The sequence below is a fragment of the Loxodonta africana genome, chromosome 8 (assembly GCF_030014295.1).
Source record: "Loxodonta africana isolate mLoxAfr1 chromosome 8, mLoxAfr1.hap2, whole genome shotgun sequence".
In the NCBI taxonomy this organism is placed as follows: domain Eukaryota; kingdom Metazoa; phylum Chordata; class Mammalia; order Proboscidea; family Elephantidae; genus Loxodonta; species Loxodonta africana.
Genome location: NC_087349.1, coordinates 10,505,298 through 10,576,575, shown reverse-complemented (window position 1 = coordinate 10,576,575; position 71,278 = coordinate 10,505,298). Strand labels below are relative to the sequence as shown.

Below are 71,278 nucleotides of genomic sequence, written 5' to 3'. Positions count from 1 at the left end.
GGTTCAAAGTTCTTTCCTTTATTGCTTAGAAAATATAACTTCATTGCCTTTTCGTCTCCATTGTCTCTGATAAGAAAACTGATGTTTGTCCAATTCTTATTCCCTTGTGGGCTATCTGTTCCTTCTCTCTAGAATCTTTTAAGAATTTTTTGTTTTGTTTTTAATGTTCTTAAATTTTACTCTCATGTGTCAAAGTTTAGGTTTTTCCCTATCCTGGTTGGTGCTTCATGAGATCTTTCAATTAGAGTCTTTTTTACCTTTTATTTTTGGAAGTTTTCACTTAGGATTTTTTTAGATATTCTGTTCCTTCCATTCATTTTCTTCTCTCTTCCTGGGACTCATATTATGCAGATATTGACACCTCTATTCTCCACATCTCTTAAATAGTCTTTCATATTTTCCATCCCTCTATTACTCTCCAGTACTTTCTGGGAAAATTCCTTGAGCTGATCTAGGTCATTATTCATTTTTCAAATCTACAGCCATTCTTATTTTCATCCAATATATTGTGTTTGCTCAACTATTACATATTTCATACCCAGTATTTCCATTTGTTTCCATATAACTACTTGTTTCTTCTTGTTTTTTACCCTCTTATCTCTGTGAGGATCTTTATTATGCTTATTTTAAATTCTTGATCTGTCTTGTTCCATTCTGGTTTGTCTGGTACAGGCTGTTCAGTGTGTTGTCTCTCTTGTGGTTGGACTCTTCAAATAGTTGGTTATTTTGACCTCTGCACTTGGTTTTCCCTGGGTTCGTCAGCTTTCTCAGCTAATACTGGAGACTAAGGGGAGAATCCAGGGTCCAGGCCCTAGGGGTGCTTTAAGAAGGGACTTGGGAGCCTCAGGGGCGTTTTCTACAGTGAAGCCCTAGGCACCAGAGGTAGACCTTGAATCACCTGCGCATTTGATTCTGGGTTTTAACTTGCCTGTGTGTGTTTGGTGATATTTTTTATTACTATGATATTCCCCTGCTCTTTGGAACTTTAGCTATGGGCATTCTTTGAGGCCTAGATTTAACCTACGTTCCTCTGAAGAGTATCTGAGTTTGTTTCTTCCAGATTCCTCCAGAGATTACCAACCCAGGACCACTGCACACTAAGTTTTCAGCTTGAGGATTCTCGGCCACAGAGATGGTATGCACTTCAGCCACAAATATGGAGTCCCTGGGTAGCACAAACAGTTAAGTCCTCGACTACTAGCCAAAAGGTTGGTGGCTCAAGCCCACCCAGAGACCTCTCAGGAGACAGGCCTGGTGATTTGATTCTGAAAGAATCTACTCTGTACACATGGGGTCATCATGAGTCGGAATCGACTCCATGTTAACTAACAACAATAGGAGGTCCCATCCATTCCCCTCCCCTGCCCTCCATTCCCACTCCATTCCCCCACTGTCAGGTAAGGTTGAGACAGAAATGTCTCTTTTTGGCTAGGTCAGGGATTTTTGTTTTCATTACCAGCAATGGATGCCAATCTTTGGGGGTCCTAGTATTGCACAATTGTCTATGTTCTGACTTCTACCCTGCTAGTCCCAGGCTTGCTTTCCTTCTGACTGCTTGAGGCAAATTAAAATCCAGACTCTAGGCAGCCAAGAACAAGCCCTGATGGTGCAGTGGTCAAGCAGCTGGCTTCTAACCATAAGGTTGGTGGTTCAAACCCACCAGCTGCTCTGTGGGAGAAAGATGTAGCACATTTGGCTTCTGTAAAGATCACAGCCTCAAAAACCCTATGGGGCAGCTCTACTCTGTCATATAGGGTTGCTATGACTCAAATCACCTGAGAGCAGGGGGTTAGGTGGCCAAGGATCAGCAGGTACCCTCAGGGCAAATGCTGCTTTAGGCACTCACCTTTTTATCTCCCTTTCTCGTCTCTAGTTTTTCAGTTCTCCTTTACTTGCCTGCCAGCTCAGTCATGCTTTCAAAAAGTATTTTCTTTGTTAAAATTTCACCCAGCACTTCAAGTTGCCCTATATTGAGGGCGATTTCTCTGCACATCTAATCTTCCATAATGCCAAAAACATAAGTCCTGTTATTTCGTAGAAAATTAATTATACTAATATTTAATGTATGGGCTGACATTGAACAGTCACACAGGCCAACTTTCTCATGCCACCTATCATCATCGGGTAACAGGTATCAGGAATCGTCTGGAATCAGGAAGTTCCTTGAGGAGGAGGGGCTGACAGTGGTAAAGCTTCACTTGTTAAAATGGGATTCTTTCTGTGTCAGTTTCACCAGAGACCCCAAAGGCTGAGAACAAAACCATAGGTGCCAAGTACTTCCACATTCTTAAGGGAGGAGGCGCTAGACCACCTGTGCCCCACACGCAAGAGATTGTGATGCAACTTTGGGAAGCACTTCCTGCACATTGGGAAGGAGGAACTGGGCTCACCTCCAGGCTATGTGAGAGCAAGTGAGCAGATTTCTTTGGAATTTGGTGTCAGCATGCTGGACATTTCCCTTCTTCCCAAGGGAAGAGGGCAGGGACGCTTCCTTTTCACCCCATGCCAATGAGGGGCCACTTGAAGAGAACCCTTTGGAGAGCTTGATGTGTCCTGTGGAGTCTGAGGGACACAGGGACTGGTATCTAACTCCTCAAAAGTCTAAAAGACAAAGCGTAGGTGGCCAGCTTCTGGAAAAACCAGAAAAGGAGAGATGGCTGCGTTGGAAATGGCGTGCGTTCCCAGAGTTCCTGTGGGCAAGAAAGGGAGCCAAGTTTGGTCATTTGAAAAAGGAATTCAGCCAAAGGGAGCATCTGAAAGCATGAGACAGCCCCAACAGAAGGGAGGACTGCTGGAAACTGAGGGGCTGAGGCAGGGACCCTGAGTCCCCAACCACAGCCGGAGTTCCCCAGTGATGGGGAGTCTCTGAGAACCCACAAGAAAGCAGCTGTGACAGAAAGAAGCTACAATTGGATTCTGCTCCCTCCCAGAGGCCACGAACACCGGTTTACACCTGCACCAACCATGTGAGACCTCCCCTTCTCTCCCCCTGCTGCACTGTGGAAAGCCCAGGACTTGGGCTCAGGAAGTGGGAGAGAGGGAAATGAAGCTGACCTGGCCTCTTCCTTAGCCAGATTTCCAGACTGCCAGAGGGGAGACGCTTTCCATTAGATGGCATTTGAAGTGTTGGTCTAACACCGGATGAGACTTGCTAATACTTAGAAAAAGAGACCATTCTTTTCATAATAATAAAACTCTTCCTCTTGTTTATTACCTGAAAGAAACTAGAAAACCTATCAATTTTATCAAATCATCCCAGTAGGTTTCTGCCTAAATCGAGCTGGACCAGTCAACAGACTGCACTTGAGAAGGATGAGCGTGGGGTGGGAAGCACGCTGCAGCTGGCAAGAAAAAGCTTTACAGCTGTGATGTTATACGGATGGGACTTTTTAAAAGCAAAGAAAAAAGGCTAATTTCTTATTGTCCCTGCATTTCCTGGGAAAGCTGTGTGAACACCCCAGATTTTACGCGGGAGAGAAAGGACCCACCTAGGAGGTTCGTTCGCAGGCAGCAGTGGGAGAAGGAGGAAGGTGCTTGCTCTTGCATCTTCCAGGTCCAGCTTGTTAGCTAATACAGTGAGCCATGGGAGACCAGGACTCACCAGGACTACCTTGTTTTTCTAGGTCTCGCAAGTTTTCCACGCTATTTAGTGGAATTGAATTTTCCTTCTGACAGATTTCCACCTTATACAGGTTCCGGCTTTCGTAGGTCTTACTGTAAGTACTGTGCAGGTAGTCCCCGACTAGTTACCATGAACTGCACTTACGACCCTTTTTTTTTTTTTTCTTTACATCTTATCGTTAGTATAGAGCCCTGCTGGAACAGTGGTTAAGAGCTTGCCTGCTATCCAAAAGGCCGGCATTTCATATCCACCAGCTGCTCCTTGGAAACCCTATGGGTGAGTTCTACTCTGTCCTATTGGGTTGCTATGAGTGGGAATCGACTGGATGGCAATGGGTTTGGTTTTTTTTTGGTTTTTACCATTAGTAATATGTACTACATACAATGTTGCCGTGAGTAATTTGCTGATGTTATCATTCTTATGCCAATCGCCAAAGGTCGGATTTGTAAAGATATTGATAATGAAAGGCAATAATAATGAAAACTAAAAAAAAAAGATTTTTCGATTTATGATTTACTACGGAGTCGTGGGAACGGAACTCTGTTGTAAGTCGTAGTCATATTTACTTCTGAGAATTAGGACATGTTGTAGTTTATATTCTACATGATGTTGTCAGTGTGGTTAATTAGATAAAAAGCACAATGTGTAAATAGCAGAAACCACTTCTCTGTAATAAAATAGGGTGTCACCATGAAAATCTTATAGACCACAGAGATTTACTGATCATCTTGCAGGAAAGTATTTAAGACAGTCAAACTTATAAAAACAATTACCTTTTTTTCTTTTGCAAAAAAGACAAGTGTTTCTAGTTGCTGACATCCCCTGTGGTGACACTCAGTTGTCGAGAGTATGTTACTGTGTGGTCCGTGTGTGTTTTTGGGCACCCAGGGTTCATCCTCACATACCTAAATGCTACTTTGTGAATTACAGGGACTGGAAGTATGCAAACTACATTTCCCAAACTACCTTGCCTCCAAGGTTCTGGATGTGATTTATTTCTGCCACTGTATTTACGTGAGATTTCATACCCAAAACCAAACCCGCTGCCGCGGAGTCAATTCTGACTCATAGTGACCCTATAGGACAGAGTAGAACTGCCCCATAGAGTTTCCAAGGAGCGCCTGGTGGATTTGAACTGCTGAGCTTTTGGTTAGCAGCCTTAGCTCTTAACCGCTGAGCCATCAGGGTTTCCTGAGATTTCATAGGGCGGAGGAAAATGTGGTATTTGTTTCTTGTGTAGAATACAGCAAATGGTTAGGCCATGGGAGACTTAAAGTTTTGCAGTGGCCTCTAAGGGATCTTAGCACCCACCTATCTCTAGTACTTGGGGCAGTTGTGATCCACACCAGGGTTTCCCCACATTTTCCTGGCCTGGGTGACAGCAGCGTGGTGACGGACCTGAAATTTAGTGGCAGCTCCCCCTGACCTTTAACTCCTAGGGTCCCTTTTAACAGTGTCAAATATCTAAATGCCCTGTACTCAATTCCTTTCTGCTTGAAATGCCTATAGTGGTTTGTTTTTCTGACAACCCTGGCTGATACAGCTACTGAGCTGATATTTTGAAAGAAATGAACATACTTAATTGGTCCCTTTAAGTTAAAGGTGATTTCTTTTAGCTATAAGCAAGAAATTAATTACCTTTATAAAAGAAACTTACGCTGTGGAGAGAGAAACTTGAAAATGGATGTTTAGAAGTGTTTATCACTATGTGATTTTGTTGTCCAAAACTGGGTTAAATCAAGATTCTTGAAATAATGAAACATACTGAATTACATTGTTTTTACTAAAATTGTAAATACTAATCTTTCTTTACTGAGAGAAATTAGGACTTTTTTTTTTAGTGTTAATAAATACAATAAAAGTATTTTCAAAATATTGTTTATGTCATCTGTATGACATCTTTTTTATTTCTGTGTGCGTGTTTTATAATGTATATACTACATTAGTTCACTAGCATGTGTAGATAATTTTAAAATAAATACAAAGGCTTATGGCGGGGGCACAAGACTTTTACAGATATGGGTCCACAATCAAGAAGGCTGAGAAACCAGTGCTTCAGGATGCGCAGCTACAGGGTCACAACTGATGGAAGAACACATACACACTCTCTCACACACACACACCCTTCATTAGTCCTGGCTCTCTCTCACCAAACTTACCCCAGATTCCTACATGCGTCACTGCTGCCGTTGCCATGGTAAAGCCTGAACCCTAAGAGGGCTGTGGCCACAGTGCACTGGGCATAAAAAACTGTTGTCCCAGAACCCTCCTTTGCCTCATGTAGAGCCAGAAGGACAAGATAAAGATGACCTCACAATGGTTGGGGGATGGAGGTGAGGTCTCTCTAGTTAAAACTATGGACTTTGCCCCACCCCACATACACACATGCTGAAAATGCCAGGTCATGCACATCACTGGGTCTCTACTCCAGTGTCACCTTATCAGTGAGGACCTCCCGTGCACAGTGTAACAGAGCCACCCCCGCCACTTACACAGATTGCATCGCCATTTGACACACTTTATGTTTTACTTGTTTGATTATTGTTTGTCTTTCCCTCTCTTAAGGAGCCCTGATGGTACAGTGATTAAGCATTCAGCTGCTAACTGAAAGGTCATTGGTTCGAACCCACCAGCTGCTCCACAGGAGAAAGATATGGCAGTCTGCTTCCATACAGTTTGCAGCCTTGGAAACCTTATGGGACAGGTCTACTCTGTCCTACAGGATCACTGAGTTGGAATCCACACAATGGCAATGGGTTCCCCTCTCTTGTATGGAAGCTTTGTGAATACAGGAAGGTCTACCTATTCTGTCTGCTTCAGATTTCCCTAGCATCTAGGAGAATGCCTAACTCAGAGTAGGCACTCAGTAAAAACTCAGTGATAATCAAATATTTGCTTTCCCAGCCTCCCCGGATGCCAAGGCATGGAAGGGCACATGACCCAGGCTCTACCAATCAGAAGCACCCACCCAACAATGCGACTCTTGGATAATAATGTAAATCCATTCTGGCGCAAGTGGCAGTAGAGAAGCCAGCTACAGCTGGTGTCCTGGGGTGGCAGCATTGGTGCCAGCATTTCACACCTGCCCAGTGTCACTGTGTCACCATGGCCAGCTTCCACAGCTGTGCATGGTGGTGTTGTCACGGGACCAGATCTGTGGCAGGATTTGGGGTGAGGTTCTTGGCCATGTAGTTTCCACGCCTGGCTCTCTGGACTTTCCGGGATATTCTGAGAGTCACCAGCATCCTTCTAATAAAAATCTGTTTTCTGTTATAATTTTTAAAGTGGGATTTGGAGTTAAGAGTGCCTGGGGTCGAATACTGGCTTCACCACAGGACAAATCATGTAGCTAACTGTTCTGAGCCTGTTCCCACATCTGTGAATGGGTACATTCAGTGTCCTACCTCATGGGATAGGGGTGAGGATCCAGTGAGATCTTGCCCGTGAAGTGCTCTAGGACATAGTCTGCAAACTTGCCGCCCCGGGACAACAGAAGTGTTTTGTCTGACAGCCAGTGTTATTGTTTTTAACTGACAGCTAATACTTAGAAAGGGGGTTTACTGAATGTTCTGGATTTCCAACTTCTTTCTTGATAAATCCGAGGCTCTGGCAACACGGGATCACATTCCTACCATGCAATGAGATCAAGCTGAAAAGAGTTTGCCTCCTTTGAAGAAGGTAGGAACCCTCCTGACTCCTCACAAGTCACTCCTCATGTCACCTGCCTGGCCTCTGTTGAATGGTTTTGAGTTTGTAGCCCTGCATCAGAGACATCAAGATTTTCTAAAGCTGCAGAATTAAAGAGCTTGGCTAAATTGCCTCTAGAGAGTTTTTTCAGACTGATTGGGTTTTCTATTGCTGTGTGACAAATGATTCCAAAACTACTGGCTTAAAATAACCACCATTTTATTATCTCTAATGTTTCTTAGGGTTGACTGGGCTTCGTTGGGCAATTCTTCTGCTCCATATACCGGCTGGGACTGCAGTCATATGGGGGAGCTCACTGGACTGGAACATTCAAGATGGCTCACCCATGTGGCTGGCAATTGGTGTTAGCTTTTATCAGCTGAGAGCATTGCTGGGGCTGGCTCAGGGCTCCTCCATGTGACTTAGGCTTGCCACAGCACCGTAGAAATGAAGGTTGCCAGTCTTCTTAAGGCCTGGGGTTGGAAGTCCCAGAACGTCATTTCTGCTCCATTCTATTGGTCAAAGCTAGTCACAGAGCCAGCTCAGATTTCAGGGGGTGGAGTGAGCGAGATGGGAAATGAGTTTCACCTCTTCACATATACAGGGAGGAGAGGATTGTTGGGGGCCATCTTTGGAGACTAGTGACTACATAGAGCTAAGGTTTTATGATTATTTACTCTGCCTTAGCGTAAGAAAGGCAGAGGTGAGAGAGAAGTGCCTTTTAGCAGTTTAGTAAAAAATAAATTCCAGAATTACTTATCACCCCCTACCACAACAGTGCAACAGTTATTGAAGACCAATTTCCAATAAATTCTTCCATTTTGTCAGGGCTGGCTAAAATCTGCTTCATCTTAGCCAACTGGTTAAACATTTATATGAAGAGGAAAATAACTGATAGCATTCTCCCTAACCTCCTGCATATTTGCCTTTAAAGTTGCATACTTGTGAACTACAGGCTGATAAAATGAGAGATTAATTCATTTCCATTGACTCATGCAAGTTTTCTGTTGACTTGGATTCCAGCCAGAGTATGAAATGTTCTATCAAAGGGTGGCTGCAGCTGGAGCTGGTGGACCAGGACGTAGGAGGGGAGAGTTGTTGGTGTGGGAAGTCCTGAGTCTAAGAAGTTCCGTCCTGACTCATGTGGAAGCTGATGGAGCTGAGACATAGATAATCTAGCTTTTATTGGGAAAGAAAACAGGGAAAATAACAACGGTAAAAGTTGAGGCAACTGAAACATGAACCAAGGTCAGCACTATGGAACTGAGAGAAATATGTTAAACCTCAAGATAGAAAACCAGGAGCAGAAACTGAAGATGAACCTAAATTCTAAAGTAATACAGGGTTTGTCCAGCAGCAAGGACGAACCATAAACTTCCGGGCAAAGGGCAGAAACTAGTATGAAATCAGGTAAGAGAAGGTTTTGGAGGTCAATATGGCAAGTTGTTGTGAATATTCTGCCTAAGAATGAAATATTTTTTTCAAAGATAAGACATGTTCCTTCTTATCTGAAAGGTCTTGCCTTTGAGATCTCTCTGAACAATTTGGACCCTGAAAAGAATACAGGAATGAGAAAGGAGAAATCAGGATGATTGTTGATTCCCTCCAGTCAATCACTGCCTCAACTGCTCACCTGCCTGAGACAGCAGTTCTTGGCCCTCACTTAGACCGTTGCCTGGACCTCAAGCCCAACAATGAAATAGAATTTCTAGGGGTGGATTCCAGGTACTGCTGTTTTTTTTTTTTTTTTTTAAGTTTCCTCAGGTAATTGTAATGTGTAGCCAGTGGGGAGACCCACTGGCCTGATGCCCTCACTCTCACTGAAACAGAGGCAAACCCCCCTCAGAGGAGAGGAGATGGTTCCACCCAGAAGTCCTCAAGGATCACAGCTCTGACCAGTAGAAACCAGCAGGAGAGCACCCCCCTGTGGGTGTTGGATATAGGAGCTTCAGCGGGCTTCAGAACATCTTGCCTCAGTATGTTCCCACCTGCACTGCTGTTCACAGTGAGGCCAAACCTTCCTTGGAATTCAGTTCTGCTCCCGGCTGGCTGCCACCAGACCAGGTTTTAGCACCAATGAATTGAGAATTTGATCAGAGGAACTAGGCCGCTAGCATGAGTTGAAACTAAAAGCAGAAAAGCATTCTTCCAGATCATGTTCAGTTCATTGAACAAATAACTGTGTCCGAGTCTACAAAGTACCAATGTGCAATGATTAAGAACTCCAGCTTTGGAGTCAGAGAGCCCTGGGTTCTCATGCTGGGTTCACTATCAGATAAATTGAGCACACTATACAAGTTTTCTTCACCCAAAACATCCCCAGAAAAGAGCTGCCTTATAGTTGAACCATTACGAGGTCTCTCATATTATAGGGTGCAAACCCACTGCCATCGATTCCGACTTGTAACAACCCTATAGGACAGAGTACAACTGCCCCACAGAGTTTCGAATCCTAGTGGATTTGAACTACCAACCTTTTGGTTAGCAGTCATAGCACTTAACCACTATGCCACCAAGGTCTGAGGTGCTTATGGAGGCCACGTGACAAAATCAGTTTTAAAAAAAAAGTAGCGAAGAAACTTTATACAGATTTATTCCCTGTATGAATCTGAGTTATCACCGCACGTATGCAAGTGCTTGGTGTTGAAAATAAGCTTTTAAAAATGTTCTTTCAAAATCAATATAAGTGTTTACGTAGCGGAGACCACAACTTAAAACAACTGTTCTAAGGTTATGTGAATAATATTTGTTACTTGGGACATTTTTAGTGCAACATGATGTATACATTTACAAAGTGCTCCTATTTTATATTTTCATAATTATATTTGTTTCATGATTATTAGAAAATCCATATTTTATAGTTTATAAAATTGAGGAAATAATAGTAGCTGTTTCACAGATTACTGAGAGGTTAAACAAAACAACATATGTAAAGTATTTGGCATAGTGTCTGGCACAGAGAAAGTGATAAATGATCGATACTATTATTGATATTATTATTACAGCGGTGCTAAGCACAGCAGCTAACAACAATAACAAATGTTTAGGTAAGTGTCTTCGTTTTTTTGGGCTGCCGTAACAAAACACCACAACGTGGGTGGCTCTGAAGAGGAATGTACTCTGTCACAGTTCTGGAGGCTCCAAGCCCAAATGCTGGCCATCAGCAGAGTCATGCTCTCTCTGTCAGCTCTAGTGGAAGATCTTTCCTTGTCTCCTTCATCCTCCAGCAGCCCCCAGGTGTTTCTTGGCATTTCTTGGTTTGTTGGCAGATTTTTACATGATGTTTTTTTTCCTGGGCGTGATTATTTCTGAGTCTGTCATTCTCTCTTATAAATGCCACTCAGAAAGGAATAGGATTAGGAGAGCCCTACAATGACAAAACTTCACTTGACCCAAAATAAAAGAAAAGCTATTTCCAAACAAGGTCACATTCACAACTGCAGGGGTCAGGACTTCAACATATCTTTTGGGAGGGCACATTTCAATCCGTAACAGTAAACGAAGCTATTATTTAAAAAAAAAAAAAAAAAGTCATTGTAAGTGAAACATACACTTACCATAAAAAAAAAAAACATACTTTTTTTTTTTTTTCTGTGTAATCTAGCAATCCCACTCCTAGATATTTAGAGTTCACACAAATACCTGACAATGATGGCGGATATAGAAAACTAGAACATGGTCTGCGGAGCTCTAGGTACGAGAGGGTAAGGCACCGGAAAGGCAGGAGTCAGAGGCGAAGAGAATTGCTTTGACCGTGCCACACTTTCCGCAAGGGCCTGGAGAAGCGTCTAACCCAGACCTCCAGCCTAAGCTGAAGTGCAAGCGGTAAACGGGACATTTTAATACCAGTGGCTAAGCTCCAGGCGCAGGGAGTCAAGTCAGGTGTGGAGGGAATACAGACGGGGGAGAAGTTCAGATCCCTGGAGCAGAGGATGAGAGAAAACGACTAGTGGAATCTGAAGGTTAAGATACAGGTAAGGGCCAATTCAGGCAGGGCTCATCCCGTCAGTTTAAGCAGTCTGAACTTTATTTTACGGGCAATGGGGCGCCGCTGAGAGAGTTTAAGTGTAAAGTCGCTGAAATTCAGACGAGTTACACAATTAGGTACAGAACAGAAGTGAACCAACGCCTAATTCATTTCTAATAAACTAGCGCCAGACTCCCCGCTGCGCCCTGTTCTTCACCGAATCGCGCACTTCGGAAGACGAAGCAAACGTTTCTAATCCGCCCCCTGCTCTGCGGAAATACCCTCAGCGGCTCAACCGGAAACAGAAAGTGGCCGCTGTGGACGCCACCTAACGGCCGGCTGCTGCGAAGCTGAGCCCGGAAGGCCACAACGCCGGAAGGGGCCCGGCTGTTTCCGGTAAAAACCCGACAGAGCAGGCGCTCACAGCCGAGTCTCCGAGATCCGGCCTGTGCATCCGGCTATGCGACGTCGCTGCCCGCTTTTGCGCAGGCGCGGGGGTGGCGGCGCGGGCTAACCCGTACGCCAGCCGTGCGCGCGCCCGTCCTCCGTCCGGCTTCGGTGCGGCTTCTAGGAAAAAAGCTCCCGAAGCAGGAGCGCGGCTTCTGTTCTCTAGACTACGACTCCCAGCATGCCACGGCCCGCGCGTCGGTACGGCGTGCGGTTGCCGAGGATAGGTCACAGGGAATTGGAGGTGTGGATGACGTCGTAAAACAAAGATATTGAATACGTCGTTAGAGTACACAGTTGATAGAAGCCCCAGTGGCCTAATGGATAAGGCATTGGCCTCCTAAGCCAGGGATTGTGGGTTCGAGTCCCATCTGGGGTGCTTATGTTTTATTTATCTCAAAAATACTTTTTTGTTTCCTTAAGAAGTTATAGTAAAATATGCTGATTTCTTTATGGGCGAGTGTATGTGTGGTTTTACTAGCTGTTGGGCTGCGATTTGCCCGTATCAGAGCCTCCATTTCCTCCCTCTGAGCCGGAGGTGCTGTACGGTTGCGGGCAAGTTGGTCAATACACTGAACTTTTATTTCCCTTCTAAACCAAAAGCCCGTTGCCGTCGAGTCGATTCCGACCTATAGCGACCCTATACTTCCCTCCTAGAAATTATTAAAAAAAAAAAAAAAACCTCCTGGACGTATTCCACACCAAACGCACACCCACTCCCACTGGGTCCGCTTTTCCTCCGGGCCTGCGGCCGGTGGGCTCAGGGCGTCGTAACGACGCAGTGACAGGAGGATCACCGCCCCCTCGCGGCCCTTCGGAGGACACTCGGCTTTCGTTTGCTTCTGTCTAGCTCGCTAGGGCGCCGCTCGGCGCTCAATTAATACGGCTTCGCAGGCTAGCGAAGGGGGACGTTCCACTGCTCTTCGGTCGATAGGGGGAGCCGGCAGCCGGGTCCGACCGGACCATTAAGCTGCCGGGCTGGGGGGGCATAGGGAGGGACGTGGGCGCCGCCGGTCGCCAGCCTCGGGGACGGCCGGGAACATGGCGGCGTTGGGGTCGCCAGCGCGCACGTGGCGGGGCCTTCTGCGGGAGCTGCGCTACCTGAGCGCAGCCACCGGCCGGCCCTATCGCGACACCGCGGCCTATCGGTACCTCGTGAAGGCTTTCCGTGCACATCGGGTACGGAAGCCCGGTGTCTCAGGGCCGGGGGAGAGGCGGGGTGGGCGGGGTCGGGCGCGGGGGCTGCTCGCCGGCCTCTCTGGGGCCGACCCTCCCTGCAGCCCGGGGTCCGACGCGGAATCGCCGAGGCCCGGCCGCGGGGCCAGGCCGCTCTGGGGACCAGGCTGCTCTGGGGACACGGTGGCCGTCCTCTGGGGTGGCGCCGCCCCCGAGCATTTCATTGGCTGGGCTTTTGCTCGTGCGGAGGGGAAAGCCGGGGCAAAGCGGAGCGGAGGGCACGGAGGGGGATGGAGAGAAAAGATGGCGGTAGCGGGCGTGCGGTGTCCCCAGACGCGAGGCCACGGCATCTCTTCGGGCTCGCGCTCGCCCTTCCCCGAGTGGAGGTGTTCGGAGCAGCAGTTTGGGGAGCAGGGACAACCAACTGGGAGGCTCTCGGAGAGCGAGAGCCGTGCTTTATCTGTGCCGTCTGCCCTACATAAAATGGTGCCTTTTACGGCTGTGAGGAGCCCTGGTGGCGCAGTGGTTAAGGCGCTCGGCTGCGAATGGCTGCTAACCGAAAGGTGGCGGATCGAATCCTCTCGGAGGTGACATGTACCCTATGGAGGCCACACGGGAGAAAGATGTGGCCCTCAGCTTCCTAAAGATTTACAGCCTTGGAAACTCTGTGGGGCAGTTATACCCTGTCCTGTAGGGCCGCTAGGATTCGGAATCGACTCCACGGCAGTGGGTTAGGTTTTTTGGGGTTTTGTATAGCTGTACTAGAAACCTGTAATGAGGTCAGCTACGTTATTGTGCTATAGACATTAGCTTGGTACATGACGAGATTGAATTTTTACTTATGTAGCAGGTTAAAGATGGGAGGCCATGCTTGAGAAGTTCCTTTGTGAAATCCACACTCCTTATCCCGTCAGACAAGACATGGAAGAATTCCCTTTTTCAAACGTGGCGACAGAGGCTCAAGGGACAGTAACCTGTACAAGGACATGTAGAAGAATAAGGAGCACTTTACCTGGCATCCAACTAACTGCTGCCTTTGGAGTTAGGGAACTGGCTTGCAGAGAAGCTTGGAGAGTCAGCATGGGCTTTAGGGTAGGGAAAGGAGAACCATTATCCTAACCATTGAACTTCTGAGAGCCATGGAAGTTAGAACGCAAAATCTTAGAATTAAAATTCAACTAATTTTTTTAAAGGTCATAATGTTTAAGGGCTGTGCTAGGAACTTCGGCTAAAAAAAAAAGTAAGATACACATGGGTCTCGTCTTTTAGGATGCTCACAGTACACCCGAACTTCGGCTAAAAAAAAAGTAAGATACACATGGGTCTTGTCTCTTAGGATGCTCACAGTACACCCGAGGATGCATACAAGAAACAATAAATTAGATCTAAGGGAGCAGCGTGCGATGCTCCCATAAAGAGGGAAGGCTTTTTTAAGGAAGGCATTCAGGAGAGAATTCATTAGGCTGGGGCCTGAAGGTCAAAGTAGAGTTCACAAGCTAATGGGGGTTGGGGAAGATGAGGATCCGGGTACAGAAGCTGCACAACTGAAACCCAGAGGTGAGAACAACTGTTAGAATGTCTGGAGCTCAGGATGTGGTAGGTAAAGGAGAGGAAGATGAGGTAGGTAGTAGGAAGGAATTTAAGCTTTATCATGAGTGTAATGGGTGCCATTCTAAGATTTTTGAAGAGGTGACATGATTATAGTTGTACCCTATGGAGGCAATACTATTGATACTGAAAGAGGCTTGGCAATGACTCTGGAATTCCTTGGAAATATCTGAAATTCATGCTAAAAATTCTAGAGACACTACGTTGTGGGAGGCATATGAGGATACAGGAACGGTTTCTATTTCCTTCTGACCAAGAGCTGACTCTACACCTCTTTTCTCTATCCTTCCCTTAGGCAGAAGAGATTCCTTTAGGGTGGAGCCTCCCTTTTCTCCTTAGGGAAAAATGCAGTTTTTGGTTCCATTTGGTCTTGTTGGCCCTTCTCTCCTGACTTCTCAGGCACAGCCAAATCAAAAGCAGGATTCTCTTTGTCCTACGCTCGCATAGAATTCCCATTTCAGATCCAACAGATCTTGGCTTATATAGTAGAAATGAATGTTACCCTTTGTCGATGCTTGATATTGGTGTTGATCTAATATTTTTAATTACTGAAAAGGTATGTTTGATTAAATTAGATGAATTCTGTGTCTGAGCAGTTAATGAGTGGTTCCACACGTGATCTGCAGATCTTAAGCTACATATTCTAGTTCTCAGATTCCAACCTACGTGTTCAAATAGAGAAAGAAAGTAGTTCTCAGATTCCAACCTACGTGTTCAAATAGAGAAAGAAAGGTCAAAGGAAGATTATATCGGTAGTGGTGCCCAGGGATAATCCACACTTGGACAAGGCTCCTTAAGTCATTTGAGGCTATGCACACATCTCTGTCTCACCTACCCTCCCACTACCTCAGAACACAAAACTAGTCAAGGACCAAAACCAAACCCACTGTCTTCGAGATTCCAACTCATAGTAACTCTTGGACAAAGTAGAACTGCCCCGTAGGATTTCCAAGGCTATAGATCTTTAGGGAAGCGGACTGCCACATCTTTCTCCCACTAGCAGCTGGTGGGTTTGAACCTCTGACCTTTTGGTTAGCAGCCAAGCACTTTAACCATGGTGCCACCAGGACTCCCTTAAGTAAAGGGCACCCAGCTAAATTATTTAATCTGGAAATTAAGTATGCAGAAAAAACAAGGTTTGGAGTCCCTGGGGAAAATGGATATGAATTTTTTAGCCTTGTAAAGTCCTCAGAATCCAGACCTTTCATGTGGACAAGTAAACGTGAGAGCAAATAGAATTACGTAATAGGAATGTATGCATTTTATTTTTCATTTCCTTACTGTTACTGTTGAGGAGAAAGCTGTTATTTTTCAAACAAAATAAGTTTTTAATTTTCATTGCAATGAAGGGCATATGCCACACTAACCAAAGTCACGCAGATGTAAAATAATGCAGCCCTTTGTTTCTTTGAAGGGGAGAAAGTTCCATTTCTATTCCTTAGGCGACGTTAATGAGCAGTGACCTGGATATAGTTCCCGTCTCTGCCCCGATCCAGCCGCTGAGCCTCTCTGGGCTTGTTTACTCATTTGTAAAATGAGGGAGTCGAAACCAGATGATTTCTTCCTATATTAAGACTCGGGGACACTGTATTCCATGAAACTCCTTTTGCTTAGCTGGAGGTCAGCTTTCCTGCATACAGAGTGCCTCTCTGTGTGTGTCGGCACCCGCACACGCGCTGCATTTCCTGGGTGCGACTCCCTTTGAGCTGATGCTTGACTACGCCTTCCTCCGTGGAGCCGGACCGTCTCTAACCTGCTGCTTCTCCAGGTCACCGGGGAGCAGTTGTGCAGAGCCCAACACGAGCTTCACTTCCAAGCCGCCGCCTACCTCTGCCTGCTGCGCAGTGTCCGGGAGCACGTGGCCCTGCACCGGGAATTTCACGGCCAGGGCGAGCGCTCCGTGGAGGAGTCCGCGGGCCTGGTGGGTCTCCAGCTGCCCCGGCAGCCTGGAGGGAAGGGCTGGGAGCCGTGAAAACGAGAGATGCCTCGGACCCTTCCTTCGCGGGAGTATTTAATCATTTCTATCAATATGTATTTGTCATTAAATGGTTTTAAAGTTTGAGGCTTTTCTCTGTAATTTTGTTGGCCGAATGGTTCTTACAAGAATAAACTAGAGAAGTTTTAATTTTTACTCTCAATGGATTTACTGAACTTCTTATACTAGGCTGACTGATATTCTTGACCTACTTTTAAAAATCTTTATTATTTTTTTAAAATTTTAAAGGTAATACAGCCTTTTTTTTTTTTTTTTACAAGCCTATTAAGGAATTCAAATGGTGTAGACATATAAAAGCCCCCTCTTCTTTTCCCTTGCCCTTCCCCAACTCCACTACCAGGTGGTAACCATTACTAACAGTTTGGTTTATTTCTTTTCAGATATTTGCTGTACGTATAACCAAAAAACCAAACCCATTGCCATGGAGTCAATTCCGACACATAACAACCCTACAGGACAGAGTAGAACTGCCCCATAGGGTTTCTAAGAAGCGGCTGGTGGATTTGAACTGCCAACCTTTTGGTTAGCAACCAAAATCTTAACCACTGTGCCACCAGGGCTTTTCCTGTATACAAACGTACAATTATATATGTTATAAAAATACACTAGTGTGCATTGGGGTTCTGGCAGGAACCAGGTGGCACACTCAGGTAGGGTTATTGAGGAGAATTGGTGATGGACTACATATAAAAAAAAAAAAGTGTAGGTAAATTATGGTAAATCAAGGAGATGCTGGAGCTCCTAGGGGCTAACAGCAGCGGGGAGCTGTTACCTCTCCTAGGCCAACAGGAAGGGCCACCACTAAACTTCAGCCTGCTGGGAGGGGATCGAAGGGGAGGCAGGTGGTGTGATTTCTCTCCATTTGCCTTCTGATCTCCCTGTCAAATTGTTCTTCCTCTTGAATTCTCTATCTGGGCCAATGGCTCTGTCATGCACTTGGCTGTGTTCCCCTCTCTTCATGTCTAATCAGCCAACAATTTCTGCTTCTGCAGTAAGTAGCTCAAATCCCCTTCCCCTTCTCTACCCTTACTCCCTCTGCCTCAGTTCTAGCACTGGTAATCTTTTGGCTGAACTATTAAAATAATTCCCTATATGATCCTCTTGTTTCTAATGCCCTGAAGTAACAGTTCTTTTTCTGTGCCCCCTTTATGGTGTCTCAGAGTCCCGGTGGCTCAGTGGTTAAGAGCTTGGCTGTTAACCAAAAAGTTGGCAGTTTGAATCCACCAGCTGCTCCTGGGAAACTATGGGGCCGTTCTACTCTGTCCTGTAGGGTTACTATGAGAATTAACTCGACAGCAATGGGTTTGGTTTTGGTTTCTTTGTGGTATATGCTGGAGCCCTGGTGACACAGTGGTTAAGAACTTGGCTGCTAACCAAATGGTTGGCAGTTTGAACCCACCAGCAACTCCTTGGAAACCCTATGGGGCAGTTCCGCTGTCCTATACAGTCATTATGGGCTGGAATTGACTCGATGGCAGTGTGTTTATGGTATATGCTAGTTATAATTGTAGGTATGTCTTAAAACCTCTTTTTCCCTGGACCATGTCTCATTCATTTTTGTAGTTTCCAAATCGCCTTCCATAGTAATGTGTGCATAGCTTACATTCACTAAAATGTTTTTGAATGTATGGGTCAGCTGGCTGAGGAATATAAACTGAACAACAGGACTATTCATAAAGCATTTCAAAACTCTTGTCTAAGAGATTAACATTAAAATAATAGTACTAAGAGGTCAAACAAACATTTCAACAGATCAAAAAGAAACGTTTAGCATGCATTTCTTGTTCCTTGCTTTATTTCATGGGCATGCGCTTGTTAGTATTGTCTGAAGATCGTTTACACTTTGGTAAGGGAAGAAAGCAAAAGGATCAGGATAGGTTCAAGAAATTCTGATTTCCTTCGTTGCTACAATATTGTGTATATAACAAATAACACTTTAAAAGATATTTGAGGCAGAATTCCTAACAGGGTAAGAAATTATTATTATGGGTTTGGGGTCACATACACCTAGGCCTTAATCCAGCTCTACACTTTACCAGCTGTGTAATCCTGGGCAGGTTACTTGGCCTGAGCTTTTTCCCTCTTCTTTGAAACGGGAATCCCTACCTCACAAGGTGGTTGTGATAAATGAGAATAATGTAGACATAAAATACTTGCACAGTGCATAATGTGTACCCGGTAAAAAGAAGATATTACTGTTTTCGTCTTTTTAATCTCCATTTTTCTTATTCACCCTTCTCTAAGCCCACCAGTCTTCAGCAGTAAAGACAAGTGATTTCTTATGGTTTAAATAATTCACTCAGGCTATTTTCTGACCATATAGAATCAATCTGTAGGTCCTGTTAATAGTGTCATGATAGAGAATTAGCTGAACTCAATATTAGAAATGGAAAGAGTTGATCCTTGAACACAAAATGCATAAGCAGCCTACTTTCTGTATTGGGAAAGCCCAGAACCGGGATTCCTGTTTGGCACTGTGTTGCCTTAGGACTCTCATTTATCACATTCTTTCACTTTGCTGTCTCTTTTACCCTCTTGGAGCTCTTCCTCTCACTGGATTCCTTCCATTAGCATTTAAACATGCTCAAGGCTCTTCCATCTAAAAACTACTCTGCCTCTATCTCAAGTGCCTTTTCAGCTACTGCCTTCTTTTTCCTCTTCACAAATTTAGTGAATTATATTGAGTTACATTCATTTTCTACATTTTAAAAATGTATACTGTTTTATTGAGGTATTACATCCGTAAATAAATACACCCATTTTAAGTGTCCAATTCAATGAATTTTCGCACCTGTGTAATAACCACCGCCAGTAAAGTTATGGAGGATTTCCATGACCCCAGAAAGTTCTCTTGAGCTCAGTTGCAGTGAGTAGCCTGTTCCCCACACCTGGTCCCAAACAACGGCTGACCTGCTTGCTGTCACCATGGGTTAGTTTGATGTGTTCTACTATTTTATAGAAATGAAATCCTATAGTATGTATTCCTGAGTCAGCTTCTTTTGGTCAGCATACTAGTTTTGAGTTTCATCCATGTTTGTGGATATTGTCTTCATTTTTCACCAGCCACTTGTCCTCAGGTGGTAACCATTACTAACAGTATGGTGTACAGCACACTGGTTTCTGCTCCTTCACTGTACCTCCCAAGGGTACCTTCAGGTCACTGATCCCAGGGCAGCCTTTACATTCCTTGTTTGATCTCTAGGGGTCATTTAATACTACTGACCTCTCCCTCCTTTTCTCTTGGCTTTGGTGACATGGCCTTCTGATTTCTTCTATCGCTCTACTCATTGTCTCCAGTCTCCTCTTCTGTGTATCCCTTATAAGTTGATGTTTCTCAGAGTTCAGACCCAAGTGCTTACCTCACACCTGACATGCTTTCCCTAGCTTATCACCTCCACTTTCGAGGCTTCAGTTATCTTTAATGTGCTGATAACTCCAGGCCAGGCCTCCCTGCCAAGCTGTAGACCTGTATGTCCAACCGCCTAGCACACTGCACCACTTACATAACTCAAAGGCATTTTAAATCCAATGCATCCAAAACGGGTCCTTATCATCTTCCCCTACAAATCTTTCCTCTTCTGGTATTTCCCATCACATCACCAGCACTATCTTTCGCTGCTGCTCAAACCAGGGATCTGAGTTATCCTTGATTGCTTCTTGGCCTTCACATCCTCAGTTAAACTATCACTCAATTAATTCGACTCTACCTCCTAAAGATCTCTTGAATATCTATTACTGCTATCCTAGACTACCTGTTGCCATCAAGTCGACCCTACAGGACGTAGCAGAACTGCCCCACGGGATTTCCAAGGCTGTAATCTTTACAGAAGCAGACTGCCACATCTTTGTCCTGCAGAGGGGCTGGTGGGTCCAAACCGCCAACCTTTCTGTAACAACTGAGTGTTTTAACCGCTGTGCCACCAGAGCTCCTATCCTAGATCAAGACCTCTTTCATCCCTTCCCTAATTGGTCTCTTTAACTCCAATCTTGCTCTTCTTCAACCAATCCATCTTCCGTTATGCATCAATCTGATCTTGTACTCTCCTAATACTACAATCCTCCAAAGTAAAACTTTAACAACGGTTTCCACGATCTGGCTCTGCCACACCTCTTCAGCCTCATCTCTGCCTGCTCCTTGTATTTATTTGACAGTCCAGCCACACGGAATTTTTCAGTTCTTAGGAGCCACAGTCTTTCAACATTTTGCTGTTCCTTATGCACCCTAACCCCATCCCCCTTCTCTAGTTAATTACTATTCATTCATTCTTCAAATATCAGGTTAAATTTCACTTTCTCTTTTCTTCCTTCAACAAACATTTTAGGATGCCTATTATGTGCAGCAAAACTTAAACACTCAACTATTAGCTGAAAGGTTGGCAGTTCGAACTCACCCAAAGGCACGTTGGAAGACAGGCCTGGCGATCCGCTTCCGAAAGGTCACCGCCCTGAAAACTCTTTGGAGCAGTTCTACTCTGCACACACAGGGTCTCCATGAGTCAGGATTGATACGACGAGAGTACGTGTTAATCAAGGGTGCCCTTCTTAGCCATTTACTCTTAAAAAAGTAAGTATCTTTGACATTCTGTTCTGCATCTCCTCCCCACCCCCAAACACCCCTTTTGATTAGGGTGATTTTCTATAGAATCTTTGATCACAATGTTCGGTAATGGTAGCCAGGCACTGTCCAGTTTTTCTGGCCTCATGACAGAGGAGGCAGTTGTTCATGGAGGCAGTTAGCCACACATTCCCTCCTGACTCTCCTTCCTCTGTTGCTCCAGGCGAATAAAGACCAATTTCTGTGCCCTGGATGGCCACTTCCAAGCTTTTAAGATCACAGGCACTACACAACTAACTAGGAGGTTGAACAATACACTAGCGGAGCTTTCTAATGAAAGTATCCTTCTGCTTGTGTTTTTTTTAAAAAAAAACAAAATATTTTATAATAAAAGTTTCCTCTATTGGCCCAATATGCATTTAAAGGGATTTTAGGACTATGATTGCTATTTCATGTAAATTGTTAATCCTGCTAATAAATTATAAGTCAAGGCCATGCACATAAAATTTTAATTAAAAAATTACCATTGTTTCCTTTAAAAGTATCTAAAAAGTACCTATGTCTCATCTTTAGAAATTAATATTTCACGAAAAAAAAAAACTCAAAAAACCAAACCGAAACAAAAAAACACCAGGGGAAGGCTCTGATAGACACTTTCTGTTAGCTCACCAGTCCTCCCAACAACGCTATAGGATATTATGGTTATCTCCATTAGAAAAGAGAGATTAAGAAATAAATTGCTGAAGGTCCCAGGGGTGCTCTTGGAGGGAAGGCAGCAGGGAGAAGGGGGGTCCGTACGGGTCCGGGGGCGTACTGGAACCCTGGCGCACAGTGGTTAAGATCTGGCTGCTAACCAAAAGCTCCGCGGTTCGACTCCACCAGCCGCTCCTTGGAAACCCTGTGGGGCAGCTCTATTCTGTCCTATGGGGTCGCTGAGTCCCAGGCGACTCGACCGCAACGGGTTATTCATCAGAAATACTACCAGTTTAGTTAGGGAGGAAGACTCCTCAGCCCAGTCGAACAGGCGGGCATAATCTCTAAACTTACTTCCGACGCGGGCTAGCCCTCGGGCACATGGGGCTAATTTGGGTCCGATTCGGCAGCATCGCGGCCTGCGGCCCCAGACCGCTGGCTGCTGGGACCCAGGAGTTGACCACTTCAGACAGATCCCGCTCCGAGGCGGCAAAGACGCGGAGTCTCGCGAGATCTGGGCAGGGCGCGGGCGCGGCCAGCGTGCACGCGCCTGCGAGCCGTTAGGGCGGGACGCCTGTCGGGGGGCGGGCGGAGCCACTACCGTTGGACGCCGGTTGGTGGAGCTCTCGCAGGAAACGAGCGCGCGCGAGGTGCGTGCGCGCCCACGTCGCGGCGGCGGCGAGCGGCGTCAGCGCTCTGAGGGGGGGCTGACGGCTTGTGGCGGGCGGCAGTGCTGGCTGCGAGATCTCGCTTATCCTGTCCCGCTTCCGTCCCAGAACCTGGACTGAGCGAGGGGACCAGGGCCGTCTTCCGGGCCGCTACCTTCCACGCACCCGTCGTCGCGAGGCGCGCAGCCCGGACGCTCCTGCGGCCCTCCGGCTCCCCGTGCACACGCCGTGAGGCGGCGGCCGCCGCCACCGAGACAGCGTCTAGCCTCCCCCGCCCCTCCCCCGTCCCCCCCGCCCCGAGACCCCGGTCTGCGCCCACCCCCGCCCGGCCGCCGCTCCGCCGCCGCCATGTCGGCGCAGGCCCAGATGCGCGCGATGCTGGACCAGCTGATGGGCACGTCCCGGGACGGTAAGCGTGTGCCGGGCCCCGGGGTGGGGGAGGGGCGGCGGGGCAAGGGCGCACCTGGGCGTGAGAGTGTGTGGTGAGTAAGGGGCTCCAGATTGGTACCACGAGGGCCCGGCTCCCGGCCCGTCCAATCAGGGCTCGGCAGGCGGGCTTGGGGGCGGTGACCGTGCGGATTGGCGGGAGTGGCTGCCAATGGGGCAAGGCGGGGCCTGGAGGGAGAGGAGAGTGTGCCTTCAGTGTTGACTTGGCTGGGACCCGGGAACCCACGTCTCCTGCGCAGTCGGCGGCCCGTTGGTCGCTGGTCGGGGACCCGCGGACCGCTGACGCCTCCGCCCCGGAACGCATTCCTTAGCTCAGAGCTTTGGGGGCCCCCCTCGCCGCCGTCCTCCAGGGTCTCGAGCGAGAAGCCCCCCTCCTTCCTGGGTCTGCAGGAATCCTCTCCTCTCAGCCCCGCCCGGGGATGCACTCCTGAGCCCCGCAGACCACCCTTCTTGTGGGAGAATCTGACCCAAACCATGGTTTCTTGAAGTGGGTGCGTTTGGCCCCATTTTGTGAAAAGAACAAACGCTGTGGTCTTTTTCAGAGAAACCTCCATTTTGTTAAACAGTTTAATAGACGCTTCGTTCAGTAAACATGGGTAGATTTTGCCTGTGTCCCCAATAGAGCCATTTTGAAAATCGGGTGCCCAGTGAAGTAGAATTGAGGAAAAGCAAGATCTTTGAGGCACTTAGGTTAAAATCTGGAGAGGAAAACGGCTCATTGCTGGATTACCCTTTGTCATAAAGAGAGTTTTTGAACAAAAGGATGAAACGTTGTTGCTTTTTTTTTTTTTATGACGTTAGTGTAATGTCCTTTTTCAGATTCAACTAAAACCCATGCTAAATATGGGGGAAAGTCTAGTTCAGTACTTTCCTTTTTTTTAAAAAAAAAAGCATGCTTATTTTTATATGTTGCTTGTTCAGGCAAAGCGTTTCCAAGCCATTTAAGAAACGTTTTCTTTCCCGACAAGTTTTTCTTGACAAGGCACTGTTTAGTTTTTAATAGTTGGTCTTATAATTTACTTGAGTGCTTTACAGTAAAGCAAAATATGTGAATAGGTGAAAAAAAAATAAGTACTGAATTCAGATCTTTTTAGCAGCAGACATTTAGATTGGCTTCTCAAAGTTTTAATAAAAACCCACATTGAAACTTTTCTTTGTGAAGCGTAGAGACAAGCAGGTGTAGATGGCAAGTCCACGGTGGGTGTGTAGAAAGGAGGGAAAGATTGGGAAGGAAGTGATGGTGCTTAGTAAACCTTTGGAAGTTAACATTAATTTAAAATAACTGTTATAATTTTTCATGTTTACGTAAGAATCGTTACCTTATAACTGCAGCATGTTTTAACATTCCTCTTTTTCCAATATGAAGAGGGTGTCTAGAAGGGACCTGATCCAGGGTATTAGCTGACCGAATTTTATTTAGTAAAGTTATACAAATCATTTAAGGCTTATTTACTATGATTCTTTTAATCCCTGGTGGATACCATTTTTGGTACCTTCTGTATAGATTGGATTTCCTCATTTTACTGGGAGGGTAGTTGGATCAGTGTACCTGTCATCACCTGATAAATTTCTGAACCCAGCAGCCCATCTAGTGTTGCAAAGCTAAATTAAATATATATGGATATATGCACACGTATATATACTTCTGTGTATGTAGTCAGCAGAAACATAGAATTTCTTAAAATCCACTTTGCTTTGTATACAAATAAATTTATATTTCCTATGTGTCTGTTTCTGGATTTTTATTTATTTATTTTTTTTGCCTTCAGACTTAGAGGATTTATCTGTGAACTCATGTTTACAAATCCATGATATCATTTAGCTGAAATGACTGGATTTTCACTGCTATATTGGTCCAGAAGCAGGAAACAGTACTTTCAAGGAAAAGAATTGAATTTTTTTTTAGCTGTTGAAATTAGCTCTTTTATGTGTATAACGTAAGAATCAGAACATTATTTTTCTTTTTACCAGGTATTTAATGAGTTTGCGTATTTCATTTTATGGTTCAAGACCTTTGCATAATTAGGATTATTCTTTTTTAGCATACTGTCAACTTCAAGTTATCCAGGGGTAGGGGAACATGGATGCATTCCTGAATACACCATGTCATTTGAAACCATAGAACGGGAAACTTTGTGTTGGACATAGGAACAGCTTGCAGGGAATGCTGTTGGGTGTCCTTGGCACTAAAAGGTGGAAATGGGGTTCAAGAGGTGGGAGAGGGAGAGATAGGGCAGGTAGGAGGGATCTAAGGCAGCTTCTGGGTTTGTTTGTTTTTAAATCCCAGAGGCTTGCTGTACTCTCTTCATGGATAATGGGGTTCAAATTGAAAGTAACCCTCTCAGCCCTTAGTGTCTTGTCTGAGGGGATCTGAAGTGGTGTAGGAAGTATCAGAGGCTCTGGTGGTCACCAGGAAAACGTTGCTTCTCTTTCTCCTCCCACTGCTCTTTCCCCCTCCTAACAGCTTTTAGTTAGTTCCTTTTTAAACTCCTTGAAGATTTAGGTCTGTTAGTTAAATATACCTTATTTTGAATTACTTAAATCAATCACCTAGATTATCTAAACATCACTGAAATTCTCAGGAATAGGGATTTTGGTGGCAGGGAAATGGACAGGTAATTTTGGATCACTTGGGCACTTCAAGAAAGGACAGATCTGGGTGAGTGGTGGACGTGGGGGCCTTTGGACAACCAGAGGGCAGCATGATGGCACTGGGAGGCTGGGCAGGGGGATGACCAGGAGGTGGGAGAGGAATGCATAAGGGAGGTGGGAGGGCCAAAGACAAACTTTGCCTTCTTTGCAATTTTGCCTAGGGCCCTGGTGGTGGCAACCGCCTGTGTGCCACTGAAAATCGTGCCGATGCCTGGCATACTGCATAAATGGAAGCAGGGTACCGCGTGAGTTGAAACATTGGTCACACTATATAAAGTTTGTATATGTGAATCAGTGTAACTCGTACCCATGTAACTGGGGGTCTGACTGTATTTGGATTTTCCTAATAAGGCATCATGGGCTAAGGAAAAGAGCCCTGGGCTGAGGCTCAGGAGACCTGGTTTCTAGCCCCAGCTGTACCTCTAATTGTAACCTTGGGTAAGTCACTTAACCTTTTTTGCCTGAAGTTAAATCTATAATTTGTTAAATGGGAAGACAGATACTTTCCTATGTTATCATACTGTTGAAAAATACATATATATTCAGTGTTTTAGAAGGGAGGAACAATAAGTAGATATAAATTATTATTTTATCTCAAATTTAAGGTACATTAAATTTTATAAATACCTTTCTGTTTTAATTGTTGGCATTAATATAAGAGGGGGAGAAAGAGTAGTTTGTTTTCCCTGAATACATTCCACTTGAAAGCAGGAAGGAGCAACACAGGAAAATTCAGGAAGCTATTTGAGAACCGTCTGTGTGATAGTTGGAGGAACCCAACGCCCTTGCATAGAATATAGTCATTTTTTGCTGGGTTGGATTAATTGCAAGGATATCCCTGAAGAAAGCCCTTCTGTCAACAGATACAGTTTGGTAATGATGTCTCTGGTCCTGACCCAAGAAAGGTTTGGCAAGGTGCAAGGAATAGGGATTTTTGTTTACAGAATTGAGGGTTTGGATTTAGATTACAGCCTGAGTTTAGAAACTGTAGAGAAGTTACATAAGGTGGTTCTGAGGATTCCATTCCTCTTAATTGCTTATAATGTTTAAACAGGGAGCAGAGACCATCTGTGAAAAGTCAGGATAGGCATGGTAATATGCCATCAGAAGTAACCAGTATAGTAGTCTGTTAGAGTGTGATGTGGATTGTACAGCGTCTTTAGCTGTCCATTATGGTGACGGAATGTTTGGGGCAAGTTAAAGCTATCAGGTAATTTTAGCTGTTTTTCATGGCAGTCTTTCTAAACTGTATGATATACTTTCTCAGTTAATAGAGTATATTGATCATAGTTTTTCAGTTTATCAGTTACGTTGTGGAATAGTTACAGTTTATGGAAAATTGAAAGGCTGCACATCCTAGGTGATACTCAGGAAAATACAGTTGAGAAAACCATTTACCTATGTCTCACATGTTTGTGATATGTCGTTACAACCTCTAGGACATGGCTGCCTGTCTGCAAAATTAACTATTGAATCAAAGATTGAGGTAGTGTTTCCTTCAGTGGATTTTCTTTGAGAAATCACTTTGTAATCAGTGTTCCTTGATTTATCGTCAGCATTGAGAGTATTTTCTCTGAACTTTCTGTCATTAATGTCACAGACAATATTCATTTCTCGGTCAGTTGTAAGCCATTCTTCTACTCCACTTCAACTGTTCATTTTAAGTGAAGGAGGCGTAGCCTGTAACGGATAAGCACCTGTTTTTGAACTAGTAATAGGGTATATCTTACTCGAAAGCTTTTAAATTCCTTTTCGTTATAAAAATTTTTTAAAAAGTAAGGCTAAACAGAAATTTCTCTGAGTTTTCATAACTGTTTGGCTTGATCAGAGTTCCAAGCATATTGAAGACAATGAAGCTCTGTTAGCACCTTCATAGTGAATCATTGAAAAACATTTTTTTCCTCATTTTGAATTGTGAACTCTGAATAATATTTCTATCTACAAAGCAGTCCAGAAAAACAATATAAGGTGTTCTTTTACTTCAATTAAAAAAAAAAAATTGAAACCAGAGAAAAATCATTTTGTTCATCTCTGCGTAATGTATATCCGCACCAAGTGGGCTGTCTGTCACATGAGGAGAAACAGTGGCAGGCTGCATGTTCAAGATGGTTCCACAAGGTAGCAGGAATTCAAAGGCAAGTAGGTGTCATGGACCAGACAGGCGGGTTTAGCGAGTCAATAGTGTTCAGTACCAGGTGGTTTGTGCAGGCGGTCCTTAGAGTTGCTGAGGGTACAGGCAAGTGGTGGGATTGAGAAGATATATTTCCCTCAAATTTTTAAAAAATAAATAAAACATTACAAATAAAGTCCCTTATGGTCCCTTTGGAAACCCTGGTGGCATAGCGGTTAAGTGCTACGGCTGCTAACCAAAAGGTTGGCAGTTCGAATCCCCCAGGCACTCCTTGGAAACTATGGGGCAGTTCTACTCTGTCCTGTAGGGTCGCTATGAGTCGGAATTGACTTGATGGCACTGGGTTTGGTTTTTGGTTATGGTCCCCTTCGTAGTCCTGGTGGTGCAGTGGTTCAGACCTCAGCTGCTAACCAAAAGGTTGGCGGTTCGAATCCACCAGCCGCGCCTTGGAAACACTGTGGGGCAGTTCTGCTCTGCCCTGTAGGGTTGCTGTAAGTTGGAAGTTAGAATCTACTCAACAGCAATGGGTTTGGTTTTTTGGTTTTTATGGCCTCCCTCAGAGTCTCAGTCCTTTCCTAGAGGCAGTCCTTGTGAATTTGGTGTGTATGCAATGTGACCCAATATTTCTGCTGTTTTGTTTAGAGCTCTTGTCTCCTTCATTGGTAATCTCTGTTTTTTGATTTTAGCTTCCTCTCTTTGTTATTGGGTTGTCTGTCACCTCTGTTCTTCAATAGTCTCATTTCTTTTCCTTTGCTTGTTGGTTTTAGATTTGGGACGGCTCTGCTTGGTTTTTATAGCTATCACCAATCAATGAGAACTTGTCTTTTTTAATAGATAAATCAGCCAATCACCTTTTCTTTGATTCCAGCTATTTCTTCATAGCCAGAGATAGGTTTTATTACTTTTAATTTTGTGTGTAGAAAGTTCTGGATGATAGAAGGCACCAGACATCCAGAATACGGTTGGTACTGTATCAGAATTGCAGCTCTGCAAGTAAGTATCAAAATATAAAAATTAGCAGCCTGCAACTTTTTAATGACCGAGCTTCTTATAGGACACATATAATAAAAGAAATTATATATAGCCCACTTTTAGAACTTTTTATTGCCTACTCAGGCTTTTCTAATGTGTCTCAATCTAAAAAGAGAAATATCCTGAGAGATTTCCTAAATCCTGTACCCCCAGACATATAATGGCATTGACCCCTGCCAGTGGCCATGACCCTTTGCTTATAGAACGGGAGAAGATGGGCTAGGGGTGGAATAGAGCCCTTGGGAAGCAGCTCCCTTAGTGTTTGTTCTCACATTTCCATCATCACTGTTCTGTTAGCTCTTAAAGTCCCTGCAAGCAGTTTCTCCTCCTGCTATGGCTGTCTTCCAGTTGTGTTCTTTGTAATGTAGCTACATGGACAAGTGGGCTAGTAGATTTTTTAAAAAACATTATTAATCTTCGATTATATCCAGCAAGAATAAACTTATTCTGGAAATTTTTTCTACAGTGGGCATTGCATATTTTAAATTTTGGGGGTTGTCACGGGGATTTTGATGGGGATGATATTAGTATCTACTTGTAATTATAAACTTGTAGGACTATATGAACCAAAAGAGTAAGAAGATAGCCTTTCAGAACTGTAAAGAATCTTTATTTTTGCATTGGATTTTTTGGAAGAAAGGAAAGCAGCCGTTCCAACTTAGTGGGACTTTTATAAGCTTTGTTAGAAAGAAACTTGATATTACATCGGGAAGGAAGACTGCCATAGTTGGCTTTGCCCACTGCCGTATTTGGCTTAGTGCTCTTACTTTCTTTATGTAATAAATATATTCCTACAAAGTTTAATATGTATCGAATCACTTTAACTGTTTCCATATTATGTCAAGGTGTGGTAGTGAGTCCTTTGTAAAGTGAGCCCTCTACTGTGAACCTTTGAAATTTGAAAAGGAAGTTATCAGACAAATGCAAACATACAGTGGATTAAACTGAGTGTGTTTCTTAAGGAAACATGAAGTAAAGGAGTAATAAGAGTTTGTTTTTTTTTTTTAAGGTTAATTACGAAAGAGTTCGTATAGGTGACTTTTAAGCTGAATTAAAAAAGAACAACAAAGGTAGGTGGGAGAAGTTAGTAGAGTTGGTGAGAAAGTTTGAAGAGGGTACAAAAGCGATCAGATCGGTTCCTCAGTACAACAGTCACCATGCTGTAATAGTCACCTGCTTTTACCTTGGCTCCACATGAAGACAGGGTTAGTTGAGCGCTTCTCGAGGTCTCTTCCTGCCCCGTACGAGACTAGAAACTGGCCATGGGTCTTCATGTAGTTCCCATGTTGCTGTGTCCTTATCCTGGAAGAAATGGTTGAAGGAGGGACATCTCAGCATTTGAGCATTTGAGGGGACAGGGAAACTAGAAGTATTAAACTCAAAGGGCTCTACCTCTTTCTAACTCTTGGTTTTCCTGCCCTAAAGCGGTATAGCTCTTACGTCAGAGGGAAGGGGTCTGCCCTGTCGCAAACCAGCTGTGACGCTTGGCCCCTACCGAGTGTACCTTTGGGGAGGGCTTCCCTTGTCCCGCCTCTGTTTATGGACTAGGGGACGCTTAGATTTGTTTGTGTGCTGCTGAGGATCTCCTCTTTCTTTCCCCTAAGCTAAGCTGTACAAAAGAAACACTAATTAATTGTTTTTATAAATTGCCTGCCATTAATGCTTGATAATATGCAGTGAAATAAGGATTCTGCATACCCTTAAATGTCAAATATTACAAACTTTAAGATTCCTATAAAATGATAATACTAAACTCAGTTCACTTCTGCTTAGCCTTCACAGTTGTTGATCACATAGCATGGTCATCCACTCACAGCTTAAAAAATACAGGGAGCATCGGAAAGAATGGGTAAAGTAAAATTTTGATTTTTTAAAATAGCACATACAGCTTTGAAAGTTGGTTTGGTTTATCGTTTGTATGGGAGGGAGAGGGCGGGTGGGTGACATGGGAGGGGGGTGGGTGTTGGGGAAGTGGCATGTACCACATTCAATACCATCTAGGCGGAGTTTTGTTTTTAAATTGTGCTTTAAGTGAAAGTTTATAATTCAGGTCAGTTTTTCATACAAAAACTTAAACACAGGTTTTAAGTGGTACTACTGAAACTTAGGTCTGGGTCAGTCTCAAAAGGCAGGGCCATAAAATGCAGCGTTGGAGATTACAATGGAGCTACTTTTCCCTCCCAACAAATGGGAGGGGATTTTGCGAACCGCAGCATTGGGGTACAGTTTGGACAGGAGCCCTCTTTTACGGTGGCCTGCCCATATTCTCCGGTACACCTGAGGCTCTGACTGAAAGACCTTGAGAGGAATAGCATGCATTCCAGTATTTATTGTATACCTGTGACTCACACGGCCCCAAATAAAGGTTAGAATTCATGGAACTCAGGAAGGGTTGAACAGAAGAGGGAGGTAAGAGTTGCTAGTTTGAAGATAGTTGCTTGGTAGGAAATAATATTAAAGTTTTTTGCTGCTTCATTCAAATGAAAAACACTTTGCCTGCCAAGTTCTAAACCAAGTTTCTAGTTCTAAAAACCTGGAGTTGTAGTTATTTACAAAGCCTGATTAATTATTGTGCAGCTTATAGGGGAGAGACCTCCCTGCTTTTCTGGGAAGGGCTTTTTGTTGTTGTCGACTCAGATAGTGGTCACATCTCTGCCCCATCATTCTTAAACTCTCTCTTTTTACTTTGCATGTTTTTTAATCTGGGTTAAGAAGGTGAAAAAACATTGTGTAAGAAATCATATTTTTACCTCCAAAAATATTCTAGCCCTGGCTTTGCTGTTCTCCTACATGAAGCTGTTTGACAAAGCTGGGTATGTTCTATTTACTGTTCCCAAACCTTTCTGTCTCCGTAAGCTTTGTTGAGGAACCCTGGGGGCTCAGTGGTTAAGAGCTTGGCTGCTAACCAAAAGATCAGCAGTTCGAATCCACCAGATGCTCTTTGGAAACCCTATGGGGGCAGTTCTTCTCTGTCCTGTAAGGTTGCTATGAGTTGGAATCGACTCGATGGCAACGGGGTTTTTTTTTTGTTTAAGCTTTGTTGGAGATATTACTTCATTTCAAATGCGCCCTTCTTTCCTTTGATCTGTGTCCTCTTTCCCTGAAAGTTTGCTTCCTACTTATTGCATTAAAAGCCTTTCCAGCCTCTCCAGTCCTTGCTGGTCTTCTAGTCTTAGAATTCCTGAAGTACTACCTATCCGAAACACCCGTTTGACACTTGATCATGCTACTTGTTTATATGTCCTGGTTCTCTAGCAAAATCATGGGCTTCTTGAGGGTAGAGAGCTTGTCTTATGTAACCCCTTATATAACTCTTTGTAACCCCATTGCCTAACCCAGAGGGTCTGTTTAAGAATAGGTTTGATTCTGATTTTGTGATTTAGACCCAACCTTAGAGTAACAGAGCTTTTTTTTTTTTTTCTTTCTTAGTTCAGATTATTTTTTTTATTTGAATGTATGCCCAGAAAACCCAAAGATACAGTACATCAAATTCATAAAATAATCTCTTGTATTATGAGGAGAGTTGGTTCATATTTGTTCCCTATTATTTGTAACTTTTTTTTTTTTTTAATGGGCGCTGTTTTACCTAGTTTCTTTTGAAAAACATGGTTTGGGCCAGATTATCTTGACAGAAACTGAAATCACTAGAGTTTTTATTTTTAAATTCTTTGTTTAGTTGATTATACTTTCATGGCATAAGCCCAAATCAATTTATTAAATAATACATGGTAGTATAGCCAAATTATTTGAAAATATTATCCTTGAAGTTCCTTATATAAAACTTTAAAAATATCAATAAACAAATTTTCAGTTGCTAGTCCCTCTCAGGTTATTTCTGTATCTCAGATTAGTAGGGGTTTTATTATTTTATTGTCTTAAAGGTTTCTGTAATACACAGGCTGGTATTTGATAGCTGTGTTTATTGTGTTTACTACAGTTATCAAATATTTGTAAAACACCCATTCCTATGTAGTGGGGAGTTATTTTAAGATGTTTTTTGGCATTTATAGAACTGATTCTTTTTTTGAAAGCTCACCGGGAATACTGTTAGCTATGTTCATATTTGAAATTGTTCAAATTTTATCTGATAATGGTGTCTTCAGGGCACGTATGCTTTAATATTAGATTTAATGCTATGGTTTCTTAAGCAAAAACAGTCATCCTACTTGATAAAATGTTTGATTGGTAAAACTTGTGTAAATTTTGATTTTTTTATTGTAAAGCCTGGCTTATAATAAAACACCCTTGAGCCATTAGTTTAGCAAAGCACTGATAGCGATGCTATATCGCATTACCCAAACCTAGGTACCTGTAGCAGGAAGACTCCAAATATCTGAGTGGCTTTTTTGTTTTTTCCCCCCTACTTTTAAAATTTGCATTGTCTTTGATTTCTTTAGCATAACTAAGTTTCAGATTTGAAATAAATTTTTCTTATATGCTAGGAAGCAAGAACCTCTGACATAGCATTGCTCTGGTGTGAGCTTATCACATAGTACCGTCCTAACGTGAGCTAATGCCTTCACCAAAGTCTTAGTGAAACACACTTGTGAAAAACACTTTTTTAACCCCAGTTGGCCCAAGGACCACTTTCCAGAGCTGCAGCCTTGAACTTTTACCTATTGTCAACCATATTCTTCTCTGGGGTTATATTCGTTAAGTCAGTATTTAAAAAATGAAACACCCTGATTTTGTTCACTCTCGTTTTCATATACAAGAATCTTTACAGTCAACATGTACTTCTAGATGCTGTATTGAAATTGCTGGCAGAGTCTGCTCTATACAAACTGAACAATCTGGCCCCTTGTTTTATTTGTAAAGGTTCAATGTATCTATGCCTGCCTACTTCAGTCCACAAGGGAGTGTCAGAAAGGCCCCGCATTCGCCGAGCCGTGAGTTATCACTAACTTTTCAGATGTGTTAATGAATGTGGAACAAAAGCAGTTGTGTTTAAAAGGAAAAAAGGACCATCAAAGTAACCTTTAGTGTAGTAGCAGGCGTGAACACTTAATGGATAATTCCAAAATGTGGTGTCAGAAATAACCTACTTTAACTAGAGACTAGCCTCTAGAAAACCTATTGTTGAACCGCTCTGAAGATGTTACTGTTGGTGAAATTTTATATACCCTGGTGACAGGTTAAAATGTTTCATAGTCAGTAAAACAAAGTTAAAACAATTTGAACAAAATCTTGCCCCACCTAAAAATGACAGTAGTTGACTAAAATAAGACCATAAGAAGGGGTAAAGTTTAACTTTTTTATTATTCACATGTGAAAATGCAAAAATTAATTTAAATCATTGAATCACTTCCTTGAAAGCTTTTGGAGTGTTCCGAGCATCATGTGAAGTACAGAGGTATTTCAGTTCGTTTTGTTACCAATAGTTGTTGTTGCTTCAGTAATTCACCAGTAGGTTTTCACTCATCAATGATGACATCAAGGTTATTACAGTTTGAGGCTAAAATAAAGCACATTTCTTAGGGCTTATCATCCTATGTAGAAAGGAGAAACACTTTTATGAGTTTTTTCTTTTGTTTTTGCAAAGAAACTCTAAAGAAAATACTTTCATCTAACATTTATATTTTATTATTAAAGCTAGTTACCTTTCTCATTCTTAGTTTCTTTAAAGTTTCGAGTAGATAGCCACATTTGATGAGCAGGCTGGATGCTTCTGTTGTTCAGGAGGTGTACTGTGTTAATGTGAAGAGAGAACGAATATGGATGCACCCAGTTTGGCATCAGTAGCACAGACTACATAAGATTTGGAGGTGTGGGACCTTTGGAGGCATTAAAGTGAACGTTTCTTTTAGGCAGTATGCCTTTGTTTGACTGGTGTGTAAGTCCTTCTTCCAGGTTTGTACACTCTTAAACACATTATTCTACCCTCTCTAACTCCTCCCAGCAGCAAAAGGGAGACACCTCAGCTGGAACAAAATAGTGGAAGAAATGGCGTCTGGGGTTCAGTGGGGACTCGCAGTGTGTATGCAATGCTTGCCAGATTACTTTTTATGTTTTTCAATTAATGTAAATAATTACAAGATAAATCAGTACTTAGTGTCAAGAAGGGAACACTATATACCAATAAGTAGAAACTCCTGGTGGGTCTTCTGCAGTTTGCTTAACCTCCTGGGGCCTCAGTTTCTCCATCTGCAGTATTAAGGAGTTGGACCCTGTAATCCTGAAGGTCCATCCCTGCTCTAAAATCCAGTGCTTTTCTGAAGTACTCTGTGTGACAGAATGCATCGCTTCCCCACTCTGACTTTGTGAATTACGTGCGCAGTACACCTGCTGCAACTGCATGTTGTCTGAAGTAGTTTTCCTGTAGGATGTTACAGAAAAAGCTGATGCCTCTTGAGCTGAGTTATAAACGTGTGTGTTTAGAGCCGCACATAAAAGGCTAGTTATAGTAGGACTCTTGGAAAATAAATGCTTCCCAGTTGTCTAACCTTGAACGTTACCAACTTTTCTATATTGCAGGGGATACTACTCGTCAGCGAATCAAATTCAGTGATGACAGAGTGTGCAAGAGTCACCTTCTCAACTGTTGCCCCCATGACGTCCTCTCTGGAACTGTACGTATTTATTAAGCCCCGTGTTTGATTACTGGTATACTACAAAAATGAACTACTTGATAAAATTAATCCCTTATGAAATATACCGTGATTTTTTTTTTTTTTTAACATTGTGGTTAAAGGAGGGAATTTGCATCTTGTTGTTTATCTATTCAGGTTGATGATCTAAATCTGCAATAATGGGTTTCCTTTAGTGAAGGGAAAGGCAGTACCACATGGGGGAGGTCAGCACAACGTAACCAAGGCAAGGGAAGACATGGGTAGTACATAAGAATAAACAAAGTTAAATACCATAACAGCGCTAATGACAGACAACAATGTATGCGTGGATATATAGGTAGGCATGTGTACAGAGTAGGTGTGGGAGGGCATATGGGAGCATAGCCACGTGCATATATAGGTTTGGCTGTGGATATTTCTACATATTATGTACTACAAGTATATTCATATATGTAGTAGAGTACACAGGGGACACAGTCATGGAAATAGCCTAGACATAACCAAACACCCCATGGGACTAAGTTACTGGGCTTGAAGGCTAAGGACCGTTGTCTTGGGGGACGTCTAGATCAATTGGCATAACATAGGTTGTAAAGAAAGTATTCTACATCCTACTTTTTTTTTTCTACTTTGGTGCATGACGAGTGTCCGGAATCTTAAAAGCTTGTGAGTGGCTGCCTAAGATATAACTGTAGGTCTCTTGCCATCTGGAGCAAAAGAGAGTGGAGAAAACCAAAGATTCAAGGAAACAATTAGTCCAAAGGACTGATGGGCCACAGGAACCACAGTCTCAAACAGCCTGAGACCAGAAGAACTAGATGGTGCCCAGCTGTCACCACTGACCGCTCTGACCAGGATCACGATAGAAAGTTCTGGTTAGGTTGGGGAAAAAAGTGTAGAACAAAACTCAGATTCATAAAAAAGACCAGATTTAATGGTCCAGTAGAGACTGGAGGAACCCCTGAGACTGTGGCCCTTAGACACCCTTCTAACTCAGAACTGAAGCCAGTCCTGGAGATCACCTCTCAGCCAAATAATAAGCCTGTAAATAAAAAGTAACACACATGAGGAAAATGCCCCTAGAACAGTCATCTGCATGAGACCAAAAGGATAACATACATCCAAAAGCAGAGATGAAAAGGCAGGAAGGGGCGGAAAACCGGAGGAATGGAAATGGGGAAGGAGGTCAGGCTGGTAATGGGGGGAGTGCTGACACATTGCAGGGATGGCAGCCAGCATGTCTAAACTATTGAATGGGAAAGTATTTGCTCTGTAAACCTTCACCTAAAGCACAGTTAAAAATAAATAATGGGTTTCTTCATTCACGAAAGGAGTTGCTCTGTATTGCTTTATAATTTCCATTTTTCTGAGGAAGTTTTAAAAAGCGTTTCGTATTTTGAATACAAAAAGTTATTGTGATATTAGGCAGTACTTGCACTTTTAGTTCAGAAATAATACAATTGATTTTTAATTTCTTTTGCTATTTTTGGCAGAGTACACTTAAACCCAAAATAATATGCATTCTTCTTAAGATTTGTGTACATTTATATTATGGAATCATAATGGGAAAAATACATTGGTAAATACTTAAATTCATGTCACTTAGTTTTCAAGTAGTGTTGTCACTTGAAATTCGTTTGTATTGTTGACTCCTATTAATGTGAAGCTCACTTAATTTAGATTCTATGTATTGAGACGAGTTGGTTGATTGTAGAGGATCCATCATTTTAATTTGTAAATTAAGCCACGTGATGATGGATCTCTTTAAATGGAACAGGATTCAGTTCACTGGCTTTGGGATTTGCTTGAAATTACTACTCCCTACAAGTAGCTTTTCCTTCAACAGGCTGATGGTGTGGGGGTCAGTGAGGGATGTGGCTAGTAGGAACCAAACTTTGAGCTGGCTTCATTTGTCAGAAGTGACTGAAATGAAGACAAGATTTCTGACCTCCCTTTTCAGAAATGATGAATTTCTTTAGCTTAAGATGTCTAAATGTTTAGATGAGAAGTTTCTTCTTTGATAGAAGGAATTAGGTTAAGGACATACCCCAAACATACTACTATCAGCATATACAATAGGAGACACTTCTGGCTTTTTCCAGTAGGAAAGACAATTGAAACTATATGATGTTAAAAAGAAGAAAAAAGCCCTGATTTTTTTGTTTGTTTGTTTCAGCCTAATATCAAAGATAAGAAATCAGTTTCTGAGTGCTTGAATTAGGGTTATGAAGATGATAAACAGATAATAAACTTTCATATCTGCTCTTTTGAGTTTCCATAATTAAAATATTTTCTACTCTGCTGTAGTACATTAATTATCTGTAGTATAGTTTGATTCTCCACATTTGCTATTGTATCAGATTTAACAGTTAAAGTCATTTTGTCTAATGGCTAAATTCAAATAATTTTGGGAATGTGAATAAGGTATGATTAATTTATAAAATGGCAGAATTTAATTTTTATTTTTTAATACTTCACAACCAGCCATGACAAGACCAACTTATTATTTTGTCGAGAGTTGATTTTATTCAGACATGGCATGAATAGTAGAAAGCTGACATCACATTTCTACTTTACATTTTATAAGGTACCTTCTTGTTTAGTTCTCAGAACAATTTTGTGAGGTGTATAGCCGCAGTTGACAGGTAAGAAATTAGCCTTAATTATATTATGTTATGTGACTTATTCAGAATCCCTCAGTTCTTTTAATTTAAAACTGGGACCAAACCCCAATTTTCTGATCTTTAGTCTTGTCCAACGTGTTTTCTACTCTGCAGAGAATATTTAATTCTTGTTAAACAAAAAGGGTGAACTGTTGGTCTTGAACTTGCCTTCTTGTAAAGTTCTTACTGATCGATTGATTATAGGATGCACATTTTTTCCCATTTTAACATCTCTGAAATCTGCATATTAGAATTGATTTTGGCAAAGCATTTTATCTTGTTTGGTAGCATTTTTGTTACGGTACAGAAAATAATGGTGAAGCTGAAAATCGATGATGTCTTAGACTAGGTGAAAATATGTTGGGGAAGGCGTTTCCAAAGGCCCTTACAGGAGACTAGGTGGTTGGGGCAGTGTCTCGCCTTCGTCAGCTTGATAAGATGTTGTCACGTTTAAGGCTGGGGTCAAATAACTGTGAACCTCTTTTAGAGTTTAAGCAAGAGTTTAGAGGACTGGCTGTAGAACCTTTTGAGACTCCAGGGTTGTCATCGTGTGGTGCCCTTGAGAACCTGAACACCCTCCGTAGTGTGACTTCCTTGTGACCCTGGCTGTTGCAGTGGCCTGTAATAATAAAGCTAGGACTTCTTCAGCAGCTAATCCCTGTATAACAAACACTGCTTTTCTAGGACAGAGTTTGTCTCTCTTTTTGAACATTTTGTTGTGGTTTAGGTGATAGTTTACAGAGCAAATCAGTTTCCCGTTCAACAATTTATACACAGCTTACTTTGTGACATTGGTTGCTGTCCACTCAGTGTGTCAGCACTCACCCCACTTCCTCCCTGGGGTCCCCGTTTCCATTTGCCCAGCTTTCCTGCCTCTTCCTGTCTTCTGAACTTTGCTTTTGGACAGATACCACCTTTTGGACTCCTATTGGTTGATTGTCCTGGGGACTACCTCAGAGTATTCTTCACTTTGTAGGCTGTGAGGACAGTCTTCCTAGCAGGCCACGCCTCTTTATGTTGAAGATGCTGGTTCTTCTCCTTTTTACTTGTCACGTGAAGAATGAAAAGAGCTGGATTGTGGCTGTTGATTTTTATAGTGCTTTTTCTTTGTTGTATAGAAGTCATACTTCTGTTTTCCTGACCTTGTTCCTTAGATCTCTCACTGTCGGCAGAATGTGACTTAACCAGTATTCTAGATTATCTAGCCAAAGAAAATGCAGAAATATATTCCTCGACTTTTTTCATTATAAAGAAGTTAGACTTTGTATCAAGCACTTGGAGTACATTTTATTTCTAAAAATGTACTCATAATTGACAATTAGTATGAAATTTTTGTGGCGTTCCATTTGATGAAAATGTCCCTATCACATTCTACCTTTTATTAAAAAAAAAAGGGTATAACTAATTTTTAAGTGAATAAATTAATCAGAGACAGTAAAATGTAGAACAGAAAATCAAAATAACTAAATACATAACTTTAGATTATGATTTTTATAAGAAACGTGAGTATTTCTTATAGCTTAGGAAATGATTGCACATTAGAGGCCTGGGTCATTTTCTGATTCATCTGGAATGTTCTCTTGTTTAGTCCTCCCCTTTTCCACCTTTTGGCCCACTTGGTTTCTCCCTGTTCTCCCTCTCCATCATGCAGACAGTAGGCAGCATCCCCTTTCAGACATAGGCAGAACACAAACCTAAGCAGAGTCATCACTTTTTTCTCCAAGACTTCATTTCTGCCGCATATCTTTCCTGAGGAAAGATAAGGATATTGAAGTGCTTAAAAAAAAAATCTTCCCTTCTGGTTCGTAATGGTCTGGGAGAAGGATGGTGGTGATAGCAATAATTCACAAAAGGCATTGAGTCAAAGTCAGGGATGGTCATAGCAGCCTGAAATTAAGATCTGCAGACATGGAAATGTGTACTCTTGTAGTATGCCTGCCCCAAACTCAGAAATGGCCACGACTAATTTTATTATAGCCCTCGTCAGAGAATGTAATTTTAGTGTTGACAGGCCCTCAACATTTTCTAGTCTAGGGTCATCATTTTATAGATGGGAAAAATGAAGGCTCAGAGAAATTGTGCTTGTCAAATGTTTTACAGTCATAGAATCACAGAGTATTCAGTAAATACCATGCAGGAATCTCAGATTAAGTGAATCTAAATACTATTTAAAGTACAGGGGTTTTGGTAGTTTTTAAGATAATGCTGTTACTGAGGGCAGTGACTTTCAGACTCTCTGGCTCCTTGGAGGCATCTCACGGACTAGGGACGCAGAACTAGGCCAGATTCTTCTACTTCAGCAGAAGTTTTATGTGTTTTAAATGTAGGAATTTTCCATGAAATTTTGTTTTAAAAAGTGGCTCTGCTGCTCAGAAAAGGGGCTTTTAAAGCCTGATCTTGAGAAATAATTAGGGACACAGGGATTTTGACATTCTCAAAGTCATTATTAAAGCAAAGTTTATTGGCCTTTTGAAGGGATTGGGTGGGAGTATTGGCTGCTCCAGAACCCTGACTAACGTGATTTTACGATGGCCCAGTAGGTTCTGGGTTTTATCCAAAGCGCAATTTTTATTAATTGAAACTCTCTTTATTGCTTCTCTGACTTTCTGTTAAGGCTTGGTCTAAAATCACTTAATTGGGTACACACAAACCTTAATGCTTACACTGCTGAAGTCTCTTTGATAGTACATACACAAAAGAGCCATGTACTTACAGAGAAGCAGAATAAGTGATAAGAAGTAGACCTGCACAAAATTTCCTCTCCCAGCCGCTAGCATGTAAGTTTCCTGCTTTTCCTCAGCACTGTATCCCCACCATCTAGAACAGTGCCTCTCAATGTGTTGACTGAATAATTGATCAGTCCGAAAGTAGAATGCTAAATCTATTTCAAAACAGACTGAGTTTCAGAGATTAATGAGTGTTAATAGCAAAGCTATTAGCTTTTAATAGATAAGAAGCCAGAGAGTATCTTGGTTTTGTTGAATTGCTTATCAAAATATGACAGCAGTTGGTTACTCATATAAATATGCAAAAATTAGGCTGTAGATGCTCTCTTAACATGTAAATAATCTTTTCCCCAGAAAGGGTTTTGGGTTGGAGTGGCGGGCTGCTTTGGTATTTAACAGGTAGGTGTCTTGGCATTAGCTCAAATTACTGGCTTTTTTTTTGTTGTTGTTAAATATGGCAGCAAATTTCTAGAGCTTCTCAGATCGTAGAATACCATTTTTCCCCTCCAAATTTGACTTGGAAGTATATTATGTCCTTTTATTTTGCAAATTTACTTGTTTGTGTTTGTTTTTCTCAGTCTACTGTAAAAATATACATTTTTTTAGAATATCTGGAGACTGCCAAAACCAAAAAGGTGCTTTTGGTGCCTACCAAAGTAGAGGCTTATTAAAAGCTTTCCAGGGGATAATTTAAAAGTTACTGAAAACCCCGTGGGACAGTTCTACTCAGTCCTATAGGGTCACCATAAGTTAGAATTGACTCAATGGCAGCAGGTTTGGTTTTTTGAGTTTTGTCAAACTTTAAAACCAAGTCCCGAGTATAGTTCGGAACCTTGTCAGCAAATGAGCACCTGCGTATTCTGAGCTGTTCAATTTGGGGTACACATGCCCTTTGGAAAGAACCCTTTTCTGTCATTCTGAATAATCTTAACAGTCATTCATATTTTTAAAGTTTATTTTTAAAACTTCAGATAACAACCAAAATAAGAGCATAAGACAGTCGTTAATTTTTGGATAATACACTTGAGGCTTTTAGAGAAGTGATTTTTTTTTTTTTTTTTAAGGTGACCTGGAGACCATGTTTTCTGGAATCTTGTTCTGATTTTTTTCTCTCTATCTCTAGTGGAAGTGGTCAGCACATCCATCCACTACTTGGATTAATGGTTAAATACAAATACACATGCATCTAGGTATGATGAACTGTAGCACTGAGGTCTAGTCTTCATAAATCAAATACAAATGATTTTTAATTTTTATTCTACAATGTTATTGAGTCAGTCTGAGGGAGAAATCTTTGAACTTTTTTTTTCTGTTGTAAAAGTACATGTAACAGCATTTGCGCTTTCAGCATTTTTCAGGTGTAGGATTTAGTGATATCAGTGACATGAATCCTGTTGTACAACCATCAGTCATAATCGTTGCCAAATTTCCTGTTTAACTTTTTTAAGAGAAAACTTCAAACATACTGAAGTAGAGAGCCAGCTTCATTATTTTACACATAGTCCACCCTATTTTTTATCTTCATATGTCTCTTCTCCATTTTTAAAAATTTTTTAAGCAAATCTTAGATTTTGGACCTATTATTAGGATCGTTCTTGAAACCACAGATAGAAAGTAGCAAAGACAGATTACTCCCAAACAAAGCGGAAGTTGAAGTAGATCGTGTTTTGCAGTCTGGTAACCCACTGCTGTCGCTAAGTTCCATTGTTGTGTTTGTTTTTCTGTATAAACCAAACCAAATGAAACCTGTTGCCGTTGAATCGATTCCGACTCATAGCGACCCATGGGACAGTGTAGAACTGCCCCATAGGTGCCCTATAAGGAGCACTTAGTAGATTCAAACCGCTGACCTTTTGGTTAGCAGCCATAGCTCTTAACCACTATGCCACCAGAGTTTCCTTCTGTATAGTGATTCTCAATAAATGCTACTAAGAACCAGGAATAATTCTCTCAGTAATCCCTCAACCTTTCAGATACTTTTTAGAGAAATGTATGGTTTTGTAAACTGCATTTTAACACATGTGAAGAACCCAGTGTGTTGTCTGAGGCTGTTCGTTGAGAAAGGGAGGATGGGGTCATAAACGCATCAGTTGGAGCACCTAGGTCTCAGAACACAATGTAGGAAAAAAAAAAACACATGGTAACAAATGAAGACTTGAAACAACCAAAACTATTTTTATTATACAAGTCATAACCACAAACATTCAACTGTATTATCACTGTATGTATTTCTTAGGGTGGGATGAGTTCTGTCGCAGTGGACTGGTTGCAGGACCGTGTATTACCCCTGAACTTTTTTGGTCTACAAAGAATATGTAGGAATATCTAATATATATTGATATATTTAGATAATATAACTTGTAAAATTTCCAAGTTTAGGTAGGTTGTTTTGATTTTTTCACCTTTATTTTATTTGTTATAATAGTGTTTTGAGTGCTGGGATTTAGTAGGTTGGAATTAAGCGGAGGAAAAAAGTAGAAAAGAGTGAGAGAGTAGGATTGATTTGATTAACGAGGGCTGAGTGGGCTGGCTTTGGTGCACAGTACCTGCTGCGTGGTAAGTGCTGGGTTATGTTCTGATGCGGGACGCACACAACCACGGGTGGGGAGAAGGAGTGCGATTTCATGTAGTGGTAAGTGCTCTGACAGAAAAGTATGGTCATGGAATTTAGAGTGTCTGGGTTGAGGGGATTCTGGCAGGGTGGTTGGGGAAAACTGTATGAAGTGACATTTGACGAGATCTGAATGTTGAGAAGAAGCCAGTCATGCCTGACATGGGCTCCTACACAAAACCTTTTGGTGGTTCCCTGTTGTATGTAGTCAGAAATCTAAGATCATTAGCCCAGGCGACCTCTTCCCAGCTCTTTCCTACCCACCTGATTTACTCACTGTTGTCGCATCATTTCCCCTCACCAGCATGCTCCTCCCTTTTGTTACCCCTTTTTCTGTGCCTTGAATACCCCTTCTCCTCTCTTAAAAAAAAAAACCCACTGCCATTGAGTTTGCAAGCCTGTAAACCTTTACAGAAGCAGATGGCCACATCTTTCTCCTGCAGAGCTGCTGGTGGTTTTGAAGCACCGACCTTTCAGTTAGCAGTTGATCACTTTAACCAAACAAAAAAACCCAAACCCGTTGCCGTGGAGTCGATTCCAACTCATAGTGACCCTACAGCACCACCAGGGCTCCTTTTTCTCCTCTCTACAGATTTAAACCCTGCTTGGCTGTAACACAGAATTTTCTTAGCCTATAGCAGTTAACTTTTGAACCCTGGTATAGTGCCTGTTCTCTGTACTACTACTTTGTGTGTGTGTGTGTTCTGTCTTTCCAGTTACATAGGATTGTCTTTGTGGCAGGGACTCTTGTTTTATCTGCGTTCTTTGCATATCCAGGGTCAGAAATTAAAATATTTCCTGTTACAGCCTTTCCAAAAAAAAAAAAAAAATACTAAGAAAGGGTAGAAGAGCTCTTTCTTTTTCTACCTGCTAAGGGAGCAGTGCGCTAGCAGGTGGGATGTAAGAGTGGGGACCAGAGGTTAAGAAATCGGGCAGTAGTAGAAGGGCGGGCAGATGTCCTTTCCGCATGCACAGCGTACTCCTCCCTCGCACAGCACTGATCTTGAGAACTGCTGGATGGAGTACAGAATTGAAATTAGCAAAGAAATCTTTCATTTTGATTTAAAACAATAGTGACAACAGGTCTTGCCATTTCAAGGCCATTTCCACATTATACTAGGCTTTCTCTTGTTCTCGAGCTGAGTCTTGAACCACGCAATGAATGTGGACGGGAGAGAGATTTTACAGATAGGAGGAAGGAAGGGAAGGTCTAAGAGGTGAGGATCCAAGAGTAGCTGACTCCTGTTGTAGAAAGCAGGGCAGGATTGGGGCGGTGGATGAGAAGTGTGACTGACTCCTAGAAAGCAGGACTGGGATTGGAGTGGTGGATGAGAAGACACGCGCCAGGCCTGGCTTGTGACCCCTGTGCTCTCTGTCCTTCTGTCATGCGTTTATTTTGCTTTTTGTCATGCTGGTATGCATTCCAATTGGAACTTTACTATTATCACCACCTAGTCTTATGTTGATATTATAGCATTATGTAATTATGTATACTATATATATTACATAATATAAATATATATAAATTATATAATATTATAGCATATTGGGTGGGTTAGTCTTATATTTATTGCTACCTTTCTATTCTATCTAAATTATTGTTGTCACCTTTTTGTTTTTTTGCCCTTATCTTTTGTTCAAAGTGCTCAAAGTAGCGTAAGACATTTCTGTTTATTTAAAGCCCGTTGATGGAGACTCTGGTGTTAATGGAGTAATACAGAGCTATATTAAAGGCCTGGGTTCACATTTTTGCTCTGCGGCCACTAGCTTATGATCTTAGTCAAACCACTTTACCTCTCTGAGCCTTGATTTCCGTGTTTTGGGGAACGTGGCCATGGAATCGGTGATTTCAGACATCCTGCCCTTTATAAATGCTTCTGTTCCTTACACCCCATTCACCCCCTTTTCCTTTCCTTTTCTAGTTTGACTCCTCTGGCCTTATTCCTGCATTGTAGGAATAGCCTCACTTGCCCTTGGTCTCTCTCTCTTTCCTTTGGTCCGTCCAGGAGTGTTAATAATGCTTCTCAAACATAAATTTTCTCGTGTCATTTTTCTGTCCAAGTAGTCCAGCATTTTGCTTTGCCTACAGTGTAAATTGCGCATCTGTCAACTCCTCATCAGAATCTTCCACGCCTTAGTCAGAGCTTGCAGACTGGCCGCCTGTGGGCCAGAGTCACTGTCTCCTGCTTTTCCGCATCACCTTCCCCCATCGTCTAACAGAGATCATCTGGTCCCACTTAACTTGCTCTGCGTCCTCCCAGGTAGGAGATACCTGTTCGACTCTTGGAGCATCTGCCCAGACCGTGCCCCTCATTTCTCCTCTTCAGCTTTTCCTATGTGGATAATCTTTATTTGAGGATTTTATTCTGCCTGAAAACCTCCCCCATACATTGCTTAGTAGAGGTCTCTCTCCTTTCTGAAGTCCTTTGAAAATGAAAGAATTAGAAACATGTAAAGTAATGATACAAGAAAATATGTCCTTCGTTCTTCAATGCCTATCGAGCTCTAATATTATATAATAAAAAAAAAAAAAACTTTTTTTTTTTTTTTTAATATGTGACAATATTGAGCACCTGTGGCCTACTGAGACACTGTTACCGGTATTGGAGATACAAGGACCAAGACAGACCATTCCCTTCTCTCACTGAGCTTTATCCCAATTTTATCCCAATGCAGTCAGTATGCAAAAATAAGCAGGTCGACAATCTGTTTTCAGAGTGCTTTGATAAACATCATACATGATGCACACAGCAATCTTGAAGTAGCAGAGAAAAGAGAAGTTCAGAGAGTTTAAGTAAATTTCTCAGGGCCAAATGGGTAATAAGAGGTAAAGGGAGATTCTGACTTGGTCCAGTGCGCAGTCTGTCTTATTTTATTACTTAAATAATAATCGTCTTGAAGTACACGCCGATAAAGCATAAGATGTGAACATGTCCCATTATTCCGTATCCCCCTTCCCAGACTTAAGCCCTGTCAGCGGTGTAGTGTGTAGCTTTCACTCTCCTTTCTGTGCATTTACAAGTGTATGCACATGTCTGTGTATGTGTGTGCTGGTCCTTTTTTTAAATAAACGGCATTATAGTGATGTGGATATGTGCGTGCATGCGTGTGTTTTCCCACTTGACCTGTCTTGGAGAAGTTGCCGTATCAATGATCTACTTCATTTTTTAAGAAGGCCTTCACAGTGTTCCATACTATGGCTGTTCCCTAAGTTATTTATCCAGCAACCTGTTGTTTTTGTTTCTGGTACACAGTGTGGCAATGAAATCCTTGTATATATATCTTGATGTACTTTTGCAACTCTTGCTTTAGGTTAATGTCTTGTTTTTTTCGTTGAGAACGTGTTACTTGATAGCCAGTTGCCGTTGCCATTGAATCAGCTCCCCCTCTTGTGTGTCAGAGTAGAACTCTTCTCCAGAGGGTTTTCAGTGGCTGATATTTTGGAAGTAGATTGCCAAGCTTTTCTTTTGAGGTGCTCGATAGCAGAAATTATATTCTCATACTGCTTTTTAATTTCCTTCAGGGTCTAGCACATAGAACCGAGTAAATGTACCTATAACAAAGCAAATATATCTGCAGTTACTTAGAGGTGTTACTGTGCCTGAAACGTTCTGTCGCTGTTCTGTTCATTAACACATTGTACCACTTGTTTACAGTTGGAAGTACACTCAAATGTATAAATCGGCCCTTTGATTTACCTGTTGTTGATGTTTATGTACAGTTTCCATATGCCTCTTTCCATTACTTAAATTTTTTTATCAAATGAAAGTGGCTTCATTGGTTTTTTTTCTGATTGTAAGAATAAGAAGTGATAAGGAGTTCTGGTGGCACAGCGGTTAAATGCTCAGCTGCTAACTGAAAGGTTGACGGATTGAATCCACTAGCCGCTGCACTGGACAAAGGTGGCAGTCTGCTTCCGTCAAGATGACAGCCTTAGAAAGCCTATGGGGCAGTTCTACTCTGTTCTGTAGGATCGCTTGGTGTTGGAATCAACTCGACGGCAACAGGTTTAATTGTATATAATTCAGCCAATACCAGAAAATTCAAAGAAACCCAAAGCAATTTGTTTACCTGATTTTGCAAAAATGGCATTTTACTATGTCTTCCGTTATCACCTTCTCTCAGTATATCAAGAACACCATTTTTCATGGCTGCATAATGTTTCATTGTATGGCTGTTTCATAATTAAATCAGTCAGACCCATACTGAGGGGTTCTTAAAGTTTTTCTAATTTATATCCAAAACAACACTCTAACCTTGCCTGGCTAGCATTACTGAACATTTCGATCAAAGAGTATAGAAAAATCCTGATCAAAAGGGGAAAAATGGCAAAATGCAGTTTCAAATTCTCATGGACTCTAGACTTTCTGGAGCCGTTGAGGCTGAATGAACTCCTAAAACTCTTGCCTTGAGATAATCTTTAAACCTTAAACCAAAAATATCCCCTGAAGCCTTCTTAAGACTCTTAAAACCAAACAGTAGTTTAGGTTAAAAAGTTTAAAGAATGTCTGCATTGAGCATTATGCTTTTTTAAGAACTATCTATATATAGGGATCAAAGGGACAACTGCAACTTGAGAGATAGGACCCTTAGGGAGCAGTGAGTTTGTCAGTGGGAGAGGAACCCCTCAGAAAAGGGGGGTGAGGATGGTCGCCTGGCTCGAAGAACGTAATCGAGGTCGCTGAATTGTACCTGCAGAAGCTGCTGCTCTGGTGTGTATTGCTGTGTACTTAACAGAACTGTTGACCTTGACCTGTGTACTTCTCTCATTGTTTCCTTAAGTTCTTAGAAATAGAATTTCTTAGTTAAATGTTCAAGTTTACTTAATAGTCATGGGTTGTGCAAAAGTAGATCTTTTATGTAGGAGGGGAAAATAAGAGAAATAGATAACCATCTTCCTCATGAAGCTTAGAGCCAATTTGGGGAGATAACATTCACTTTTGGAATTTCAGAAGAAGGCACTTAACAGAACCAACTGTATTAAACAGTAAAATATAGTATAAAATGCTGGGGAATATAAGAGAGACGTTATCAGGATCAGACATTGTTACTTGGGCACCATTTCACTGAGGATTTAGATTGGAGAAGAGAAAATGCAGAACTGAAGATATTAGATTAAAAATAAGCATTTTGTTTTTCCATTTACTATCTTAAGAATTTAGATGTCTGTTAATTAAAATACCAAGAATAAACTTGTGGAAAGATTTTAATTAGGAAGTAAATTACTAGTTAAAAAATTTGAACTCTTCTTATTGCTTTAATCACAAATAAGGTCATTTTAAGTTAGAGTAAATGATAGCCAAATGTTTTGGTCAGTTTTAAGCTCACTTAGTTAAAAGAAAGAAGCAGCAGTGTCTGAGTGCCTGGTGTTGAAAGCACGGCTGCAGGGTTTGTGATGGCGGCAGGCCTGTCCACAGAGCAGCACGGATGTCTGAGGACTGGGCCGTGGGTGCTCACGGTGTGCTTCTGCTCGGGTTCCCTCTGGGGGCCCGTGGAGTGTTAACCCAGGCATGCTTTCCTTGCGCGTACTTGCAATGGCAGGTAGTTGTTGGGCTTTTGTTTTAAATGTTCCCCATGTGCATGGCACAGTGCCGGGGTAGACACTTAGCTGTGATGGTGTTGACAGAGGACCATAGATGGCTAGGATCCGTGCAGTGTCGCTGTATTCACAGGCTCTTAGTGAAAGACCATTTGGAGCAGAGAACAGACCTGACACTTATAAAGCCGTGATCACCAGGCATTTCTTAACTCAGAGAATAAACAGGACAGAGATGAATAGAACAGCACATGTTATCATCAGCATAGGTTCCCCAAGGTTAGGCTTCTGTCCACAGGGTTAGATGGCATCCCAGCACGCCCCGCTTCACGTCTTGGGAGGAGAACACCTAAGTTCCTCTCTCCTGGAATTATACTGATTGGACAGCCATGTCTACGTGCCAAATAGCATGTATAGGGAATAGGCAGTGGAAGGGGCAATAAAAGGGGTTAATACAAGGTTAAAGGGGGTAATAAAAGTGGCAAGCCGCCTGCAGACAGTGGACATCTTTTTTGCCCCTGTTTAGAGAGGGCTGGATTGGGTGGTGCCAGAGAATACCCTCCTTTACTCCACTAAGATAGCTTAACAGAGTTCTGGGTTTCATAGGGCAGTCATCTCTTAAGGCGCATACTTTATGTCCATTTGCAGGTAGGGAGACAGTGAGGGGGCAGTTATAAAATAACACACCTGTGTTATCTAGCAGTCCACTCTCAGTTGTCCTCCTGTTATTTTTTGTCTAAGTCATTTATGTCATTGTTATAAGCCCGGCGACCTTCACAGAGGCATAGGCGCAAGTCAGTCCCCCCGTATTTATTAATTACCTTGATTGCCATGGCCTTAGTACAGCAGTGTTCAAGGAAAGTCATAACATATGTAATATGTCCTCTTGCTACGACCATTATTAACAGGATGATCAGGCCCATTTGTATAATGGATCACAGCCATGTCCCCCATCCAGTTGACAACCAGCTGAACAGGTCCTGTCTGAGATTGTCAGAAGGTACTGAGGCAATTTCAGCTCTCTACCTGGCCAGGGTTGGACTTCACCTGTTTCTCTGTGCACTTCTTTGTTACTGTCATTAACAAAGACACAACACCAAGTGCCTGTTAGGGCACGGGCTCCTCCCTGCGAGACCATCAGATAATCTAAGGCCAACTGGCAGGAGCCTAGACTCTTAATTTACGTCAACAATTACATACTGTTACATTGTTAAGTAGTCCCCCCTTATTCATTGGGTCCCCCAGCCTGCTAAATTAGAAAAGGCTATCATGTGAGCAGAAGGGTTAGTTCCAGGGCAGAAGGTTGTGTTTTTATGCCAGTGACCCCTCACCCACTGAGTTATCAAACAGGAACTCTGTCCCGGATATCTGCCATGTCCGTTAGTTGGATTTTGAGTAAAGCAAAAACGTCAGTGAGTCCACATTGTTACTTCATAGGGCACAGACTGCCAGCAGCAAGGCATCCCACATCATCCGCCATGTCATCATGCCCCAGTGGCGGTGCTAGGTGCTTTGCCACCAGAGGTGTGATGACACAGCAGATGACGTTTTAGAGAACATGAGTTCATCTCGGCCGCACCATCCTTACTTGGGACTAAAATTTATACGACTTTTTAAATTTGTCTAATTATCAACTGCCTACCCATTGCCATCGAGTCAATTCTGACTCAGCAACCCTATAGAATAGGGTAGAACTGCCCCACGGGGTTTCCAAGGAGAGCCTGATGGATTCAAACTGCTGACCTTTTGGTTAGCAGCCATAGGACTTAACCACTACGCCCCCAGGGTTTCTAGTTATCAACTGATACCTACTTATTTGTATATTTGTTTTCTTAGGTATATTTATGAGACTTAATAATTATTGTTAATATTATTAACCTATTAATAATTAGTAGTAATTGACTTAATTATTAACTTAATAATTAAGAAATAATTATTTCTGTTAAATTTTATCTGGTTCAATCCTTTTGAATCCTGATTCCGTGAATTCACTGTCCTTTCTACCTTTCGGTACTGTTCATAATTTTTGATATATCCTTTGTTATACACACATTCAGGTTGCTGGTAAAAAGTTAAATAGGCGAAGCCATTTCTGGATGCTGCGTACAAAGCTAGGGCCCAGACTTAACGTGCTGTAGATTCTTGGGTTGCTGCTAGAAACTTCCCACTTAAAGGGACATTTCTGTCTTCTTGAATGTAAGCTCCATGAAGGTAGAGACCTAGCTGTCCTATCAGTGTACTCTGGCACCTAGCGTGGTGCTCAGCATGAGTGGGTACTTAGTCAGCTGAAGGAAAGACTTTATCATCAATGTTTTGTTGTGCTTTTATTGTAGTTACCTTTGCATCTAGCTCGTTTTTTTCCTTCACGTTTTCTCCCTAAAAGACTTCATAAAAAATCTTATCAATTGTCACAATACATGTAAAATTGGGCAGATTTTAGGGATTTGTCTCAGATGTGAAAAAAGCATCTGGTTTGACAAACAGTGTTTAACTGGAAGTTCTAAATAGAAGCATCCTTGCGTCAGAAAGAGTGTTCATTTGGTTTCCCTGAGGCACTCTCATCAGAGGTGGGTTAGGTCCTTACTCTCCGTGAGGCCTCACTTTGCTACTGCATGTGGAGTCAGCCTGGGATCAGGTTCAGGTCACCAGTCTGTTGTCTGGGGACTCCATCTTTATTTGAAAGTCAGAATGTTTTTCGGAGACCATTGACCGTAATCCAGCAATATGATTTACACATTCTTTCAGTTTGATTTTAAAATGTGAAGTAACCTGGTTTATCTCTTCTCTGTTACGGGGCTAAGCGAAATATGTTGTGATATAGAAGCTAGAAGTTCTTTTCAGCTTCTGAAAGGTTTTTCCTTGTCCATTTTTTCTTAACTCCCGAAGTGATCACTGTTTCCATCCGTTGGTAGACAGAATTGATGCAGTTTTTTTTCTGGCACCAGGTTTTATACTTGTCTATGAAATTTTGTAATTTGAGAGAAGCATCTTATATGACTTAATATGTATTCTGGAGAGAACTGTAATTATTAATGCATTTTTAAAAAATATATTTCCTGTATTAATATTATCTGTCTTCCCCTCCCAGAGAATGGATCTTGGAGAATGTCTGAAAGTGCATGACCTGGCTTTAAGAGCGGATTATGAAATTGCGTCCAAAGAACAAGACTTCTTCTTCGAGCTTGATGTATGTGACTTTTCCTTAATGGGTTAGATTGTTATCTTTTGCAGGAACGCCCCTGTACTGAGGTGGTGAGAATTCTCTCCCATGCTTTCTTTTAGTATTTTTATAGTTTATACACTTACATTCTTGATCCACTTTGAATTTATTCTAGTCGAAGGAATTGGAGTATGGACCTAGCTTGTTTTTCTGAATAGCTTCCTAGTTGGCCCAACATAATTTATTGATTAATCTTTTCCCTCACTGCTTTGAGATTCCACCTTTATCTTAGCATAAGAAAATTTTAATAGAGTTCTGCTATAATTTATAAAGATAAGTTTCAAATTGTTGTGGTCGTGTGCCATTGAGTCAATTCCGGCCCCTAAGGACCCAATCTATAGGACAGATTAGAACTGCTCCATAGGGTTTCCTAGGCTGTAATCTTTATGGGAGCAGATTGCCAGGTCCTGGTAGTGTGGTGGTTAAGAACTCAGCCAGCTGCTTCTTGGAAACCCTAAGGGGCAGTCTGCTATGTCCTGTGGGATCACTAAGAGTCAGAATCGACTCGAGGGCAACGGGTTTTCTTCGGTGGAGCTACTGGGTGGGTTCGAACTGCCAGTCTTTCAGTTAGCAGCTGAGTGTTTAACCGTTAGGCCGCCAAGTAAAGGAGTTAATTATCTATGTCTTTGTCGTTATGGAGCCCTGGTGGCACAGTGGTTAAGACCCGTAGCTGCTAACCAAAAGGTCAGCAGTTTGAATCTACCAGCTGCTCCTTGGGAACCCTATGGGCCAGTTCTCCTCTGTCTTACAGGGTCGCTATGAGCCAGAACCAGCTCCACAGCAATGGGTTTGGTTTTGGTTTTTTGTGGTTACAGATAAAAGCTTTTAAATGATCCTTATTGGTTTTCACTTTCAAGAAATGCTTTAATTAACCATTTTTAGAATTAGATGTATGCTGGGTGAATTTATGTTCTTGATTAAACATATTGTTTTGGATTAGTTGTGTTCCCCTAGAGTGAGATCTGAAAGCCAGTGTTTAACTTGAGAACAAATTTTAAAATGTACTTTTAAATGAACTATTATTTAATTATAGAGCTATTAACATATGACTGATAAATGTCTTTTAATGTAAATATTGGATTGGGTCTTTACAGCGTATACACTGCTAAAATTATCAGTGGTTTATTCTTTGAAAAATAAGGCAAGTCTTCCTGATGATGAAATTTAATTTGAAAAAGAGAAAAACTATTAAAAATGATCCAAATATTAAGAAATAAGTACTGTTAACATTTTGTGTGTACCCTTCCAATTTTTTCTGTGTTGCTTCATTTTACGTAATTGGGGTCTTACTGGCTTTAACGTTTTGCAACTTGATTTTCATTTACAAATGAACCAGGAACGTTTTCCCACATCATTAAGTATTCTACTAAAAACTTCTTCAGTGACTACAAGGCAGAATTTCTTAGTGTTGGAACAAAGTTTAGAGTATCTACAACTTTCCACCATTCTAACTAATACACTATGAAGAACACCTTTTGATATTAACCCCTCTGTATCTCTCCGATTACTTTCTTAAGATAAATTTCTAGAAGTAGTATTACTAAGTCAGGGCTCTGTTTTAAGGCTTACTGATTACCATGTTGCCCTTTATTTATTTATTTTGTTTATTGTTGAGAGTATACACAGCAGAACATACACCCATGAACAGTTTCTACGTGTACAGTTGAGTGACATCCACGTTGCCTGTCTGTAAGGGCTGTACCTGTGTGCACTTTGTTCAGCACGGTGTAAAAGTGACCGTTTCCTCATTGTCTTCTTATTCCTGGGAATTATTGATGTTTATTCTTTGCCAGTGTGACAGGTGACAAATAGTATTTTGGATTCCATGGTAGTATTTTAAAAAACAAAGTGTAATGTATGAGTAAAAGGTATTTCTGGATAAGACAGTTTCTAATTGTCTTTCAATTAACCTTTTTAGGCCATGGACCATCTGCAGTCATTTATTGCGGATTGTGATAGAAGAACAGAAGTGGCCAAGAAAAGATTAGCAGAAACTCAAGAAGAAATTAGTGCTGAAGTCGCCGCAAAGGTCGGGATTTCAGTTGTGTCATTAGTACAGAATGTGGTTTTAACTCACTGCTATTTTTTTTGTTTTATTTTAACTTCTTATTTTGAAATTGTAAATTCACAGATTTTCTAATCGAATTGTGTGTTTTTAATGTTGATTTTCAAGTGTCCTTTTTATGTTCTCCCCAACTCACTACTTTTTAAAAATGTTTTATCGTGGACTTACCTTACACAACAGGTAGAAAAGTACATGGAATCCCAGTGGATCCATCCTTGAGTTTCAAAAGTCATCAGTTTTCTGCTTATACTTCATTATTTTAAAGCAAATTTTAGATGTTATATTTCACCTGTAAAACATAGACACAATATCACATCCATAAAGCTAACAGTAATTCTTTAGTATGATCTAATAACCAGAATGAGCTTTTTTTTTCCTTCCTGTGTAGAGTTGATGTGTTCTAATCAGGATCCAAACAAGGTCACTACATTGCATTTGGGTGATTTGATGATTGACTTCTTCTCATAGTTACGTTTTCTGAAAATCTAGAATGTGAGACAGTTACCGAGGTAGAGCTCTGAGGCAGCACTGAAGTGTGGTGTTTGGATGTGTATGAAAGGGAGTCTCTCGTTTCAGAAAAGTGTTCTTTTTAGCCAGCCTTTTCTGAAAAGGCCTCTGAAGATGGGAACTATAAAGATGGGCATCCGATACCGCATGGTTGAAAGAGATTCGTAAGCAGTTGGTGGAAAAAGATGCTGTCTTGGCTATCCATCACTGCAGAAATGCTCTGTAACTAACCACCTCAAACTCAGCAGCTTAGAGCAGTAAATACTGACCCAGCCCGTGAGTCTGCAGGTCAGCGACTTAGGCGGAATTTGACCGGGCAGTTATTCTTGTCCCAGTTGGGCTGACACTTGTCGTTCGGTCAGCTGGAAGATACTGGTGGTGTTCTTGTGGTGGTGACAAAGATATCATGCCCAGCCGTATCAGTCCCTTTCAGGTCTTTCCTGGTGTCATCTTTGCAACCATCCTCTTAATCAAGGCAAGTTACATGGCCAAGTTCGGAGACAGAGTAGGATGGCACTAAAGTTACGTGGTAAAGGGCATGGATATAGGGAAGGGTCACGAGTCTGGGCGTTAATGATAGATGTCTAAAGAAAAATACCACTTTTTGGGTAAAGAGGTAGAATAGTGATAACAGAGTTGAGAATCTCTTTGAGGGAAAGAATATCTTAGACTGAATATCCTGCCCAAGCTGAGGCTGGAAAGGAACAGTTCTTTTGGGATCAGCAGGCTCCCAGACCCGGGGAGATGAAGTCAGCCTGACTCGAAACACTTGACGTCTCACCAGTGCATTTGGGACATGCTCGGGAAGCATTGTTTATGCTCGTGTTGCTTAGGTGACTTTTCTGAGCATTGCTGAAATATTTTGAACTTTGATATTCTTCGTAGTTTATTCATGATCTTATTTTGTATTTCCTTCTAGGCAGAGCGTGTTCATGAGTTAAATGAAGAAATTGGTAAATTGTTAGCTAAGGTGGAACAACTGGGAGCTGAAGGCAATGTGGAGGAATCCCAGAAAGTGATGGATGAGGTGGAGAAAGCACGGGCGAAGAAGAGAGAAGCCGAGGTGATGAACTTTCAGTGGTGGTAGACGACAGCCGTAGAACTTGTGCTTCTTTCTTTTTTATTTTATTTTCTATTGTGCTTTAAATGAAAGTTTACAATTCGTCAGTTTCTCATACAAAAACTCACACACACATTGTTATGTGACCCTAGTTGCTCTCCTTACAATATGACAGTACACTCCTCTCCACCCTGTATTTCCCGTGTCCATTCAGCCAGCTCCCGTCCCCCCTGCCTTCTCATCTCCCTTCCAGACAGGAGCTGCCCACATAGTCTCATGTGTGTACTTGAGCGAAGAGTACTTGTACTACTTGAAGAACGTATATTTGACTGGAGAGTCCTAAAAAAGTATTTTTAAAGGATATTTAAACCAATACAGAAATATTTAAGTGGTGTGTGTCATACTAATGATTGTGTTCCAAAATTAGTTGTTTTTTGTGAAATTTGGGGCCATCAATCTGCTGATATCTATAACTGGTAAATGAAATGAACTGTACCAATCAGACGCACACACAGACACACTCTGCATGTGCACGGTCACTGGTACTCATCCACCACTGTACCCCCACATAACCATAGCACTCCCTGACCTCCGTACAGCCGGCCAGCACTGTGGGAGCCTCCAGTCATTCCTCCTCCCAGCACAGGTCAGAATCGAATATCCTACAGGCAGAGTCCTATTTGTTTGGCCTACCTGATGTTTGTAGAAATTGAATGCCTTCGGATGGAGTTGTTCTCTGCCCTTTGCCATAGTCTCCACTGCTCCCAACTATCACACTGACCTGCTTGACAGTAATCCTCACGGGCCCTGCAGATATCTGAGCTAGGGATCCTCTTGCTAGGCAGTGTTTCCTCTTAACCCTGAGCACCCCTCTCTTTTTTTTTAACCTCTCACCAGTGTATTTTGGATCTTAAGAGGGCAGAGGGCAAGGCCCGTGTGGCAGGGTCAAAGAAAAGAAAGGAGCACCCTCTCAGACTACTTGGAGTGTGAGTTCTTTTCCTTCCCACCTTATGTCCTGGTACCTACCAGCTGCTATTCAGATTGGAGGGGGAGGCGGAATAGAGGGAAGCCACCTTAGTACCTCTTCCATCATCCCACCTTTAGCACCTGACGGTTAGTGCTGATCTTCACAATACCCATGCAATAACGGTGACCCTGAGAGAGCAGGAGGAAGAGGAAAGCCCAGTACATGTTAGATGGTTTTCACAGGAAGGGAGAGAGTGGAAGGAAAGCTTATTATTCACAGCGTCGCATTCCCTACCCATTCTTAGTAACTTGGTCACGTAACGACTTTGCTCTTTGGTTTTGGTATCAAGGTAATGCTGGTTCATAAACAAGTTGACAAGAGTTCTCTTTTCTAAAAGTGTTTTTTGTAGGATTGGCATTACTCCTTATATGTTTGCTAGAATTCACTAGTAAAGCTATCTGGGGTTGAAATTTTCTTTGTGGGAAGGTTTTTTTTAGTTAAGAATTAATAAATTGATAGTTACAAGGATATTATCCAGGGTTTTTTTTTTTTTTTTTTTTTTTGAGTCACTTTTGGAAATTTATCTTTCACAAAATCTCTAAATTGTCTAATTTATTGGCATAAAGTTGTGCTCTTATTACCCTTTTGGAAACCCTGGTGGCCTAGTGGTTAAGAGCTACGGCGGCTAACTAAAACGTCAGGAGTTCACGTCCACCAGGCACTCCTTGGGAACCCTATGGGGCAGTTCTCCTCAGTCCTATAGGGTTGCTATGAGTCAGAATCAACTCGAGGGCAGTGGTTTTATTATCCTTTTTAGTGTCCGTAGAATCGATAGTAAAGTTTGCAGTTTGTCTTCTCTCCTTTTTTTCTTGATGCAGCTAGCTAGATGTTTACTAGTTCTATTTTTCTTTTCGAAGAACCAGCCTTTGATTTTATTGTTTTTTCCCTTCGTTTGCCTTTTTCTATTTTGTTGATTTTTATGTTTATTATTTCCTTCCCCTTAGTTTACCTTAGGAACCCTGGTGGCACAATGGCTCAGCGCTTGGCGCTAACTAAAAGGTTGGCGGTTTGAACTGACCTAGTGGCTCCATGGGAGAAAGATGTGACAGTTTGTTCCTGTAAAGATTGCAGCCTGGAAAACCCTGTGGGGCAGTTCTACTCTGTCACATGGGGTCACTACGAGTTGAAAATCTACTTGATGACACCCAAAAATGACAACTTTAATTTGGGTCTGATTTGCTCCTATTTTAGCCTAATACGGTGGAAGGCTAGCTCATAGATGGTAGATCTTTTTATGCTCTAAATTTTCTTCTAATCACTGCCGTAGCCGTATTCTACATATTTGCATACTTAGTGTTTTCATTTTCATTCAGTTCAACGTTTGCTAATATTGCTTGTTGTTTCTTCTTAGACCTATGGATTACTTAGGAGTCTGTTGTTTAGATTTTATGTATTTGGTGGTTTTTTCCACATATTTTTCTGTTACTCATTTCTAATTTAACTCTCTTGTGGTCAGAGAACGTCTTTTGTGTGATTTCAGTCCTCTTAAATGTACTGGTCCTTGCTTTATGGCCCTGCATGTGTCTGTCTTGGTGAAGGTTCCATCTGCACTTGAAAAGAGTGGCGTTTGCCTTGGTAGATGGAGTGCTCTATAAATGCCAGCTGAGTTGATAGATTTGGTGAAGTCGTCTGTATCCTATTGATTTTCTGTCTACTTGTTCTAATTACTGAGAGAAGAGTGTTGAAGTCTCCAGTGATAATTGTGGATTTGTCTATTTCCTTTCAGTTTTGCTTCATATATTTTGAAACTCTGTTAATAGATAAATATACATCATTTAGGATTGCTATATGTCTTTTTGATGAATTAAACTGTTCATTATTATGGAATGTCTCTCTTTATCCTTAATACTGTCCCTAGATCTGAAACCTGCTATGTCTGGTAATAATATAGCCACTCCAGCTTTCTTGTAAGTTGAAACTTTATACTATAAACCCTAGAGAAACCACTAGAGGGAAAAAAAAAAGTATCTTAGTCTTGACAATTTGAGATTATGTAAATATTCTGTTTTTCCTTAAACTTTGATTGACAGCTTATAGCATCTATTGATGATTTTTTTTCCTCTGAAGGTATTGACTCCCTTTTAAAGAACTTTCTTGTAAATTCTATCCAGCGATTTCCACTTACATCTGCTTAGCCAAACCTTAAGTGAAAACTTGAAAATGTAGTACTTTAGCTGGGCATGTTGCTGCTTCAAACAAAAATCAGGCTTCTTTTAGTAAGGAAAAAGGGAACAGAGAGGGGGCTTGTTGGAACACCCACCAATTTATTGTTCCATTAGTGAAATTAATATGAATAAAATGTTGAGTACAAGACATGTTTCTTTCTTGTCCAACTACTCAGTGGATGTCTCACTGTAAGAAGACATTCCTGGCTACTCTGCCAGCAGCCAGCAGGGGGCTTTCTGCTTCCTGGACCCTTCACTGGTGTGCAGTATTGGGGCTGCTAGGGCTCGTTTTTATAAAAGTTATAGGAAACAGAACATTCTGGAACCCTGGGAAAACCTTTTCAGAAAGCCATATTTTGTATCATAGTAACCAAAAACCAATTGCACTTGACTTGATTGCAACTGGAGGCTGTGATCTTTCCCAACCACTGGAGAGGGCCTAAGGACAGATGGGGTGGTTGAGGGGGATCTAATTTGCATAACAACATGGCCATGCTTTTGTGTATTCTTTAGAAAGCATCTTTGTTATTACTTCATAGTGTATTTTATTGTGTGACTCAATGAGGTTTACATGATCAGTGTTTTTCTCACTTTTTATTTCTGTTTAGGAAGTTTATCGGAATTCTATGCCAGCTTCCAGTTTCCAGCAGCAGAAACTTCGAGTCTGTGAAGTCTGCTCTGCCTACTTAGGTCTTCATGATAATGACAGACGACTGGCTGATCACTTTGGGGGTAAACTGCACCTGGGATTTATTGAAATAAGAGAGAAGCTTGAAGAGCTAAAGGTACATTGGTAATTTCTATCGCTTCTTGCTTTAATCCAATTTCCCCGCGATTTAGCCACTTGTTATTTTGATCTGTGTTGGTTGTCTTTTTGTACAGTTTTCTTGTGATTCAGTTACATTTAGTATCTGTTAACAAGTCATGCTGAATAGTATAGGATTATAAGTAGGCATACCAGCTAGTTTTATAAAAGAAGCAGGCTTTTAAATACTGTACCATTTTTCTGTGAGGTAACGTTTTGTGTTGGCTGCAACACTGAATTGGGAATCTTTCAAACTGGGATCTAAACTGATTCCATTGTACAGAACACCCTAAAATTTCTACTGTTATCTTTCTTTTCATTTAAGGTAATGTAATACTCTATTCGTTTTTACTTTATAAGAGGATTGAGAAAATGGGTCAAATATCTATTTGAAGTAGTTTGCATTTCTTCACTAAACAGCAAATTTCTAGAACCTCTGGTTTCTGCCTCCATTTCAGAAAGGACAGATAAGGAAACCTATAGAAAAAGGGCAGCACAGTCCTTACTCATCCGCCAGCTTCTTTTGAGGGGGTGAACGAAACAAATATGGAGGGTGTTTTGGAAGAGGTTAAACATAAGGCAGAGTCAGTGGATATAAATCAGTTTACCTTTCAATAGTCTGATGAGGCTCTTTAAAAAAAAAAAACAAATTACAGTGCTGTGGAATTTTGTCCTGAATTGAGGACTGGCTCAAAGATGAGAAACACTGAATAAATAGTCACTTTTTGTGCAGTTGTCACTGGAACTACCCAAGATCCATAAAAAACTGTGGAACCAGAAAAGCCTGGGGAGTCTCATGCATGGAGTCAGCAGTGAGCACTCTAAAGTATAGTAATCTCCGGTCCCTAGTAGCTAGGGTGGTCTCAAGTAGGTTTTAAAAAAGTGGCAAAATGAGTTCGACTGTAGCAAATGTTTGTGCTCTAAGTTAAAACTCCAAAAAGGTACCTACTTGAGAGTCTTTGCAGATAAAGACCTTGCCACAGAACTCTTTAGCATGTTACTGGCATTTTTAAAAGCAGCTTCAGGGCAGTACCTGAAAGTGGCAGAAGACATTTCCTTGTTGAAAACTAGAGCATTGTCCTTAAAAAAAGACAACATGCTGAAAAACATTCAGAGGAGAAACAGTTTATAGAAATGATTTGAAATGTTATTAAGAAGTCATGGAGAAATGTGAAAATTTATAAATTTTTCAAAAAAGGGGAAAATTTTGGAAATCCCAGACTTGTAAGCCTAATGATTGTATCTAAAAAAAAAAAAACTTCAAATTGAATTATTAAACAGATTTTAATGACGTGTGTGCTGTATTGGAGACCAGATGTGGTGAGTTGTAGCATAGAGCTCATTAAGAACGGAGCCGGTAAGTATGCTCCTGACTTACTGTTTGAACTGTCTTTGTTTTTTAAGAGAGTAGTAGCTGAGAAGCAGGAGAAGAGAAACCTGGAACGTCTGAAACGCAGAGAAGAGAGGGAGAGGGAAGAAAGGGAGAAGCTGAGGAGGTATGACTCATTAGGGGACCCGTCCCACTATGAGAGGTGGACTGTCTACAGTGGACAGAAGTGATTGAGACCAGATTTTAGATGTTACTAAATCTGCTATAAGGAGCCCTAGTGGCACAGTGGTTAAGCGCTCGGCGGCGAACCGAAAGGTCAGTGGTTCAAACCCACCAACTGCTCTGAGGGAGAAAGACCTGGCAGTCTGCTTCCATAGAGATTATAGTCTAGGAAACCCACTGGGGCAGCTCTGCTCTGTCCTGCAGGTTCGCTGTGAGTCTAAATCGATGTGACAGCACACAACAACAGGAATAAATCTGCTGTGAGACCTGGGAAATTTCTGTTCACTTTTTTAAAAAGGTTGCCATGCAGAACAGTGTTTGTACACGTATATTAACTTGTGGTTGTCTAACTTTAAGTGTGGTTTTCTTCAGAGTACGTGGGGAGCCCTGCTGGCATAGTGGTTAAGAGCTCAGGCTAGTAGCCAAAGGTTTGACAGTTCAGTCCACCAGTGAACAAAGTGCTTCCCACCTGTGTGTCTTTTCAGATTTATAACAGAGCTCTTTTCTAGTCCTCTGATTTTTATAATGGGCTACATTTGTACCAGGTTGGCATAGAACTATTTTGACTTGTATGATATATTTTATACGTGTTGGTAAAAAGTGTTTGATTTGTTGATAATTTTATATTGAACTTTGATTCGGTATTCCCTCAACCCTGAGACATCACCATAAGAAATGCATTAATATTCATTAATGGATAAACTCATACAGTTTTTCATGTTGAAGCTGTCTACAGGCCCTTCTGAATCACTTTTAGTCACTGGCCACTAAATTGTCTAGCATCGTGGTGGTAGCGTCCCCCTAACTCATGTTGACAACTTCCTACACAGCCTTCGGAGGGACAGGTGTGCCAAAGAGGTTTTTTACCTGTGTTTCTTATTCATGGTGTTCCCTTCATTGTATTACACATCCTGGGAAATTAAATACCTCTCTTCAGAGTTAGCAGGTGTTGTGCTTAAGATGATTAAAATCCTTCACAATAGGTGACTAGGTCAGGCCAACTTCACCCGAGCTTTGAATGTGTTATACTTGGGCTGTTTCAGGAGGTTTGAACTGACTTAGTTTGTGTTACAGGCTTGTAACAGGTGACCTTTTTTGGACTGTCTGTGACAAAGCAAAGCTGCCTGGGGCTGTCTTTCCTTCTGGGGATGCTGTCATTCCTCCATTTACTGTAGATTTTTATCTCGGCTTAATCTCCATGCTCTTGTAGACATTAAGCTTTTATGGGAACATTGCCTAGTGTTGTAATATTTAAGACAATATAAATGGTGTTTTAGTCACCTTGGAAATATAGGTTTAAGTTAGAATTGCACCGCGTTTGGTGCCAGTAACAAGTGATTGTACTGAGGAGATGGTCAAATGAGAAAACAGCTCTTTGCAGGACAGTATTTCAAATTTGTAGGTGTGAGAAGGTACGTCACACCTTTTCTGCTTCCCAAGTGGCAGGTTTATTTTAATATCGATTATAAAATGTAACCGTTTTCCAGAAATGTAACAAAATATATATATTTACAAAATCCATTTATCTGCTTTTGACCTGGAGGTAATGTCATAACTAAGTGTGGAAGATGTGGAAATTGCAAGGCAGTGCACAGTTATAGAAGATGGAGTTCCAGACTTAGTACCCAAAAGGATAATAGTAAAAATGACTGTTCCTTAGTGAGTGCTTATTGTGCGCCAGGTGCTGTTCCGAGGAATTGACCTGTGTTAGTTCATCGAGTCTTTACAACTGCACCGTGACATTTATATCCCTATCCCTCTCTTGCAAATGGCACACTGAGCTGAGGGGGGATATCCTGTCCAGGCCTCACAGATGGTGGGTGGCAGAGCCAGAGGTAAAGCACAGAGCTGCTGAGTCCAGGGTCATGCTCTCAACAGAAGAGCCTCTGTGGCTTCCTGGTAGCCAGACTATTAAAAACCAAAACCAAGCCACTGCCGTTGAGTCGATTCCGACTCATGGCGACCCTATAGGACAGAGCAGAACTGCCCCATAGAGTTTCCAAGGAGCTCCTGGCGGATTTGAACTGCCGACCTTTTGTTTAGCAGCCATAGCACTTAACCACTACGCCACCAGGGCTTCCAGGCGCCAGACTATTAGCCACTGCCATTAAGTGAGCGTGAAGTCACCATGCACTGGGAAGGGAGCATCGCACTCCCTGTTAAGGAACAGGTCTTACAGGACTGAGTTGGTGCTCCTTTCCAGAGGGAGAGAAGAAACGACAGGGGCAGAAATAACAAAGAACTTTTTCCAGGTTGGGAAGTGGTTTCTGGAGGGTTAGTGAACTGTGATGTGCTGTGTTTTAGCCACCCCCCCCCCGGGAGCATATTCTTTATCACCTTAGTTAAAGGAGCGCACAGGGCAGAGAAGGGCCTACGGTAGAGAAGTCTGCAGGGTTTAGGGTGCTTTTTGGGAAATTTTGTGTGTATAAGTGTATGCCTTATATTTATAAAATTAAGAGAAAGATGTGATGATCAGGACAAATAATTTTAATGACACCTTGTACTGTTTTCTCACTTATTTTTTATAGTCATTTTTCTAAAAATAGATATTATTCTTTTTTAGGTCCCGATCACATAGCAAGAATCCCAAAAGGTAGGTGTTAACACAAGATAGGTATAAGTAGTGAAGCTGTGTTTTTCAAAGATAGCTTTTATAGATGAAATGTTTTTTAAAATTAATAGATTAGTACTGTATTTTTTTTATAGTTCAAGTTTGAGTAGTATCATTTGAGGAGAAACTGATCAGAAGATACTTTTGGACTACAGTTTAATCAGAGTAAGATTACATATAAAAACCAAATAGTGCCCTGGTATTTAGGGAAAGCTAAGAGAGTCAGTGTTTGTCAAAGAATAAATGCCAGGACTTAGAACCCAATATTTTGACCCTAGTCACACAGTTTTATATTGTAAATTTTTTTATATATAAAAGTTTTTTTTGATGGTAAAGTGTATACATAATATGAAATTTACCATTTTTAAGTGTATAATTCAGTGGCATTAGGTAACATCCAGAGTGTTATGTAACCTTCACCTCTATTTCCAGAATTTTTTCCTCACCTCAAACAGAAACCATTCTACTTTCTGTTGTTGTGAATTTGCTTATTCTAGATACCTCATATGAGGGGAATCATTCCATGTTTGTCTTTTTGTGTCTCATTCAACCAGCATTGTGTTTTTAAGGCTCATCCGTGTGGTAGCATGTACCAGAATTTCATTCCTTTTGCTCCACAGTTCTTTCCTCTACCCTGTCTGCTCCTGTATAGTGAGTGATGACACACCCTCAGAAATTAGTGTTATTACATGTTTGTTTTGTTAACTCTGAGAACATCTAACGTGAGTACGGCATCGAGAGCGGTTAATAACACACGCCATGTCCCAAGCTGTCAAAGAAAGGAAGAGGGCCTGTAAAAAGCCAGGGCACGGATGTAAAATGTAGATGCTCTTCATAATGTACTTGGTAGCATCAAGAAAGAAAAGAAAATTTCACAAGAAAATTTAATCTTTAGAAATCATAAGAACAGTAGGACGTAGGAATTTTAAGGTAACGCAAATATAAGGAGCACTAGCTGATGACAGAGTCTTCTAGGTTTGGCTCGGCAGCATCGTGAAAATTCCAAAATCCATTTTTAAGCGTTTGCTGCTGGGGGCGGTGGGGGACCCACCACCTTATGCTTCTGTTTAAATGTCTCTTAGTACTTTTTTAGTCACTCTGACATTTCTGCTTCAAATGCTATAAAACTAAAGGATATTAACGAATGATACCAATTATGCCAGTTAATATGTACTGTTCAAGATAAGAAGTAGGAACATTAAATGATGGTACTGCTTTGTTTACTGATTAAGCTACTCCCTTTTTTTTTTTTTGAAAAGATATATTTGGACCAGAAATTTAATTTCTATACTCTAGTCCCAGATCAACGATGGTAAGGGTTGTGAGGATGGCGCGGGACCGGGCGGTGTTTTGTTCTCTTGTGCATAGGGTCGCTGTGAGGCAGAACCGGCACCTCTTACTATTCCAGTAGCTTCTTAACTGGTCTCCCTGTTTCTGCAGTTACCCACTCCCGCTTTCCACCTTAGTCTGAAGTCATGTTTAATTTCTGTTTTAAATCCTATTATGAAGTTATTAAATATACCAGGAGCATATTTTAAGGTAGATTTCTCTGACTTGGAGTAGAATTGACATGAAATAAGACTAACCTATTGCTGTAGAGTCGATTCTCACTCATAGTGACCCTGTAGGACAGAATACAACTGCCCCATGGAGTGTCCAAGGAGCAACTGGTGGATTCAAACTGCTGACCTTTCGGTTAGCAGATGTAGCTCTTAACCACTGTGCCACCAGGGTTTCTGAAATAAGACTACTGAGGGATAATTTCTCTTTAAAGAAAAGGCTTTAGTAAATGAGAAATGTAGTGTTAAAAAAAGAAAAAAACAACTAAGCGCTGGCATTTATCCAAATCAAACGTTGTCTTGTAGATCCAGGTCCAGAGAACACCGCAGACACCGGTCTCGTTCAATGTCCCGGGAACGGAAGAGAAGAACTCGATCTAAGTCTCGTGAGAAACGCCACCGCCACAGATCCCGCTCCAGCAGCCGCAGCCGTAGCCGCAGCCACCAGCGAAGTCGGCATAGTTCTAGAGATAGGAGCAGGGAGCGCTCCAAGCGGAGGTATTGATGTATCGATGAGAGGATATGGAACTACCTTTATATTTAAGTTGGAATATTATTGATTTGAAACTTGCATCTGGTGATATGTACACATTTGTGTGTGTGGGTGTGTGATGTTTTTTCCCTGATTATGTGGGTAGTTAAGAAGATACTTAAGAACCAGAGTAAGAAATTGGAATTGATATGTGCAGAGGTTGTTGCTTTTTTCTGCTTAGTGTGTCTTGGAAAAAAGTGCTCTATGGGTAAATAATTTTAGATACCAGTACTCTTAGAGTTTCTACAGTATGTATTAGGAAATTAAGGGCTCTGAGAAGTCCTTTTGTTAAAAAGAGCTCTTTAGCTTTGTTTGACTTACTGTTTTCCAAGCTTATTTGAACTGGTGCACTTTGTCAGAGCAGACACATTCTGGTCTATTCTTGTCTAATCTGCACTGTAGATATGCATTGTTGTATACCTTTAGCTTGGCAGGACAGATTCAGGATCTTGAGGGAGCCACAAGACTTCTTTGGCATGAAGAGCCTGAGAGGCGCACTGTGCGCAAGCGCAGGGTGAGGCGGTAGGACCTGAACATCAGAGAGAGGATTCGAATGTGGAGGAGACACTTGACACTCAGCGTGCATATAGACCAAGCTTCCAAAATTCTCCGGGCACGTGATGGCCCTTAAGCCAGGTCATTTCTATGGGATGTAAACTGTGCTTAAAGTTCTTTACTTGACAGCTATTCTTAAATATATATGTGATAAACATTTTTTGAGTGCCTACTATCTACTAGTCTTGAATTTTCTATGTCTTACCCCCCATAAAGTCTGTGATAGAATCCACAGAAAGCTGTTTAAATTTTTCCAATTTTTTTGACCCTCAACTAGCCATTCCCAGAAATCACTCATGAGTTGAGTTGGTTAATATTCAGTCAGTAATTTATTTCTTATATTCTTGTTCTAAATAGTCCATAAGATGGCTTTAATCGGTAAGAATTGTATACTTTCTACTGACTAGGCCTAGTAAAAAATAGTAAGTATAACATAGTTCAACAGCTTTGTTTAAGTTGCTTTCAGATATCCAGGAGGCAAGTTGTCATGTCACTGACAACAGCAGATGGGTATTAGACCACATGTAGTACAGAGTAAACTATATAGGAGTCTAGATAAGGCAAATGCCAGAATATAAAAAATAGTTTCAGGTAGTAGGTAAAACTTAAATACAGTTCATTTGAATAGGTAAAAACAAGTAGGAAAAAGATATTCCAATAGAGTGACTATCATAAGCAACAGCATAGAAAAATGAGCAGAGAATTTGTAGAGGACACAGTTCTTCAAAGTGTGATTTGTAGACCACTTGGCTCACACTCTTAAAAACTGCAGATTTTGGGGACCACCTTCAGTGCATTTAAAAATGCATTTTTAAAGTTTTCCATGAGTCTCGCATGCACTAATGTTGAGCATCATTGTGCTGGGTGATGGGCGTCTAGACAGTTTCTCCCATGGGCCAGCCCAGCTGCCATTGTTTCTGGTATCTCTGAACTCTTCAGTGTCTTTATTGGTGGTGGGGATGGAAGGGGAGAGGGGGAATCCCCCTCATCTTCTGTGATTGTGTTGTCTTAAACCCAAATTTATGAAGTTGCCCAGGAAAATTTTCCACCATACAACATGACACTCCTCACATCTGATGTTTTCAGCATGCTCATAAAGGGGATTATTTTTGTAAAACTATTAAAAGTTTTGTTTTTCTCAAGAGCTCTTCTGATTTTTTGACATTCAAATTATTCTCGTTTAAAGCATTGTTTTTGCCAGACGTAAGAAGATAATTGATATTATAATCTATACGTTACTACGTGTAAGATAAAATCAAGTTATTTCAACATATTTGAGTTTAATTTTTCAAGATAGAAGTCCCAATTAAACCTTTCATGTTTTGTTGGTCTCCTGCCCCGATTCTGAAATACTGGTCTGAGGTCGGTGGATTCTTCTTGTGACCTTCCCCTGGCAGTGAGGACCATCTGAATTTTTCTGCCTCCTGTTGTGTTCAGACATGTAAAGTGCAGATTTCAGAGTTGGACTCCTTGGGTTCAGTGGCCTTGGCCAAGCAATTTAATTATCACCCTTCTCTTTCCCCATCTACGAAGTAGAGCTAGAAAGAGCCCTAACCCCCGCTAGGGTCAGGGAGTTGTAGTGAGATGGTACCTGGGGGCTACTCATCCGCCACGTGGAATACTGGGCTCCACAGAACTCTAGTTGACGCTCCTCACCTGTTTTTCAGCCGTCATTACTAACCTCTGGGGCACCAGCATCTAGTGTCAGCTTCTAGGTGTCATCTCATCTCTCTCTCCCTCTTTTTTCCCTTGAAAAAGGGTATGGTTAGGGCTAGTGTAACCAGGTCTGCACTGACTGATTTTTTTTTTAAGCACATTATTTTAAAATTAAGTTTATTAAAATCTTAGTTAAATAGAATGCTCAAAGCGTGGCATTATTTGATCTTTAAACCTTTTTGGTTCTGATGGTCCTTAACTATATTTCTAAAACTGGATGCAGTATTATTTTTTCCCGTCTCAGAAGTTGAACTTGTTCAGGTTCTTAGTAGTGCTTTAGATCCCAAGTCTGAGCATGGCTTAGTGACATAATTACGTAAAAGTACCATGTCACCTGTAAAAAACCACGTAACTGTAACATAGTGTTGCTGCTTTATTTTAGATGTTGGGAGTATAGAAGATGCTGTGTTTATTCTGATCCCATAATGTCCTTTGGTTTTCCAGCTGACTGAATTTCTGATACAGGCCTGTAGTGTTGTTGTTACCTTTTTCATGGAACTTGGGAATGGGAACGGAGCAGTCGTTACGATTAATCAGGACTTCTTATAGTCTGATTGCCTCTCTCTGTCTTCCATTCTTGGTTTTTTTTCTGTTGGGCTGAGTGAGCTCACTCAGGAAGAATAAAGGTGATTTAAAAGAAATAATGAATGGTTATTGAAAGCCATATCGCTAAGTAAGTAGTTCTGTTTTCAAAGTGTTGCCTGCAGGCCACATGTGGCCTGTGACCTGTTTTTGTACAGTCAGCCAAAGATGAATAGTTTTTACGTTTTGAAAGGGGTGTTAAAAAAGAAAACAAAGCAAAGAAGATGAGGCTACAGAAACCTGAATGTGACCAGTGATAGTGAGGCCTAGGACGTTTACTGTCTGGCCCTGTGCAGAACAAGCTTGCTGACGGTTCTAATCCATCTGCCGGATGACTCTGTCCATCCCATAGCATCTCCATTCTATTTTTTATGTATATATTTGATAATAGTTTTTACTTTTTAAGTTGTCATCTGTGTAGTTTCATATTGAGCGCGTTTTTACTGACGTGAGAGAGAGATCTTTGGTTGCCCTGAGCTCCTGAGACGAGTAGTGTAGCTTATGCTCTGACCCTTGGCCCTGTGCGGTCACCTGCCTTTGCTAGTGCCCTTATCAGACCTGTCAGAAAGCCGGCTCCTCCCTCAGTCTCGCTTGGCTGTGTTCTCTGTACTTCTTCAGTTACCAATAGCCTAATAATTATCCTCTTCCTTCATCTGGGTTTTGGGTTTCCCAACATATTTTGCTCCTCAAATTAATATTTTTCAGATCCTCAAAAGAAAGATTCAGAGACCAAGACATAGCATCACGTGACAGAGACAGGAATTCAAGAGACAGATCACCTCGTGACAGAGATCGGAAAGATAAGAATCGGTCCTATGAGAGCGCTAATGGCAGATCAGAAGACAGGAGGAGCTCTGAAGAGCGCGAAGCAGGGGAGATATAGTAGCGGAGTGCCTGGCCTCAGTCCTTAAGCTTCCTCTGAGTTACCTACTATTGTTTAGTTTACAGCAGTTCAGGGCATACATCGAGCAGCCCAGACACCGACCCAGCTAGGCCAGACGGACCGGGTCTGACTCCATGGGAACGGAACCGGCTTTCCTTGATGGAGCCGAAAACGACATCCATAGTTTCTGGTGACCCTGTAATACGATTCTGAAAGGATTCTCTGTTCACAGTTTTCTATAATAAGACGCCGATCTCTGATTTCTTCTTTCTAGTAGGAGTGATAGTGAATGAATTGTTACCTGCCTTGGGCTTTTTTTGAACGTTTGTAAGATGCTGTCTTCCTTTCTGGTCCAAACAGCAGCCGCTTTGGGATTTTTTCCTTTTAATTCTTCCTGACTTTTGTATTCTCTAATACCTCCGCCCTCCACTTGTGAGAGAAAAGGGGCAGGGAAGCAATATAACTTGTGCTCTAAGGTTCTCTTCCCATTATGAATTACTAGCTGATTACAGTTCAAGCATTTATACTGGAATGTGTGCTGGAGAAATTGAAAATGTTGGATTTTGTTTTCTTTTGTGTTTAACAGTGCCTATTTAGAGCTGGAAGTTGAACAGCTGTTGCATTACATACTTTTGCTTTTTTATTGAAATTTTGAAATCAAATATGTCTTGATTTTCTGTTGTATGGAATTGCTATATGTTCAGGGTGTTCTGAGGGGGGAGGGGGCAGGGACTCTTTCGTAAGCACTTGTTTTATTTTGCGTGTGGAGTATAAAGGCTACACCCTTATTGTAAAAAGTAATAATAAATTGAAAGAAACAATCACCACCACCATCATTAAACTGTAACTTGTCTAGTCAGTTGTCACTAGAAATGTTTGCCGCGGGCATTTCCCCTCTCCTGTCCCATCATGAACAGGGACTTACTGGGCATGGCACCCCAGGAAATAAGTACAGACTTGCCAAGATTCCCCAGGAACTGTTGCTCCCCTGGGTCCCCGTGCTGGCCGTATGCCAGCTACCCCAGGGCTGCCTGTGACAGCCACTGCAGACAAGGACTGGGCCTGCAGAAGAAATTGGTCTGTTTTGTTTTTTCCTCATTCAGAAAAGTGAAATAAAAACACAGTGTAACCAACTAATGAGACTAGCGGTTTCTGCATTGAAGAGCTGTAGACCCACCAATGACTTAAACCCTATCACTGGTGAATCTAGAAAGCCTGAGGGAAAAAACACATTATGTAATGACATTTGTGTCTGTGAATATGATGAACTAAGGTCTCTTTTCACTACTCGTTTCTGCCTTTGATCCCCAACGTTTGACAGATCTGACGTGACAGAGAAATGCAGACCTCAGCAAGAAAGACGAGCTAATGTCAATCTGAGTAACATCAGATCCACCTCTAAGAGGGACACTCATCAGTGCTCCCCAGCGTACCCAGCTGTGCCTCATTTACGGAAACTCTCCTGCCCTCTCTGGGTCCGCATGTTAAACTTACAGAGGTTAATGGGCATCGATGATGGCCCATTTCTCTTCTCCCTTTCTTTCTTTGGTTGCAGAGAAACTTTTGTATATCAGCTTTGTTCCTGGTGGTCTGCCGCGCTGTCCTAGAAAGGGAAAGTCCAACAAGCACTTAGAACTTGGAGCCCTGGGTGGG

At 41.8% G+C, this 71,278-nt stretch overlaps 2 protein-coding genes and 1 non-coding gene across 13 annotated transcripts; all 3 read left to right on the top strand.

Annotated features, from left to right (window-relative positions):
* Positions 1-12,029: 12,029 nt before the first annotated feature.
* On the top strand, positions 12,030-12,102 carry TRNAR-CCU (transfer RNA arginine (anticodon CCU)). Its single transcript has one exon. It is a non-coding gene; the product is annotated as a tRNA-Arg (tRNA).
* Positions 12,103-12,730: 628 nt separating this feature from the next.
* Positions 12,731-16,567, top strand: FMC1 (formation of mitochondrial complex V assembly factor 1 homolog). Its single transcript, XM_003420215.4, has 2 exons — positions 12,731-12,902; positions 16,276-16,567. The coding sequence occupies exons 1-2, from the start codon at positions 12,765-12,767 to the stop codon at positions 16,477-16,479; spliced, it is 342 nt and encodes a 113-aa protein (XP_003420263.1). The 5' UTR covers positions 12,731-12,764; the 3' UTR covers positions 16,480-16,567.
* A 6,130-nt stretch (positions 16,568-22,697) lies between these two features.
* LUC7L2 (LUC7 like 2, pre-mRNA splicing factor) lies at positions 22,698-70,480 on the top strand. Of its 11 annotated transcripts, none has more exons than XM_064289668.1 (14): positions 25,786-25,956; positions 30,455-30,530; positions 31,449-31,494; positions 33,500-33,570; positions 34,581-34,658; positions 35,156-35,250; positions 51,875-51,973; positions 53,925-54,035; positions 55,498-55,641; positions 59,439-59,615; positions 61,040-61,131; positions 63,751-63,780; positions 65,664-65,855; positions 69,448-70,480. In XM_064289668.1, exons 2-14 carry the CDS (start codon positions 30,527-30,529, stop codon positions 69,623-69,625), a joined length of 1,317 nt encoding a protein of 438 aa, XP_064145738.1. In that variant the 5' UTR covers positions 25,786-25,956; positions 30,455-30,526; the 3' UTR covers positions 69,626-70,480. The 11 variants fall into 11 exon arrangements, with proteins under 11 accessions (XP_003420262.1, XP_010598075.1, XP_064145739.1 ...); XM_064289667.1 differs by lacking the exon at positions 25,786-25,956 and adding an exon at positions 25,988-29,751; XM_023539172.2 differs by lacking the exon at positions 25,786-25,956 and having other exon boundaries at positions 25,988-30,530.
* The last annotated feature ends 798 nt before the right edge of the window (positions 70,481-71,278 follow it).

What these genes read in the sequence shown, in the direction of transcription:
- FMC1 (XM_003420215.4), top strand. Translation starts at nt 12,765, where the DNA reads ATGGCGGCGTTGGGGTCGCCAGCGCGCACGTGGCGGGGCCTTCTGCGG. An exon ending in AGGCTTTCCGTGCACATCGG is followed by an intron (nt 12,903 to 16,275) that starts GTACGGAAGCCC and finishes CTGCTTCTCCAG; the next exon opens with GTCACCGGGGAGCAGTTGTG.
- LUC7L2 (XM_064289668.1), top strand. An exon ending in GGCCCCGCATTCGCCGAGCC is followed by an intron (nt 33,571 to 34,580) that starts GTGAGTTATCAC and finishes AACTCCTCCCAG; the next exon opens with CAGCAAAAGGGAGACACCTC. An exon ending in AGGGAGCGCTCCAAGCGGAG is followed by an intron (nt 65,856 to 69,447) that starts GTATTGATGTAT and finishes AATATTTTTCAG; the next exon opens with ATCCTCAAAAGAAAGATTCA.